Below are 72,089 nucleotides of genomic sequence, written 5' to 3'. Positions count from 1 at the left end.
GCCAATTTTATTACTGTTGAGATCTGAGACAAAGTGTTTAAATCCCGTTAGATCGCCTTTCCAGACAACAAACACGTCGTCGATATAACGGGTCCAGAAATGAATATTTCTGGACCACCAGACTTCATGGTCAGGGAAGACGTGTGTATCCTCCCACCAGCCCAGGAAGAGATTGGCATAGGTGGGGGCACAATGGCTCCCCATTGCCGTCCCCCTGAGCTGGTGGTAGAATTTAGAATCAAATAGAAAGAAATTGTGCGTAAGGGTAAATTCAAGTAGCCTGATGATAAAGCTATTATGTGATCTGTATTGTATACCCCTAGCGCCTAAAAAATATTCAATAGCTTTGAGGCCATGTATATGTGGAATGGAACTATAAAGAGCCTCAACATCGATGCTGCAGAGGATACAATCTGGATCAAGAACGAGAGCGTCAATTTTGTTGAGGAAGTCCATTGTGTCCCTCGTATATGCTGGGAGGGACACAACGAACTCCCTCAACACTTTGTCTAAATAGACCCCACAGTTCTGGGTGAGTGAGTTGACCCCTGATACTATCGGGCGACCCTTCAATGGATTAACCCCCTTATGAACCTTGGGGAGCCCGTAAAAGGTCGCTACAAGGGGTTTGATGGGTAGCATAAACTCAAACTCAGGGGTCCCTATCACCTTTGTCTCCAGGCCAGCCAGCAGAATATGTTTAAGATCAATCAGGAATTTATCAGTGGGATTGAAGGGCAAAATTCTATAGCCTTCTCTGTCCTTGAGGAGGTCACGACACATCTGACTATATTTGTTATTATCGAGGATAACTAGATTGCCTCCTTTGTCAGAGGGTTTAATAACGATACTGCGGTCTTTTTCTAGAGACTGTAAAGCCTGCATCTCTATTCTAGAGAGGTTGAAGGATCTTGGGCCCACATGAGCCAATTGTTCTAGCTCATTTGTAACCATCTGTAGAAATATGTCCACATGCTCGTAATTGGCTGGTGGGGGCATTTTTCTACTTTTGGGTTTTAATGTTGTGAATGGGCCTGTTCCACTAATCCGATTGTGGTCTCTGTTCAGATCGACGAGGGTTTGAAGATTGTCAAAATCGCCCTCATCCAGACCTAATCTAGTGCAGGTTTCTCTGTTGGAGGTTTGAAAAAACTTGTGCCACTTCAGTCTCCTGCAGAAGAGGTGTAGGTCCTTCGTCCATGAAAATAGACTGAAGCTGGTGGTGGGCACAAAGGACAGGCCCCTCTTAAGGACCCCCACCTCAACCGCAGAGAGACTTCTGGTGGACAAGTTGATAATCTGAAGATCTATGATTGCCCCTTGTCCTTTTGGCCCCGTAGGTGATATGGCATCACACTCTTCTCTAAAAAAGAAGAAGATGTAGTCGACGGCTGTGGTTGAGTTTGGGTATTGGAAGAACCAGAGGGAGGCGAGGAGGAGAAGGTATTTGGGTAACCAGGTCTCCGTGTCCCCCGTCCCCTGCCTCTGTAACCACCGCCTCTCTGCCATCCTTGACCACCCCGTCGTCTCGTGCCCTGCCGTGCCGGGTTGGAGGAGCTTCCGGACAGTTTAGAAGAAAGCTCAGTATCGGAGGAGTCGAACTCCGAGGAGGAAAGTTCGCAATTTCCTGTCGGTCCTGGTGTAATAATATATGCTCGATTATCCCTGAATTCACTCAAATCCCTGACGAACTGTCGGTGCTTGCGTTCTTTAATCAAGGCCTGAAAACGTTCAACCGAGGTCTGGAGGGACGTCTCACGTCTTGAGAAATCAGGGTCCTCTTTAAGTTTAAGAGCACTCTCTATTTGCTCTTGCAATTTTTTGGAGGTCAACTCAAACATATGTTTTTCTTCTTCAAGCAATAGGTTCATCAGATTGAGTGAACTAAGGGTGAGCATCTCCTCCCATTTGACTAGAAGAGATGGGGATGAGATTCTATCAGCTGGTTTGACACGAAGGCGAAGCCCTCGCGGGACAATTTGATGTCCAATATAACTCTCTAGGGATTTGATCTCCCACCACGACTTAATGTTCTCTTTATAACAATTATACAGATCGTTGTAAACCTGCTTAATGGTGGCCTGTTGGCCTAAACCCGGTATATCCCTATCTGAGAATATATCCCTTGCTTCAATAGCTAGGGCCTCGGTGAATAAAGTCCCTGAAAGAAAACTAGCCATACTAATTTAGAATAACAAACTCCAGCCTAGTGGATATAATTAAATATAATGGGTTGAAAGAAATAATCGCAGGTCCAGCTAAAGAGTAACCCTTAATAGTAAATAATCTTTATTAATTCATAGAACGCACTAATAAGTCCTATCAGGTCCATGTACAAGAAGTCCACCCATATATTGAGAAGAGGAGGTGAAGTGACCCTGGTAATGATACTACATCTAGGCCCTGTGCCCAGGGGCGACTCCTGATGGTGGAGACCCCCCGTCCTCGAACCTCACTGTAACTCCTAGTACACCCTATGGTAGGCGGGCCGGCAACGGCCGTATGGGTGGACTCGGTTGGGCATGGACCGGACAGGATTACCCTAAATGCACAGTGTATATACCCTATCGGTAGGGATACCAAAAGGTACACGATGCAAATGACTACAGAACAAAACACAACAAAAAATTGACACCTAAGAGGATACCTAGTGAAGGCACAGACGTGTCTGTGCTAAAAACCCCAACGCGTTTCACCCACTGTGTGGGATCATCAGGGGGCGCATTGATAATAATAAATAATATCGTAAATCATGGATGTCTAACAGAGGGAGGACCATGTTTGGGCCACCATGATATATCTGTAGGACAAACCCAGGTGTCAAATGACGGTCAGGGGAGGATGCCCACTGACCGGCATGTTAAAGTAACAATTACAGGGTACCGTTAATATACACCCTCTGTTTTCTATTCATATTCGAATTTGCAATATTTCATGAATATTTTGTAGAATTCGAATATTTGTTATATTCTACGATTTTTTTACTCGAAAAATCGACAAGGTAATGATCGCGTAATATGCAAATTTTGTATATGAGAATTTTTATTACTAATTTTTCAATTGCCGAGCAAAAACATGATTCCTCCCTGCTTCTAGTTTGTGGACCAATGAGTCATAGCACTATATCGAATCTATTAGTTTTTTTAAATATTCGTAATATTCTAAAACAAGAATATATAGCAATATAGCCAATATTCAAAAAATAAAAACGAATATAGAGCAATTTAGCTAATAATTTGCTATAATCTTTTTTTTCAATAGTTGAATTTTTTTTCCAATCTGAACTTCAGATGAGAAAAAAATTAACAACTATAAGGCCTCCTGCACACTACAGCATTTTTTAACATCCCACAAAACGTGGTTCTGTTGTACCGTGATCCGTGTCCGTTTTTTCTTCCGTGGGTCTTCCGTGATTTTTGGAGGATCCACGGACATGAAAAATGAAAAAAAAAATCTAAGTCAAGTTTGCCAGTGAAATGATAGGAAAAAACAGACACGGATGACGGACACGGATCACGGAAGCGGATGACAATCTTGTGTGCATCCGTGATTTTCAGGGACCCATTGACTTAAAAGGGTCCGTGAACCGACAGATCCTATTTTTTTCACGGCCAGCAAACACGGATCACGGACGCGGCTGCCAAACAGTGCAGTTTCCGATTTTTCCACTGACCCATTGAAAGTCAATGGGACCGCAGAAAAACACGTTAAATGGGACAACGGCCACGGGTGCACACAACGGTCGTGTGCAGGAGGCCTTAGACAAAGAAGATTATAGCACTATATTAGCTAAATTGCTCTATAATTGTTTTTTTTTCGAATATTCGCTATATTGCTATATATTCTTGTTTTAGAATATTACGAATATTCGAAAAAACTTATATATTCATTTTTTCGAATATTCGTAATATTCTAAAACAAGAATATATAGCAATATAACGAATATTCAGACCAAAAAAACGATTATAGAACAATTTAGCTAATATAGTGCTATAATCTTTTTTTTTCCAATAGTTGAAATTTTTTTCCAATCTGAACTTCAGATGAGAAAAAAATTACAACTATAAGGCCTCCTGCACACGACAGTATTTTTTAACGTCCCGCAAAACATGGTTCCGTTGTACCGTGATCCGTGTCCGTTTTTTCTTCCGCGGGTCTTCCGTGATTTTTGGAGGATCCACGGACATAAAAAATGAAAAAAAAAATCTAAGTCAAGTTTGCCAGTCAAATGATAGAAAAAAACGGACACGGATCACGGACGCGGATGACAATCTTGTGTGCATCCGTGATTTTTCACAGACCCATTGACTTAAAAGGGTCCGTGAACCGTTGGCCGTGAAAAAATAGGACAGGTTATATTTTTTTCACGGCCAGGAAACACGGATCACGGATGCAGCTGCCAAACGGTGCAGTTTCCGATTTTTCCACTGACCCATTGAAAGTCAATGGGACCGACGGAAAAACACGTTAAATGGGACAACGGCCATAGGTGCACACAACGGTCGTGTGCAGGAGGCCTTAGACAAAGAAGATTATTTCACTATATTAGCTAAATTGCTCTATAATTTTTTTTTTTTCTAATATTCGCTATATTGCTATATATTCTTGTTTTACGAACCAGAAAGCACACGGAAGCGCTTCCAAGTGTTTCAGTGGGCTTCTGATCCGTGCCTCCGCTATGCAAAAGAGCACTTAGAGTCCTGTGGATGAGCCCTCACTCACTGACATGATTTGATGTTGCTGTCAATGTGTTCAAGAGCTTAGGGAGGGGGGAGAGAAAGAGAAAAAAATAATAAAAAGTTAACAAAAAGAAATAACATCTTTTCCTAAATATTCTGAGCCTTATATGTCAATTTAAAGGGCAATTGGAGCCTCTTTGGTTCAGGTAGTATCGAGTTGGCTCTGAAAACTCGCCCAATAAATGTGCAACTAAGTACTGCCACTCACTGTAACCCTGCTTTCACACCTGAGCGTTTCTCAAACGCGCGTTTTACGCGCCGTTTTGTCGCGCGTTTTATGCGCGTTTTTTGTAATAGTAAACACGCGTTTGACGCGCGTTTGTGTGATTGACTGCAGTGTTGTCCAATGAGTCTATGGCACAAACGCGCGACAAACGCCCCAAAAAAAGCTCATGAACTTGTTTATGCGTCGGGCGTTTTACAGCGCGTTACGCGCTGTAAAGCGCTCAAGTGTGAACCAGGGCCATAAGGAAGCATTGGTTTTCACGTGTTGAGCGTTTTACAGTGCGTTTGAGCGTTCAGGTGTGAACTTAGGGTTATGCTGTAGCCTTAACCCCTTAAGGACACAGCCTTATTACACCTTAGGACCAGGCCATTTTTTGCAAATCTGACCAGTGTCACTTTAAGTCGTGATAACTTTAAAATGCTTTGACTTATCCAGGCCATTCTGAGACCGTTTTTTCGTCACATATTGTACTTCATGACACTGGTAAAATAAAAAAAATACCTAATTTACCAAAAATTTGGAAAAATTTGCAAATGTCAAAGTTTCAGTTTCTCTAGTTCTGTAATACATAGTAATACCCCTAAAAATTGTGATGACTTTACATTCCCCATATGTCTACTTCATGTTTGAATTATTTTGGGAATGATATTTTATATTTTGGGGATGTTACAAGGCTTAGAAGTTTAGAAGCAAATCTTGAAATTTTTCAGAAATTTACAAAAACCCAATTTTTAGGGACCACTACAGCTCTGAAGTCACTTTGCGAGGCTTACATAATAGAAACCATCATTCTATGAACTACACCCCTCAAGGTATTCAAAACTGATTTTACAAACTTTGTTAACCCTTTAGGTGTTGCACAAGAGTTATTGGCAAATGGGGATGAAATTTCAGAATTTCATTTTTTTGCCTAATTTTCCATTTTAACCCATTTTTTCCAGTAACAAAGCAAGGGTTAACAGCCAAACAAGACTATATCTTGATTGCCCTGACTCTGCCGTTTACAGTACCACCCGATATGTGGCCGTAAACTACTGTACGGCCACACAGCGAGGCGTAGAGTGAAAGGTGCGTCATTTGGTTTTTGGAAGGCAGGTTTTGCTGGAATTGTTTTTTGACACCATGTCCCAATTGAAGCCCCCCTGATGCACCCCTAGAGTAGAAACTCCATAAAAGTGACTCCATCTAAGAAACTACACCCCTCAAGGTATTCAAAACTGAATTTACAAACTTTGTTAACCCTTTAGGTGTTGCACAAGATTTAATGGAAAATAGAGATACAATTTCAGAATTTCACTTTTTTGGCAGATTTTCCATTTTAATATTTTTTTTCCAGTTACAAAGCAAGGGTTAACAGCCAAACAAAACTCATTATTTATGGCCCTGATTTTGTAGTTTACATAAACACCCCATATGTGTTCATAAACTGCTGTATGGGCACACGGCAGGGCGCAGAAGGAAAGGAATGTCATACAGTTTTTGGAAGGCAGATTTTGCTGGACTGTTTTTTTTGACACCATGTCCCATTTGAAGCCCCCCTGATGCACCCCTAGAGTAGAAACTCCAAAAAAGTGACCCCATTTTAGAAACTACGGGATAGGGTGGCAGTTTTGTTGGTACCAGTTTAAGGTACATATGATTTTTTGGTTGCTCTATATTGCACTTTTTGTGAGGCAAGATAACAAGAAATAGCTTTTTTGGCACCGTTTTTTTTTTTTTGTTATTTACAACATTCATCTGACAGGTTAGATCATGTGGCATTTTTATAGAGCAGGTTGTCACGGACACAGCGATACCTAATATGTATACAATTTTTTTTATTTATGTAAGTTTTACACAATGATTTCATTTTTGAAACAAAAAAAATCATGTTTTAGTGTCTCCATAGTCTGAGAGCCATAGTTTTTTCAGTTTTGGGCAATTACCTTGGGTAGGGTCTCATTTTTTGTGGGATGAGATGATGGTTTTATTGGCACTATTTTGGGGTGCATATGACTTTTTGATCGCTTGCTATTACACTTTTTGTGACGTGAGAGGACAAAAAATGCCTTTTTTTACACCGTTTTTATTTTTATTTTTTTACGGTGGTCACCTGTGGGGTTAGGTCATGTGATATTTTTATAGAGCCGGTCGATACGGACGCGGCGATACCTAATATGCATACTTTTTTATTTATTTATGTAAGTTTTACACAATGATTTCAGTTTTAAAACAAAAAAATCATGTTTTAATGTTTCCATAGTCTAAGAGCCATAGTTTTTTCAGGTTTTGGGCGATTATCTTGAGTAGGGTACGATTTTTGCGGGATGAGATGACGGTTTGATTGGTACTATTTTGGCGTACATGCAACTTTTTGATCACTTTTTATTACCTTTTTTGGGACGTAAGGTGGGCAAAATGTCAATTTTCTCATAGTTTTTATTTTTTATTTTTTATGGCGTTCACCGTGCGGGGAAAGTAACATGACAGTTTTATAGATCAGGTCGTTAAGGACGCGGCAATACCTGATATGTGTAGTGTATTATTATTATTTTTTTATTCTGTGATAAATGTGTTTTTTATCTTTACTTTTTTCACTTTTTTTTTTTTTTTTTACCCAGACCCACTTGGTTCTTGAAGATCCAGTAGGTCTGATGTCTGTATAATACAGTACAGTACACTATATAGTGTATTGTACTGTATTTTACTTACACTTTGTCTGAACAGATCTATGCCTTTAGCACAGATCTGATCAGCACCATGGACAGCAGGATGCCTGAGAAGTCGCCCTGTTGCCATGGGAACCTTCCCCGTCTGCTCAGTTGTTGCCACAACTGAGCAGACAGGGAAGGATAAGAAGGGGGGCTCCCTCCCTCTGTGACCCCATCTTGTCTGGGGGCTGCAAAGGCACAGCAGCCCCCCGATCGGAGAGGGAGGGAGCTCCCTGACCCTGACTGTTAACCTTTTCCATACATCGGTACGTACGGACCACAGTATGGAAAGGGTTAAATGGCTGACATCTGCACAGAAGTCAGCTGTTTATACCAGAGTGTCAGCAATGTGCTGACACTCTGGTATACCCACTGGCCATCAATAAATATTCAAGAGGAGGCAGGCGGGGGATCGCAATCCCGCCTGCCGCACTGCCCGCCGCCTGTAACACCGCCCCTGCACCGCCCGCCGGCATCAAATCATTCAGGGGTGCCGGGGGGGTGTGAAAAATCTATAGTTTACGCACAGGGACTGCGGGGATCAGAAACTGCAGAAAACTCAGCAAACCGCAGGTCTGAATTGACCTGCAGTTTGCGGCGATCGCCGATACGGGGGTGTCACATGACCCCCCCTGGCGTTGTGACAGGATGCCGGCTGAATGATTTCAGCCGGCATCCTGTTCGGGTTAACCCCCGCGGCGCCGCAATCGCGATTTAAACTTAGGACGTACTGGTACACCCTAAGTCCTTACGGGGTTAAAATAATGCCAATGTGACACCTGACTCTGACATCTGAGTTTGACTTATGCTCATCATAGGTCAGGGTCAAAGTTACAATGAGTTATAGATATACTATGTATTTGTATGCTAAATCACACAACTAAAGTAGGTCTATTGCTCAGCTTATAGATTTGTGTCTAAAATGCTGTAAGCTAACACATTACAGTGTTATATGAGTACAGTATTAATTTTAGGACATGGTCAGATATCATAGTCAGGTTTCAAAGTAATACCAATGTGACACCTGACCCTGACTCTGACACCTGACTCTGACACCCGACTCTGACACCCGACTCTGATACCTGACTCTGACACCTGACCCTGACACCTGAACCTGACATCTGAGTTTGACTTATGCTCTTCATAGGTAAGGGTCAAAGTGAGAATGAGTTATAGATATACTATGTATTTGTATGCTAAATCAAACAACCAAAGAACGTCTATTGCTGAGCTTATAGCTCTGTGCCTAAAATGCTGTAAGCTAACACATTACAGTGTTATATAAGCGCATTGATGATAGCTCAGTGGTAAAGCATTTGCCTCATATCCAGCGTTTCTGTATTCAAAACCCCTTTCAGCCTCTAAATAATTTTACGTTTTATTAAGCCCTAGATAAGAGGCAAATTCGAATGATGTGTGACGCTAATATCTGACTTCCTTCACTTGTCAGGGTCACAATTTTTTTTAGGTTTACTGTGTTTTTGTATGCTACATCACATAGATGAACAAAAATCCAAAACTCATACAAGGCAAGCTGGTAGTTTAGTGGTGGTAATGCAGTTGCCCCATGCCCAGGGTTTCTGTGTTAAAAACCCCTTTATGCCTCTAAAAAACTTTACATTTTATTAAGCCCTAGATAAGATGCAAATTTAAATTTATGCTGTGTGACGCTGATGTGTGACGCTGACATCTGACTTTCTTCACTTGTCAGGGTCACAAAGACTTTTAGGTTTACTGTGTTTTTGTATGGTACATCAAATAGATGAACAAAAATCCCAAGCTTATGCAAGACAAGCTGGTAGCTCAATGGTATTGCTGTTGCCCCATGTCCAGGGTTTCTGTGTTCCAAACCCCTTTCAGCATCTAAAAATGTTTACATTCTATTAAGCCCTAGATAAGAGGCAAATTCCAATGCTGTGTGATGCTGATATCTGACTTCCTTCACTTGTCAGGGTCACAAAGACTTTTAGGTTTACTATGTTTTTGGTTTACTACATCTCATAGATAAAAAAATAAAATCACCACCTTTGGTGTCTAAAGCTATAGCTCAGTGGAAAGGCACTTGCTTTGCATAAAGTGTTCATGGGTTCAAAACGCTTTCAGGCTTTTAATACAATTAATATTTTATTGAGCTCTAGATTAGAGACAAATTCAAGTGGTGTGTGTGATGTAAATAGTCCTTTTTTATTTTATTAAGAGTACATGGGCAGCACTATAATAAAAGGGGTTCTAATTTACTGTATCTTCATCTATTTCCATATGACTGAGGGGTTTTCCATTTTTTGTTGTCTTGAAACAGTCACTGTACACAGTGGCGTACCGCCCATAGAGGCAGACCACGCCACTGCTATGGGGCCCGCGGCACTGGGGGGCCCGTAGCGCAGATAAGGCCCCGCCCACTGATGACCAGCAGCCGGCTATGCGGCTGCTTTTCTCCCCAGGGCCCCCCCCCCATGTTTAGCTGAATCGCCTCCCAGAGGCGCGGCTAAGTCCTAGACACCCGCCCCCCTCCTCAGCGCTGCGCTCTGAAACACCCGATCCTCCTCTCGTCGGCGTCCCAAATCCCGCGCAGGCGCAGTGCCGGCGATTGCCTGCGCCTGCGCTCTGATAATACGGCTGAGGGCAACAGCTTCAACATCGTCACTGGGCATGCGCCGAGCCCAGTGACGATGTTGAAGCTGTTGCCCTCAGCCGTATTATCAGAGCGCAGGCGCAGGCAATCGCCGGCACTGCGCCTGCGCGGGATTTGGGACGCCGACGAGAGGAGGATCGGGTGTTTCAGAGCGCAGCGCTGAGGAGGGGGGCGGGTGTCTAGGACTTAGCCACGCCTCTGGAAGGCGATTCAGCTAAATGAGGCGTTAGTAGTTTTCATATTTAGGCGGGCACGGCACTAATCAGAGGGGCACCGTTCCTGGGCACCGTGGAGAAAGAAAACCGCCCCTCTGGGCTCCAGTCCGGCTTACAGCAAGAATCGATTTTTAGAAGAAAGGACAAGACTGACATGGAAAAGAAGAACACAGATGGAAAAAAGGTACTTTATTAAACATGGATCCATGAGTACCTTTTTTCCATCTGTCTTGTTCTTTGGATTGTGAGTCTTGTCATTTCTTCAAAAAATCGATTCTTATGATATGTAAATGACGCTGTAAGGAGCCCAGAGGGGCGTTATTCTTTCTCCACTGTGCCCAGGAACGCCCCTCTGAAGTGCCGTGCCCGGCTAAATTTGAAAACTAATAACGCCTCCAAGTTCATCTAAATCGCCTCCCAAATCCGATCCTCCTCTCGCTGGCATCCCAAATCCCGCGCAGGCGCAGTGCCGGCGATTGCCTGCGCTATGATAAGATGACTGACGGCACTGCGCCTGCGCGGGATTTGGGATGCCGGCGAGAGGAGGATCGGGGTGTTTGCCGCAGAGCGCGGCACTGAGGAGGGGGGTGTTGAGCACTTAGCCGTGCCTCTGGGAGGCGATTTAGATGAACTTGGAGGCGTTATTAGTTTTCAAACTTAGCCGGGCACGGCACTTCAGAGGGGCGTTCCTGGGCACCGTGGAGAAAGAATAACGCCCCTCTGGGCTCCTTACAGCTTAATTTACATATCATAGGAATCGATTTTTTGAAGACATGACAAGACTCACAATCAAAAGAACAAGACAGATGGAAAACAGGTACTCTGTTAAACATGGATTCATGAAAAAAAAATTGGGGGTAAATTGCTAGTGACAGATTCCCTTTAAGGCTACTTTCACACTTGCGTTCAGAGCGGATCCGTCTGGTGTCTGCACAGACGGATCCGCACCTATAATGCAAACGCTTAGATCCGTTCAGAACGGATCCGTTTGCATTAACATGAACAAAAAAAAAAACAACATTTTTTTTTTGTTCATGATAGTGCAAACGGATCCATTTTGACTTTACATTGAAAGTCAATGGGGGACGGATCCGTTTGAAAATTGAGCCACACTGTGTCAACTTCAAACGGATCCGTCCCCATTGACTTACATTGTAAGTCTGGACGGATCCGTTTGCCTCCGCACGGCCAGGTGGACACCCGAACGCTGCAAGCAGCGTTCAAGTGTCCGCCTGCTGAGCGGAGGACAGACGGAGCCATACTGATGCATTCTGAGCGGATCCGCATCCACTCAGAATGCATTAGGGCTGGACGGATCCGTTCGGTGCCGCTTGTGAGAGCCTTCAAACAGAACTCACAAGCGGAGACCCGAACGCAAGTGTGAAAGTAGCCTAACATGGCACCCCAAATAAGGAGACCTGCAGGCTGCAGCAGATATCCCATGTGACAGGTCACCCCCAGGAAACCCCTAACAGTTTCTGTAGGTCATGTATAAATTTATTTAATGGGGGTGTGGCATGGGAGGAGCAAAGTCAGGAAGTAGGAGGGGCCATGGTGGGTAGTGGGCGGGGTTAAGGGGCCCAATTCAGATTTTTGCTATGGGGCCCAGTGATTCCTATGTACGCCTCTGACTGTACAATATAATAATGTATTCTTATTTCTTAGGAAGGAGTCTAATTATCAGATCTGTAAATCACTTTATTGCAATTATTTGTCAGCATCTACCCAAACATAAGCTGCAAAGATATGACCACTAGGGGTTTCACTAGTCCACTGTGGTTAGGCATGGTCCAGCTCTCCCAGCAAATACAAGCAGGAGGAAGTGTGGGCGTGTTCTGGAGTAGCCGATGAGGAGATTTGCCAGATTCACTGCCTCTTCACAGCAAACCAAATTAACTTACTGTAAGTCTGCTCTCCCTCCGCTATCTTACATGGCTTATACATTGATTCACCTCTCTCAAGTGTGTATGCAGTTCCATATTAGCTAGAATCACTGTATTTCTGGGACCCCTGAAAAAGTTGATTAGTCACTGAATACAGAGCTGTGTCCTGGATTATACATATCTACTGTATATATGTGTATTATGTTGCAACAATGTAGAGAAGATAATAAAGTAGGATGCGGCACTCACCGAAGTAACGAATAAGTAACTTTTTATTCTTCCTTCTTGAGGATAACAAACAGATGGGATACTGGGGCGGACACACTGTTGCAGATGGTAGCGGCTACTCAGAAATACCTTGCAAATAGATAATCAAAAATCATCGAATGAACATCTAGATGACCTATCGAATAAATATCTACTGATAATTAACCATCGAAATGATGACCGAACATTAGAATATAAAGGAATAACACGGAAATAGACGATTCATCCTCTGTTTAAGTCTATGGTTTTAACTATTTATTATATATTCGCAATAGGTTCTGTCAAATTTCTATCGCTATACAGACATCACGACATATTAGTGATGTAGAAATTACTTTTGACATATCGCATGAGCTTACACTCAATGGTTTCATTATATTCTATTAAACTCTGATATATAGAAAGTTTTAATGTTAACATCCATTTTAGGCTACTTTCACACTAGCGTTTCACGGATCCGCTTGAACGGCATTTCAAACGGATCCGTCAATAAACTGACTAAACGGAGCCAAACGGAAGCAATTCAGACGGATCCGTTTGTACGGATCCGTCTGTATTACGGATCCGTTTGTCACGTTGGTTTCCGTTTTGTCATCCGTTTAGCGGATCCGTTTTGAAAGGAAAAGCATCTCTAGGTTCCATCTTCATGTATTGAGATCTATAGGGTTGTAATGCTCCTATATTTCTCCATGGCTATCTTGTTGAAGTTCCAAAGCTGGTCCGACTTTGATAATGGACCACACCTTTCGGACTCTTGTACACGACTACATGCACTTATAAAGATGTATAGTGTTCGTTAGCGGGCCATATGTCCCTGATCGTCATTGATAATACGTACAGGAGTACAGAGCATCATGATGCTGACCATGTTGTGCCGCAAACTGGGCTATTGTCCTGCACTCATATGATCTATTAGTGCAAGACTATATCCCCGCGGGCAGCTCAACTTGCACAGGATGATTGTATACTATGATGCTGTGTACTCTCGTGTGCACGATCAATGCCACTATGGGACATATGGCCCGCTCACGGACCATATGTCTCTTGTGGCATACAGTCGTGTGCAAGAGGCCTTAAAGGGGTTTTCTCATCTCATACAATGGGGGCATACCACTTTAATGATATACCTACATTGTCTTATAGGCGCGGGTCCCACGGCTGGTACCCTCACATATATTGAGAACGAAGCTAAGAAAGTAGATGAGGTCGCACTGCGCTGCCGCCCTCCATCCATTTCTATAGTTGAGGCGGGGATTAGCGTTTGGCGGTGGACATACCATGGGAAATGTGTCCTACAGCAACTGTGCTCCCCGCTCCGTTCTCAATATAGGTGCGGGTCCTACCAATGTTACCCACACCTATCAGACAATGGGGGCATATTCAAGTGAAATCCCCCCATTGTCTATGTGAATACCCCTTTAAAAACTCTATGTCCCTTGCGTGTCCCTTGTGGTAATCACACTAGTTATTTTAGCGTCATCGGGAAATCATTAAACGTTAAAATCACAATTAATGAATTCCTGATGATGCTGACAGGACCGTGACTCCCACAAGGGCTCATATGAAAGGGCACAAGATTGAACAATGAACAAGCATTTGCTTGCTCATGTGCCAATCATAGGTTCTACGATCAATAAAGAGCCAAAATTTAGCTCATTATTGATGGTCAGGTTTTAATGGATCTTACGACATTGGCACTAATGCTGTTTTGATATAAAAACTACCAAGGGTGTTGTAATAAACGCACAGTAGTGAGACTAGGGTAGTTTTTATTTCAACACAGCTAGAGTGCCAATGTTCCCTGTACAGGACAATAAAAAGACAGACACGGTGCAGTAAAGTATAATTTTTTTTATTTATTGTTTCTGTCAATAAATAAATAAATAAAATATAAACTTTTTTTTTTTTTACAACTGTTCATAATAACTTTGCGGGGAGGTGGACTCTCGTGGACTCGATGCGCTGGGGCTGGCAATGGTAGCCCCCCTGTCCTGGCGAGCCACTGAGGTTAAACTACGGGCCATAGGAAAGGATGCAGGGCGTAATTGAGGGGTGTGGAGAAAGGAAGGGTCTGAGGAGGAGGAGGGGACCCGAGCATGTGTAGAGGTGGAGGGAGTTTGAAAAGAAGTAGGAGGAAAAGGGGCAGGAGAAGAAAAAGAAGAAGAAGAAGAAGAAGAAGAAGGAAACACATGCTCGGGGGGGGGTGGGAAGGGAAAGGTTGGCGGTACTGGCCACTGCTGTGGGATGGGGGATAGGTGTGGGATGGGGGGTAGGTGTGGGATGGGGGTGGGGGTGGGGGTTGGGGGCGGTGCATGATTTCCCATGACCCATTCTCTACCATGATTTTAAACTGATGTAACTGCTCGGGCGTCATTGAGTCCATCAAACCGATCATGTTTAGCCCATAATGGTAGTTTGGGCTGTGTTGATGCGCCGACTCCGCCCCTTCCCAGCTCCCAGCGGCGAATCAAGTCAGCACCAAACTCCATTTGATGTCGGGCAAAACCTTCTAGAGCGTCGGAAACGACCTCTACAAGGTTTGCATAATCGGCTCGACTTGGCCTACCAGATCTCTGCCCGCTCACCAGGGCTCTTAAATTTTGACGGAAACCTAAGAGCCTCTGTTGAGCGGAGGGACCCGGTAGGGGACCCAGATTATCCTGAGCCGATGCATCAGGGACAGGAGGGCTGGCGCTGGCGATCTGTACTGGTTCCGCCTCAGGAGGTTGGTCAGGCTCCCGAGTGCTGCTGGCACTTCTGTAGAAAAAAAAAAGGAAAGTTAGGAATTGTTCTTTAAATAAAACATCCATGTTCTATGCTATGTCTACCGTATAGCATAGGGGGCTGTCCAAAACAGGGGAGCCAAACGCTCTGCTGTCTCAGACAGCCCCTTACACTCAGACTGAGAGAGAACAGTTGTCCATCTGACTGTGGGGGGCTGTCCAAAACAGGGGAGCCAAACGCTACCCTGTCTCAGACAGCCCCTTACACTCAGACGGAGAGAACAGTTGTCCATCTGACTGTGGGGGGCTGTCTAAAACAGGGGAACCAAACGCTACCCTGTCTCAGACAGCCCCTTACACTCAGACGGAGAGAACAGTTGTCCATCTGACTGTGGGGGGCTGTCTAAAACAGGGGAGCCAAACGCTACCCTGTCTCGGACAGCCCCTTTACAATTTATTTTTTAAACAGTTGTTATAAATATTTACCTTTTTGGTGCCATAGCCTTTCGTAGGAACCCCAGGGCCGCCGTATGGATGTATGTGGCCCCTGAGGTTCCTCCGGAGCCACCCGGGGCCTGACCCTCCTTGTTATAATCCCTCCTGAAGCGGTCCCGGATAGATCGCCAACGCGTTATAACCAGTTTGACTATGTAAAGAAAAAAAAAAACTAAAATCAGCATGATGAAAGGAAAACAAGACTATTTTAATTTATTAAAATGCATATTGTTTTACTTACCATATTTCTCCTGAGCCGCCGCATCTAGATCCCCCCAGGTCTCTAAAACTTCTGCAGAGATGTCCCTCCAGAGCCGCTGGGTATGGCGATAATCGGCGTGGTGGCGGTCGGCGTGGTCCCATAACGCTGGACGCGCCTCCACCAGTCGGATGAGGAGCAGGTTATCGATGCTCGGAACCCCGAACTCCTCATCCTCCCTGGTGGAGCCTAGGGAACCCTGAAAAAAAAGGAAATACAAAATTTAATGTAAATCCTAATACAAAATGCTAATTAAAACTACTAAATTCAATACTTAGACGTCTACGACCGCCACGATCATTCCCGCGGACTCTGGAGGCGACTGGGGGATCCTCGCTGGCGGCTCTAGGTGCAGATTGCTAATACAAATAAAAAAATTTTTAGAAGACCGTACTTAAACCAATTTTTAAGAAATCTATATATATATATATACTTACTTCTTGACAGCCCCGGTCCGGGCTTGGTCCACCTCCCCTGGACGCTGGTGAGCTGGCCCCGGCAGCCACTTCCGGAGAGCCCTCCGCTGAAGATGATGAAGAAATCTATAATAAGAGCACATACTGATTAATGCAACGAATCAAACAGTAAAAAGTCCAAGTGTTGATTTTATACTTACGGGCCACTGGATACGGCGGCGCCTTCTGGGTGGGTTACGCCAGTCGATGGCTGATGTCTTCTTAGATGACATCTGTACGCAACAGAATACCAGACAAAATGCAGATAACGTTAAAGGAACTTGTAGAGCACTATTTCCTCATATATCAACATTTTTTTAGTTTTTTTTAATACTTACTTTTTAAAATATGGATATGGGCTTCCCCACCGCAGATGTCTTTCTTTTTTTTTTTCTTTTTTGGAATGACCCTAATAATAAAATAATAAAAAAAATTAATCCGACAGAAGCCATAATCCCCCCAAGTTACATAAACACCCCGAGAGACAGCAGCCCCGCATAGTGCCAGCAGCCCCCCACAATGACATCAGGCCCCCAGTTCCAAACAACTCTCCCACAGTGCCCTCAGCCCCCCCAATGCCAGCAGCCCCCACAGTTCCAGTCACAAACACCCCTGCAGTGCCAGCAGCAGACACAGTTCCAGCCACAAACACCCCCGCACTGCCAGAAGCACCGCACAGTTCCAGCCACAAAAAACCCTGCCGTTCCATCCAGAAGCACCGCACAGTTCCAGCCACAAACACCCCTGCAATGCCAGCAAACCGCACAGTTCCAGCCACAAACACCCCCGCAGTGCCAGCAGCAAACAAAGTTCTAGCCACAAACACCCCCGCAGTGCCAGCAAACTGCACAGTTCCAGCCACAAACACCCCCGCAGTTCCAGCAAACCGCACAGTTCCAGCCACAAACACCCCCGCAGTGCCAGCAAACCGCACTGTTCCAGCCACAAACACCCCCGCAGTGCCAGCAGCAACTACAGTTCCAGCCACACGCGCCCCCCCCCCCCTGGTGCCAGAAGCCCCCCATAAAGGCAGCCCACACCACCAGTGCCAGCGGCTCCCATTGTTCCAGACACACACACCCCTTCCCAAGTGCCAGCAGCCCCCCCACCCTAGAAATAGAGAGAGAGATAGATAGATAGATGGATAGATAGTAAAAAAAGAGAGATAGACAAACAGACAAAACTTCATACACTTACCAGTCTCACCAAGTCGATTATCCAAAATGGCCGACGATGAGGGGAGGGACAGATGAGGGGGAGGGACAGGAAGTTACTGGGCATGCGCAGAAACATGAACGTTTTCGAACGGATCCGTGTCAAAGCGGAGCCATGACAGACGGATCCGTCCCCATTGACTTCCATTGTAACTATGAACGGATCCGTACGCCTCCGCACGGCCAGGCGGACACCAAAACGCTGCAAGCTGCGTTCGGGTGTCCGCCTGCTGAGCGGAACGGAGGCCAAACGCTGCCAGACTGATGCATTCTGAGCGGATCCTTATCCATTCAGAATGCATTGGGGCAGTACGGATCCGTTCGGGGCCGCTTGTGAGAGCCTTTGAACGGAACTCACAAGCGGAGCCCCGAACGCAAGTGTGAAAGCAGCCTTATATGATTTATTGTTTACTATACGTTATAATCATTCAAAATGTCTGTCATTATCATATGCAATATATATCTATATGTGGAATGAATACAGAGAAAAAATCCAGAAAATTTATAAAAACGCATGTAAAAACACACGAAAACCGCATTGGTTAAAAAAAAAAACGCAGTTGCGTTTTTTAGAAAATCGTACTGCTGGGTCACAGACAGTGACTAATACCCACATATGGATATATAAGATACTGTTAAACACTTTTAGGGGAATGTTTTCTTTGAAAATTGGTACCTCATATATATTTATAAGTTGTAGATGCAAGATTTTGAAAAAACGCATGAAAAACGCATAAAAGTTGAAGAAATCGCATCTGCGTTTTTTCGGAAAATTGTACAGACGTTTTACAAATTGATATGTATGTGTATGTATAATTTTATGAGATATCATTTAAGTTTTTTTATCTAATATGCATATCCATCCTTTATTCCACACCAGACTTTACATGCGACTGGCTGACATAAATCGCCAGATCCACTCCAGATTTTCTATTCTGTTGAATTATGGCGGATTTGGGTATAAAAGGGGTTTATTTCCCTTTGCGGGCTACCACTGAGGAAGGGGCTAGGAAAAGACCCCGAAACGCGTCTGGTTTCAAAAGACCCGCACATCAGCTGATGGAAGTCCCGATGTCAACAATCTGAATCGATCCTTTTACCCTGAGGAACTTTATGGCATAAAGCGAACATTTAGTCCCATGAAGTAGAGCCACAATCAGAACTTCTTTAACAAAGAATCTCTATACGGAGGGCTATATCGCTTACACTGCTCCTGCTGCACTGCAAGTAACAGACACCGCCGAATCCAACTCCATTAGCCACGTGGGACGCCACCGTGTGCGATAGTCAGGCGGCTGTCTGCAAGAGTAAGTGTTTCTTTTAAATTGCCACACAGGGGATATTGACTGAACATTAATTATCGCAAGTATATATTCAATTCCAGTCTGGACATTTATCCGAATATATATTCGAAAATATCACCATATAGTTGATTACTCATCTTCTGACTGTCGAATATTTATACATCGAATTACCTGCAAATCACCATCGATTTTTCTGCATAATCAGGACATACTTCATCAAAGTTATATGCTTTTGTAAGCCAACGCCACTTAACCATTTATGCTCTTAATCTGTATAGCTTTTTATCACACTTTCAGTGTATTTTTATAGAGCATTTTTATTTTTATTATATATTTAGTTTTATTGTAATTTTGCTGAATTTTAGATCTATATATTGGTGTAATAAATTTAATAATCTTTGAATAGTTTCTGTGTGGTCCATTGGGAGAGTGCTCAGCCTTTCTACATATTACATTTATTTCCATTTGTGACCGGGTGAGTCATTCAGGCTTAGTAGCACCCACCCATAGTTATAGGCGACAGAGAGCCACCATACTCTGTTTACTATATGTGTATTATGTTGCAACAATGTAGAGAAGATAATAAAGTAGGATGCGGCACTCACCGAAGTAACGAATAAGTAACTTTTTATTCTTCCTTCTTGAGGATAACAAACAGATGGGATACTGGGGCGGACACACTGTTGCAGATGGTAGCGGCTACGGCCGTTTTGCGCGTACTATCACGATTCTTCTGGCCGCTCTAGACGTCATTGCGCATTGTTGCGCTTTATGGAGGCGACGCCCTACAGCCGGAGCCATCGGCAAACAGCTGTGCGCCGCAGGTTAACAACGTTAAAACCATAACATGTGAAAAGGAACACATACATGTAAGTCAGTACCAACAATGAGTTCTAACTTCACTAATATAATGCGGTTCGCTGTACAGTGATGTTACTCCTTCATCTAACATATGAAAGCAATTACTATGCAAAAAGGGATCCGACTCACTAGGGGATCGAAAATCTTGAGCTATCAAAACACAACACAGATGGATGTTTTAATGTCCTCCTTTAAAACTTAAAGGAATACGGACATGTCATTTCTATCGTTCAGGCCCGCTGGTCCCATGGCTCTAATAAGTAATATCCACCTTGCTTCCCTCTGCAGGAGCAGACGGTGCCGATCCCCTCCCCTATGGATGGGTCGGACCTGTTCCACTCCCGCAAAGGAAAGACAATGCGGATGACCGCCATGGGTGGCTCTGATATGCTCGATCAAGCGGGGACATCCTCTACCTGAACGGATAGAATTGACATGTTCTCGTATTCGCTCAAAAAGTGGACGGATTGTTTTTCCAATGTAAAATCTCTTAGATGGACAAAAGACAACATAAACGACATAGGGCGTGCGGCACGTGATAAAATCCCACACTACGTGTTTGACTCCACCTATCTGTAACCATTTGCTACATACATTTAATACGCAAAAAGATGTCATGGTTTTAACGTTGTTAACCTGCCTCGCACAGCTGTTTGCCGATGGCTCCAGCTGTAGGGCGCCGCCTCCATAAAGCGTAACAATGCGCGATGACATCTAGAGCGGCCAGAAGAAGCGCGATAGTACGCGCGAAATGGCCGTAGCCGCTACCATCTGCAACAGTGTGTCCACACCAGTATCACGTCTGTTTGTCATCCTCAAGAAGGAAGAATAAAGAGTTACTTATTTGTTACTTCGGTGAGTGCCGCATCCTACTTTATTATCTTCTCTACATTGTTGAAACTGAATTGTCTCTCTCTCTCTCTCTCATCGCTGAGCACCACATATGAAGTTTTGAATACCGCATTGTTAGCACATTGCCAGAGGAAGTGGCTAGTTTGTCGTCTGACATTGTAGCAGTGCCGCCTTATTCTTTTTCTTATTTCGTATTGGTTTGATAAGTTCCCTAATGGCAGAGCACGCTGAAAATTCTTAGGCTTCAGCCCCCATGGCTGCATTAGAAGCCACATGTGGTTTAACACAGAGAAGAGAAGGAGCGGACACCTTTTTTGCAGTATGTGATGAAAAGGACTATATACAGTCGTGGCCAAAAGTTTTGAGAATGACACAAATATTAGTTTTCACAAAGTTTGCTGCTAAACTGCTTTTAGATCGTTGTTTCAGTTGTTTCTGTGATTTAGTGAACTATAATTACACGCACTTCATATGTTTCAAAGGCTTTTATCGAACATTACATGACATTTATACAAAGAGTCAGTATTTGCAGTGTTGGCCCTTCTTTTTCAGGACCTCTGCAATTCGACTGGGCATGCTCTCAATCAACTTCTGGGCCAATTCCTGACTGATAGCAACCCATTCTTTCATAATCACTTCTTGGAGTTTGTCAGAATTAGTGGGTTTTCGTTTGTCAACCCGCCTCTTGAGGATTGACCACAAGTTCTCAATGGGATTAAAATCTGGGGAGTTTCCAGGCCATGTACCCAACGTTTTGGTCCCCAAGCCACTTAGTTATCACTTTTGCCTTATGGCAAAAGAGAATATGACTTTGCTTCAGTCTTCAGCAGTCCACTCACCATATTTTCTGCAGAAGATCAATCTGTCCCTGATGTTTTTTTTTTTAGAGAAGTGGCTTCTTTGCTGCCCTTCTTGACACCAGGTCATCTTCCAAAAGTCTTCGCCCCACTGTGCATGCAGATGCACTCACACCTGCCTGCTGCCATTCCTGAGCAAGCTCTGCACTGGTGGCACTCCGATCTCGCAGCTGAATCCTCTTTAGGAGACGATCCTGGAGCTCGCTGGACTTTTTTGGATGCCCTGAAGTCTTCTTAACAAGAATTGAACCTCTTTCCTTGAAGTTCTTGATGATCCTATAAATTGTTGATTGAGGTGCAATCTTAGTAGCCACAATATCCTTGCCTGTGAAGCCATTTTTATGCAATGCAATGATCACTGCACGCGTTTCTTTGCAGGTCACCATGGTTAACAATGGAAGAACAATGATTTCAAGCATCACCCTCCTTTTAACAGGTCAAGTCTGCCATTTTAACCCAATCAGCCTGACATAATGATCTCCAGCCTTGTGCTCATCAAGATTCTCACCTGAGTTAACAAGACGATTACTGAAATGACATCAGCAGGTCCTTTAAAGACAGCAATGAAATGCAGTGGAAAGGTTTTTTTGGGATTAAGTTAATTTTCATGGCAAAGAAGGACTATGCAATTAATTTGATCACTCTTCATAACATTCTGGAGTATATGCAAATTGCTATTATTAAAACTTAAGCAGCAACTTTTTGAATTTCCAATATTTATGTAATTCTCAAAACTTTTGGCCATGACTGTACATGCTATAAGTACTAAAGCCTTGGAATCTAAAATCTTCGAGTTGGCAGATAAAGAAGTGAGACTATTTTGGACAATTAAATCTTTGAAGTCTTACAAAAAGTGCGGACGAGTTTCGTTTAAAGAGATAATGCAGTATGATGACGATCCCACGTTCATTGAAGCGTGGAAAGCTGCTCATCAACATGCAAATCATGGATCTTGTGTTTGCTCGAGATGTAAAGGAATAATCAGCTGTAACAGATGAATTAACTAAAGCACGAGAAGAGTTGCAAAAAAGATTGATGGAGTCCCAACTCACCAATTTTGATAAAAGATTAAACAAAAAGCTTCTAGCCACGCAAATGGAGATTAAGGAAAGAAAGAGAGATATATTTATAAGGAAAAAGAATGATTATGAACTTGATCAAGTGTTCGATTGGGGCAAAAAGAAGATGCGCCTGAAGCGGAGGCCACGATTTCTGGGGAACCGACTCAGATTCGAGTTTGTCAGAGGGAAACGGAGCTAACGCGTCAAATAATTCCACCCCTTTAGAACCCTTTAGAAAAAGAATGAGAAGGGGGCGTGGCAGACGCGCAAGCAAAATCCAAAGAGATACGCAAATCGACGAGACGGAGACGTCAGGTCTCCTGGCCACAATAGAGAAAGATGACGAAGTTTCGAACACTTGTGCCATAGACATAGTGGTGAATCTTACGGGATCAGAACTGCCCCCGGGCTGCATCCCCCTCCTCAATCGAGGGTTGGGATTCAGCCTAGCTGAGCAGTTCTGTCCAGTTAATTTTGAAATCGACTTATTCCTATCAGTCCGCAAATTATTTTTGCCGAATCCCCCCCCAGTGGTGTACAACAGTTGCCAGGAGAGATCCCAGCGACAATTACGGAAACTGACTTTCATTTGAAAGGTCGTTTTAATGAAGAGGAGATAGAATGTATACAGTTTTTGGCCAATATGGAGGCAGAGGAGACAGCCAGCAGTGGAAGCCAGGTGGATAAGTATGTAGGTGGTTTCAGGTCCAGCTTCCTTCCTCCCATGCCGGCCGGCTCGGTAATAGACCTGTTCCAGAAATGGGTATTGAGGGAATAAGTGCGCTGATTTATCCAGCAGCACCCCCTAATATTACTGGGGAGGATTATCAGGCCCTTTTGTGGTTAAAACAACAGGAAAATATCATCATTAAGCCGACCGACAAGGGAGGGAACGTGGTCCTGATGACCAGGGAGTATTATATGGAGGAAGCAGGTAGACAATTGGAAGATGGCACAGTGTACCACAAGTTGAAAGGGGATCCCATTCAGGGGATCACCTCAAGACTTTGTGCACTAATAGAGAAATATATAGTAGCCGGTTTTTTACCTAGAGGTATGGCCAGCAGGCTCATTCCTGCTTACCCAAAAATTCCTTTATGGTACTTATGGTCAAAAATCACTGACCCGACCCCCAGGCCGCCCTATAGTTGCCGGGATCGGGTCAGTGACAGAACCACTTTCTGCCTATGTGGACTGGCTCCTCAGGCCACTGGTTGTAGGTACTCCGACGTACCTTAAGGACGCGGGAGACTTCCTCCGGGCCCTCAAGTTTTTCGAGTTGCGGAGGGAGTTTAGCCTGGTGTCCTTAGACGTTGAGAGTCTTTATACTAGGATTCCTCATGATCTAGGACTCCGGGCCATTAACCTTGTACTCAGCAGGAGCAATAAGGGAACAATGTTCAACAGCTTCATTCTTGAAGCACTTGACCTAGTCCTTACCAGCAATGTATTTCAATTTGATGGTCAGTGGCACCGCCAGGTACTAGGTACCGCAATGGGCACGCCGGTATCTTGCACATTCGCGAACCTGTACCTGGCAGTATTTGAAGAGACTTATTTTTCTCGGTGGGTAACCCCTTTCTGCGGTTCATACATTTATTTTCATGCTATGTCAAGGACATTTTTCTGGTCTGGTCGGGCAGCGAGGAGTCGTGCCACGAATTTGTGGACCACCTTAACACGTGCAACCGAATGAACATGCGATTCACTGTCAATTTTGGGGGTGAGTCGCTTGACTTTCAGGCTGACGTCACAGCACCACGGGGACCCGATGGACACCCTGCACCCGACAGGATACCGCACGTGCAGCCGTCAGCGCTGACCATGGCAGTGCAAGGGTTAATGAGCCGGCATCATTGTTTTCACCAATGCCGGTGCATACAGCAGGGGTCCAATTATCAGTGACTGCTGGATCCCTGCAGCTGCCCGGGCGGAAGTAGCTCCTGTGGCCGCCCGATCAGAGCGCTGTGCCTGTAAGGCACTGGGATTTGTGACCGTGTTTCCAGTGACATACATGTACAGCGCTGGTATCCTACAGGTTAATAACATTATTTATTATAGTATATGCTATTAAAGAAAAAAAATATGTCTTTCTGGGGACTTCAACCTGGGATATCTACATGCAAAGCTATTAATGTAACCTCCGAGCTATAACATTACCACATAGGGACATTACCACATGGTTTTTCTATACTTAGAATCTATCACATAGTACTGCGATCTGTATGATCATATATTGTGTCTGTGGATAAATTAGTAATATGTACAGTACAGACCAAAAGTTTGGACACACCTTCTCATTCAAAGAGTTTTCTTTATTTTCATGACTATGAAAATTGTAGATTCACACTGAAGGCATCAAAACTATGAATTAACACATGTGCAATTAAATACATAACAAAAGAATGGGAAACAACTGAAAATATGTCATATTCTAGGTTCTTCAAAGTAGCCATCTTTTGCTTTGATTACTGCTTTGCACACTCTTGGCATTCTCTTGATGAGCTTCAAGAGGTGGTCACCTGAAATGGTTTTCACTTCACAGGTTTTCCCTGTCAAGTTTAATAAGTGGGATTTCTTGCTTTATAAATGGGGTTGGGACCATCAGTTGCGTTGTGGAGAAGTCAGGTGGATACACAGCTGATAGTCCTACTGAATAGACTGTTAGAATTTGTATTATGACAAGAAAAAAGCAGCTAAGTAAAGAAAAACGAGTGGCCATCATTACTTTATGAAATGAAGGTCAGTCAGTCTGAAAAATTGGGAAAACTTTGAAAGTGTCCCCAAGTGCAGTCACAAAAACCATCAAGCGCTACAAAGAAACTGGCTCACATGCGGACCGCCCCAGGAAAGGAAAACCAAGAGTCACCTCTGCTGTGGAGGATAAGTTCATCCGAGTCACCAGCCTCAGAAATCGCAGGTTAACAGCAGCTCAGAATAGAGACCAGGTCAATGCCACACACAGTTCTAGCAGCAGACACATCTCTAGAACAACTGTTAAGAGGAGACTGTGTGAATCAGGCCTTCGTGGTAGAATATCTGCTAGGAAACCACTGCTAAGGACAGGCAACAAGCAGAAGAGACTTGTTTGGGCTAAAGAACAAAAGGAATGGACATTAGACCAGTGGAAATCTGTGCTTTGGTCTGATGAGTCCAAATTTGAGATCTTTGGTTCCAACCACCGTGTCTTTGTGCGACGCAGAAAAGGTGAACGGATGGACTCTATATGCCTGGTTCCCACCATGAAGCATGGAGGAGGAGGTGCGATGGTGTGGGGGTGCTTTGCTGGTGACACTGTTGGGAATTTATTTGAAATTGAACCAGCATGGCTACCACAGCATCTTACAGCGGCATGCTATTCCATCCGGTTTGCGTTTAGTTGGACCATCATTTATTTTTCAACAGGACAATGACCCCAAACACACCTCCAGGCTGTGTAAGGGCTATTTGACCATGAAGGAGAGTGATGGGGTACTGCGCCAGATGACCTGGCCTCCACAGTCACCGGACCTGAACCCAATTGAGATGGTTTGGGGTGAGCTGGACCGCAGAGTGAAGGCAAAAGGGCCAACAAGTGCTAAGCATCTCTGGGAACTCCTTCAAGACTGTTGGAAGACCATTTCAGGTGACTACCTCTTGAAGCTCATCAAGAGAATGCCAAGAGTGTGCAAAGCAGTAATCAAAGCAAAAGGTGGCTACTTTGAAGAACCTAGAATATGACATATTTTCAGTTTTCACACTTTTTTATTATGTATATAATTCCACATGTGTTAATTCATAGTTTTGATGCCTTCAGTGTGAATCTACAATTTTCATAGTCATGAAAATAAAGAAAACTCTTTGAATGAGAAGGTGTGTCCAAACGTTTGGTCTGTACTGTATATCAGCTTTCTGAGCAAATCTCAGTGTGGTGAAGCTATAGTACACTGTGTGCATAATACACATATACACAGTAGATATGTATAATCCAGGACACAGCTCTGTATACAGTGACTAATCAACTTTTTCTGGGGTCCCAAAAATACAGTGATTCTAGCTAATATGGATAAATAGGTCATTTTTTTAATAGCAGAATAAAACAACTGTATCTAAAGTGTGTATCTCACAATGAAATATGCAGCAAAGGCAGCAAAATTAAGACTTTTACCCTAAATATGTGTTTTTTTAATAGTATGATAGAACAACAGTATCTAAAAGGTGTATATCGCAATGACATATGCAGCAAAGGCTGCAAAATAACGTTTATTGGCCTAATTGGGTGTTTTTGTAATACCAGAATAGCACGGCAGTATTTAAAGCGTGTATCTTACACCTACAGATTAAGATAAGGCCAAAAATTAAGATTTTTGCCCAAAATTTGTGTTTTTTAAATAGTAGAATAGAACAACAGTATCTAAAGGGTGTATCTCACACTAGCATATGCAGCAAAAGCTTTACAATTTAGTTTATTACACTAAATGGGTGTTTTTTTAATACCAGAATAGCACAGCGGTATCTAAAGCGTGTATCTCACACTTACAGATGCAGACTAGGCCGCAATTTAAGTTTTTTTTTCCTAAAATGGGTGTTTTTTTAATACCAGAATAGCACATCAGTATGTAAAGAGATGTATCTCACAATGACAGATGCAGCAAAGGGTGCAAAATTAAGATTTTTACCCTAAATGTTTTTTTTATTTTTTTTATAGTAGAATATATATTGTTGTTCTAAAGGGTGTATCTCCCAATGACATATCCAGCAAAGGCTGCAAAATTTAGTTTTTTTACCTAAATGGGTGTTTTTTTTTTATACCAGAATAGCATGCAGTATCTAAAACATGTATCTCACACGTACAGATGCAGACAAAGCAGCAAATTAAGATTTTTGCTTTAAATGGGTGTTTTTTTTAAATACCAGAATAGCACAGCAGTATATAAAGGGAGTATCTCACAATGACATATGCAGCAAAGGCTGCAAAATTATGATTTTTACCCTAAATGGGTGGGGTTTTTTTATTGCAGAATAGAACAACAGTATCTAAAGGGTGTATCTCACCATGACATATGCAGCAAAGGCTGGAAAATTAAGTTTTGTGCCCTAAATGGGTGTTATTTTAATAGTAGAATAAAACAACAGTATCTAAAGGTAAATATCTCACAATGACAGACGCAACAAAGGCTGCAAATTAAGATCTTTGCCCAAAATTGGTGTTTTTTAAATAATAGAATAGAACAACAGTATGTAAAGGGTGTATCTCACACTGACAGTTGTAGCAAAGACTGCAAAATTAAGTTTTTTGCCCTAAATAGTGTCATTTTTTAATAGCAGAATAAAACAACAGTATCTAATGGGTGTATCTCACAATGACATATGCAGCAAAGGCTGCAAAATTTAGTTTTGTGCCCTAAATGGGTGTTTTTTTAATAGTAGAATAGAACAACAGTATCTAAAGGGAAATATCGCACAATGACAGATGCAGTAAAGGCAGCAAAATTAAGATTTTTACCCTAAATCTGTGTTTTTGTATTAGCAGAATAGAACAACAGTATGAAGCAATGGCTGGAAAATTAAGCTAATTGCCCTAAATGGTAATACCAGAATATTACAGCAGTATATAAAGGGAAAATCTCACACGTACAGATGCAGACAATGCCTCAAATTAAGATTTTTGCCTAAAATGTTTAGTTTTTTTAATATCAGAATAGCACAACAGTATGTAAGGGGTGTATCTCATAATGACAGATGCAGCAAAGGCTGCAAAATTAAGATGTCTACCCAAAATGGGTGTTTTTTTTATAGCAGAATAGTACAACAGTATCTAAAGGGTGTATCTCACAATGACAAATATAGCAAACGCTGCAAAATTAATTTTTTTCCCCAAAATTTGTGTTTTATTAATAGCATAATAGAACCACAGTATGTAAACGTTGTATCTCACACGTACAGAAGCAGACAAGGCCACAATAATATTTTTTTTTACCCAAAATGGGTGTTTTATTAATAGCAGAATAGAACCACAGTACCTAAAGGGTGTATCTTACAATGACAGATGCAGCAAAGGCTGCAAAATTAAGTTGTATGCCATAAATGGGTGTTTTTTAATACCAGAATAGCACAGCAATATCTAAAGTGGGTATATCACATGTACTGATGTAGACTAGGCCGCAATAAAAAAAAAATTGCCCAAAATGGGTGGTTTTTTTATAGCAGAATAGAATAACAGTATCTAAAGGATGTATCTTACAATGACATATGCAGCAAAGGCTGCAAAATTAAGTTTATTCCCCTAAATGGAAGTTTTTTTAATACCAGAATAGCACCGCAGTATGTAAAGGGTTTATCTCACAATGACAGATGCAGCAACGGCTGCAAAATTGAGATTTTTAACCTAAATTGGTGTATTTTTAAATAGCAGAATAGAATAACAGTATCTAAAGGGTGTATCTCACAATGACATATGCAGCAAAGGCTGAAGAAATAGATTTTTGTCCTAAATGGGTGTTTTTTTAATAGAAGAATAGAACAACATTATCTAAAGGTTGCAACTAACAATGACATATGCAGCAAAGGCTGCAGAATTAAGATTTTTGCCCAAAATGCGTTTTTTTTTTTTTTAAATACCAGAATAGCACATCAGTATGAAAAGGGATATATCTCACAATGACAGATGTAGCAAAGGCTGCAGAATTAAGATTTTTACCCTAAATGGGTGTTTTTTTTTTTAAATAGTAGAATAGATATTGTTCTTCTAAAGGGTGTATCTCACAATGATATATACAGCAAAGGCTGAAAAATTAATTTCTTGCTCTAAATATGTGTTTTTAATAGCAGAATAGAACAACAGTATATAAAGAATGTATCTCACAATGAAGTTAGCAACAAAGGCAGCAAAATTAAGCTACTTGCCCTGAATAGTGTCTTTTTTTAATAGCAGAATAGAACAACAGTATCTAAAGGGTGTATTTCACAATGACAGATGCAGCAAAGGCTGCAAAATTAAGATTCTTGCCCTAAATGGGTGTTTTTTTAAATAGTATAATAGAGCATTAGTATCTAATAGGTGTATCTCATAATGACATATGTAGCAAAGGCTGCAAAATTAAGTTTATTGCCCTAAATGGGTGTTTTTGTAATAGGATCGGACATCAGTATGTAAAGGGTGTATCTCACAATGATAGATGCAGCAAAGGCTGCAAAATTAAATTTTTTACCCTAAATGGGTGTTTTTTTAAATAGTAGAATAGATATTGTTGTTCTAAATGGTGTATCTCACAATGACATGCAGCAAAGGCTGCAAAATAGATTTATATTTTTTCTCTAAATAGGTGTTTTTTAATAGCAGGATAGAACAACACTATCTAAAGGGTGTATCTCACAAAATAAGCTTTATTGCCCTAAATGGTTGTTTTTTTTTAATACCAAAATAGCACAGCAGTATGTAAAGGATGTATCTCACAAGTACAGATGCATGGAAGGCAGCAAATTAAGAATTTTGCCCAAAATTGGTATTTTTTTATACCTGAATAGCATAGCAGTATGTAAACGTTGCACCTTACAATGAAAGATATAGCAAAGATTGCAATATTAAGATTTTTTTTTTCTAAATCGGTGTTGTTTTTTTTATAGCAGAATACTATCTAAAGGGTGTTTCACAAATGACATATGCAATAAAGGCTCCAAAATTATGTTTATTGCCCTAAATGGGTGTTTTTTTAATACCAGAATAGCACAGCAGTATCTAAAGCGTGTGGATCACATGTACAGATGCAGACAAGGCCGCAAATTAAGATTTTTACCCTAAATTGCAGTATTATTTAATAGCAGAATAGAACAACAGTTTCTAAAGGGTGTATCTCACAATGACATATGCAGCAAAGGCTGCAAAATTAAGTGTATTGCCCTAAATGGGTGTTTTGTTATACCAGAATAGCACAGCAGGATTAAAAGCGTGTATCTCACACGTATCTAAAGCGTGTATCTCACACGTACAGATACAGACAAGGCCTCAAATTAAGATTTTTGCCTAAAATGGGTGTTTTTAATACTAAAATAGCAGAATATTAAGATTTTACCATAAATGGGTGTCATTTTTAAAATAGCAGAATAGAACAACAGTATCTAAAGGGTGTATCTCACAATGACATATGCAGCAAAGGCTGCAAAATAAAGTTTTTTGCCCTAAATAGGTTTTTTTTTATAGCAGAATAGAACAACAGTATCTAAAGGGTGTATCTCACAATGACATATGCATCAAGACTGCAAAATTACCCTAAATGGGTGTTTTTTTTAATACCAGAATAGTACAGCAGTATCTAAAGCGTGTGGATCACACGTACAGATGCAGACAAGGCCGCAAATTAAGATTTTTACCCTAAATTTCTGTATTTTTTTTCATAGCATAATAGAACAACAGTATCTAAAGGGTGTATCTCACAATGATATATGCAGCAAAGGCTGCAAAATTATGATTTTTGACCTAAATGGGTGTGTTATTTTTTTTTATGGCAGAATAGAACAACAGTATCTAAACGATGTATCTCACAATGACATATGCAGCAAAGGCTGCAAAATTAGGTTTATTGCCCTAAATGGGTGTTTTTATAATACCAGAATAGCACATCAGTATATAAAGGGTTGTATCTCGTAATGACAGATGCAGCAAAGTCTGCAAAATAAAGATTTTTACCCTAAATGGGTGTTTTTTTTATAGCAGAATAGAACAACAGCATCTAAAGAGTGTATCTCACAATGACATATGCATCAAAGGCTGCAAAATTAAGTGTATTACCCTAAATGGGTGTTTTTTTAATACCAGAATAGCACAGCAGTACCAAAAGCGTGTATCTCACACGTACAGATGCAGAGAAGGCAGCAAATTAAGAATTTTGCCCAAAATGAGTGTTTATATTTGTTTATAGCAGAATAGAACAACAGTATCTAAATGGTGTATCTGACAATGACATATGCAGCAAAGGCTGCAAAATTATTATTTTTGCCCTAAATGGGTTTTTTTTTTAAATACCAGAATAGCATAGCATTATCTAAACAATGAATCTCACACGTACAGATGCAGACAAGGCAGCAAATTAAGATTTTTGCCGAAAATGGGTGTTTTTTTTATACTAGAATAGCACAGCAGTATGTAAAGGGTGTATCTCACAATGACAGATGCAGTAAAGGCTGCACAATTAAGATTTTTACCCTAAATCTGTGTGGGGGGGGGGAGTTAAAGCAGAATAGCACAGCAGTATCTAAAGCATGTATCTTATACGTACAGATGCAGACAAGGCCGCAAATTAAGATTTTTGCCCAAAATGGGTGTTTTCTTTAAATACCAGAATAGCACAGAACTGTGTAAATGGTGTATTTTACAATGACAGATGCAGCAAAGGCTGCAAAATGTATTTCTTTTCCCCAAAATAGGTGTCTTTTTTAATAGCAGAATATAACAACAGTATCTATAGGGTGTACCTCACAATGACATATTTAGCAAAGGCTGCAAAATTGATTTTTTTCCCCTAAATGTTTTTTTTTTTTTTAAATACCAGAATAGCACAGCAACATCTAAAGCGTGTATCTTAAAGGTACAGTTGCAGACAAGGCAGCAAATTAAAAATTTTGCCCAAAATGTTGTTTTTTTTTAATACCAGAATAGCACAGCAGTATCAAAAGCATGTGTCTCATACGTACAGATGCAGATAATGCCGCAAATTAAGATTTTTACCCTAAATTGCTGTATTTTTTTAATAGCAGAATAGAACAACAGTATCTAAAGGCTTAATCTCACAATGACATATGCAGCAAAGGCTGCAAAATTATGATTTTTGACCTAAATGGTTTATTTTTATAGCAGAATAGAACAACAGTGTCTAAAGGATGTATCTTACTATAAAATAAGCAGCGAAGGCTGCAAAATTAAGCTTTTTGCCCTAAATGGGTGTTTTTTTTAAATACCAGAATAGCACAGCAGTATCTAAAGCGAGTATATCACATGTACAGTTGCAGACAATGTTGCAAATTAGGATTTTTGCCCAAAATGGGTGTTTTTTTATACCAGAATAGCTCATCCGTGGGTAAAGGGTTGTATCTCCTAATGACAGATGCAGCAAAGTCTGCAAAATTAAGATTTTTACCCTAAATGGGTGTTTTTTTTTATAGCAGAATAGAACAACAGTATCAAGAGGGTGTTTTTCACAATGACATATGCAACAAAGGCTGCACACTAATTTTTTTGCCCTAAATAGGTGGGGGGGTTTTAAATAGCAGAATAGAACAACAGTATCTAAAGGGTGTATCTCACAATGACATATGCAGCAAAGGCTTCAAAATTAGATTTTTGCTCTAAATGGGTGTTTTTTTAACAGAAGACTAGAAAAACAGTATCCAAAGGGTGTATCTCACAATTACATATGCAGCAAAGGCTACAAAATTTTGTTTATTACAAGAAATGGGTGTTTTTTAAATACCAGAATAGCACAGCAATATCTAAAGCATGTGGATCACACGTATAGATGCAGACAAGGCCGCAAATTAAGATTTTTACCCTAAATTGCAGTATTTTTTAATAGCAGAATAGAACAACAGTAACTAAAGGGTGTATCTAACAATGACATATGCATCAAAGGCTGCAAAATTAAGTTTATTGCCCTAAATTGGTGCTTTTTTAATAACAGAATAGCAGAGCAGTATGTAAAGGGTGTATCTCACAATGACATATGCAGTAAAGGCTGCAAAATATTGTTTTTTGCCCTAAATGGGTGTTTTTTTTTATACCAGGATAGCACGGCAGTATCTAAAGGGTGTATCTCACAATGACAGATGCAGCAAAGGCTGAAAATTAAGATTTTTACCGTAAATGGGTGTTTAAATTTTTTAATAGCAGAATAGAACAACAGTATCTAAAGTGTGTATCTCACAATGACATATGCAGCTAAGGCTGCAAAATATTTTTTTTTGTCCTAAATGGGTGTTTTGTTTTTTTTACCAGAATCGAACATCGGTATCTAATTGGTGTATCTAACACTTACAGATGCAGACCCAGATATTTTTCCCTAAATAGGTGTTTTGTAAAACCAAGAAAATTATAGCTGTATTTCTAGCTAAAATTGCACACTGACTAATGCGGCAGAGGCCCCAGACGGAGGTTATTGCCAAAAATTTATATTTTTTAAAGCCAGAAAATTATTGAAGTTTTTCAAGCTTGTTTTTAACAATCACAGATGTAGCAAAGGCTGCAATATTAAGTATTTTGCCCAATATGGGTGTTTTTTGAATAATAGAATATGACGGCATTATATAGCGCTTGAATTTCACACTTACAGATGCAGACAAGGTCGCAAATTAAGTATTTTGCCCAAAATGGGTGTTTTTTGAATAACAGAATATGACAGCAATATATATCACTTGAATTTAACACGTACAGATGCAGTAAATGCTGTAAAATTGTGTATTTTGCCCAAAAAGGATGTTTTTTAAAACCCAGAAAATTAAAGCTGTATTTCTAGCTTAAATTGCAAACTGACTAATGAGGCAGAGGCCCCAGATGGAGGGTATTGCAAAAAATTGGTGTTTTTTAAAACCCTGAAAATTGTTCAAGTATTTAAAGCTTGTTTTAATAATAACAGATGCAGCAAAGGCTGCAATATTAAGTACTTTGCCCAAAAAGGGTGTGTTTTTTTTAAATAACAGAATATGACAGCAGTACATAACGCTTGAATTTCACAGGTACAGATGCAGCTAGGGCTGTAAAATTGTGTGTTTTGCCCAAAAAGGATGTTTTTTAAAACCCAGAAAATTAAAGCTGTATTTCTAGAAAAAAATTGCACACTGACTAATGAGGCAGAGGCCCCGTATGGAGGTATTGCAAACAATGGATGTTTTTTAAAACCCCCAAAGTTATTGAAGTATTTCAAGCTTGTTTTAACAAAAAAAATGCAGCCAAGACTGCAATATTAAGTACTTTGCCCAAAAAAGGTGTTCTTTTAATAACAGAATGTGACAGCAGTATATAACTCTTGAATTTCACACGGACAGATGCAGACAAGGCCTCAAATTAAGTATTTTGCACAAAATGGGTGTTTTTTAAATAACAGAATATAACAGCAGTATATACCGTTTTTTTCGCCCTATAAGACGTCTTGCCCATAAGGAAAATAAGAAGAAAAAAATTGAAACAAAAGGTGTGCTTTTGGTGGGCGTTGAACTAATGGTAGCCTGTGAATGACACTGTTATGGGGGTCTGCGGATTGGACGGCACTGTTATGGGGGTCTGTGGCTGACACTGTTATGGGGGTTTGTGGATGACACTGTTATGAGGGTCTGTGGCTGACACTGTTATGGGGACTTCTGTGGATGGCACTGTTATGGGGGCATCTTTGGATGGCATGATATTGCTATGGGGGACCTGTGGATGACAGATAAATAGCATCTTATGCTATTTGACATCCACAGATCCCCCATAACAGTGTCAGCCACTGTGAATGACCCCCAATACAGGGGGTGGGGGCTGGAATTTACACTAGTTTTTAAATGGCAGCGGGGGCCCAGTGCAGTAATTGCATTCCATTGCACCGGGCCCCGCTCACTGTACTAATGGTATCTACTCTAACTGCAGGCTTGGAATGTTTAACTATAGATATGTTCGATCCAGCGCTGAGGAGCCTGTACTTATGATCATAGCAGGCTGGAGGTAGGAGGCAGGAGGCTGGACGGGTGGGCACTGGCAGCGTAACTTCCTATGTCAAGTGCCTGCGCCGCCTGCTTCATTCATAAAGAAGTTACGCTGCCAGTGCCCGCCCACCCGCCTGCCCAGCCTTCTGCCTACTGCCTGCTATGATCGTAAGTACAGGCTGCTCAGCGCTGGATCGAACATATCTTTAGTTAACCATTGCATGCCTGAAGTTACAGTAGATACCATTAGTACAGGGCCCGGTGCAATAGAATACAGTGACTGCACCAGTACCCCGCTGCCATTACAAAACTAAAGGCCGGCCCCCAGCCCCTCCTCCCTCCTTGCTGATACACATGCCAGCCACGCTGTGCAGCTTGCGGTCGGCAGTGTACCAGTGTAAAAATGGCAGCCTTCGTACCGTAAGCCATTTTCCTCCAATTTTTGGGGGAAAAAGTGTGTCTTATAGGGCGAAAAATAACGCTTGAATTTTAAACGTACAGATGCAACAAGGGCTGTAAAATTGTGTATTTTGCCTAAAAAGGGTGTTTTTTAAAACCCAGAAAGTTAAAGCTGTATTTCTAGCTTAAATTGCACACTGATTGATGCGGCAGAGGCCCCAGAAGGAGGTATTTAAACCCCAAAAATTATTGAAGTATTTCAAGCTTGTTTTAACAATAACAAATGCAGCCAAGACTGCAATATTAAGTACTTTGCCCAAAAAGGGTGCTCTATTAATAACAAAATATGGCAACAGTATATAACGCTTGAATTTCACACTGACAGATGCAGACAAGGCCGCAAATAAAGTATTTCGCTCAAAATGGGTGTTTTTTGAATAACAAAATACGACAGCAGTATATAAAGTTTGAATTTCACACGTACACATGCAGCAAGGGCTGTAAAATTGTGTATTTTACCCAAAAAGGGAGTTTTTAAAACCCAGAAAATTAAAGCTGTATTTCTAGCTTAAATTGCACACTGACTAATGCGGCAGAGGCCCAAGATGTAGGTTATTGCCAAAAATTGATGTTTTTAAATCACCTATTTGTACGCTACCAGCAGCTGTCTGCAAAATACTCAGCCTTCTTGCAGGAATCTAATATAGAGGATTCTTCATCAGAACTGACCAGGACTGTTGCACTGATCCAACAAAGGGATCTCGCAGTGCAAAATGCTAAGTATAAGGCAGAACTCCGCACTACTCAACTGCAGGAGACCAGATCTCACAGATCCACCACAACCAAGCTCACTGCACTTTTTTTTTCAGATCCTCTCATTCCAGAAGATCAACATTAAGCGATAAGTTAATAGAGGCCCGCGCTGATGCCGAATAAAAAAAGGCGCAAAGCTCCTTTACCAGAAAGCAAGCAGAGATGGAAGCTCAAATGGCAGCTCAGCAAGCAGAGATGGAGGCTCAAAGGGTAGCTCAACAAGCAGAGATGGAAGCTCAAAGTGCAGCATATCAAGCAGAGATTGAAGATCAAAGCAAAGCTCTCCAAGCAGAAGCAGATTCGCAAATAAAGATTCTGCAAATAGAAGGGGAGAAAGCAGCTTCCCTAGCAAGGCTGAAGGTCCCCGAACAAGCAATGGGACAAAGTACTAATTCAGACTGCCTTATCGCAGCAGAACTGGAAGATCCAGCTGAACGCACCACTGAATACATTCTAAAGCATAACATCTGCAAAAATTCAGAGTCATTTCCTGTACCTCCTACTAACAATACAGGGAGTGCAGAATTATTAGGCAAGTTGTATTTTTGAGGATTACTTTTATTATTGAACAACAACCATGTTCTCAATGAACCCAAAAAACTCATTAATATCAAAGCTGAATATTTTTGGAAGTAGCTTTTAGTTTGTTTTTAGTTTTAGCTATTTTAGGGGGATATCTGTGTGTGCAGGTGACTATTACTGTGCATAATTATTAGGCAACTTAACAAAAAACAAATATATACCCATTTCAATTATTTATTTTTACCAGTGAAACCAATATAACATCTCAACATTCACAAATATACATTTCTGACATTCAAAAACAAAACAAAAACAAATCAGTGACCAATATAGCCACCTTTCTTTGCAAGGACACTCAAAAGCCTGCCATCCATGGATTCTGTCAGTGCTTTGATCTGTTCACCATCAACATTGCGTGCAGCAGCAACCACAGCCTCCCAGACACTGTTCAGAGAGGTGTACTGTTTTCCCTCCTTGTAAATCTCACATTTGATGATGGACCACAGGTTCTCAATGGGGTTCAGATCAGGTGAACAAGGAGGCCATGTCATTAGATTTTCTTCTTTTATACCCTTTCTTGCCAGCCACGCTGTGGAGTACTTGGATGCGTGTGATGGAGCATTGTCCTGCATGAAAATCATGTTTTTCTTGAAGGATGCAGACTTCTTCCTGTACCACTGCTTGAAGAAGGTGTCTTCCAGAAACTGGCAGTAGGACTGGGAGTTGAGCTTGACTCCATCCTCAACCCGAAAAGGCCCCACAAGCTCATCTTTGATGATACCAGCCCAAACCAGTACTCCACCTCCACCTTGCTGGCGTCTGAGTCGGACTGGAGCTCTCTGCCCTTTACCAATCCAGCCACGGGCCCATCCATCTGGCCCATCAAGACTCACTCTCATTTCATCAGTCCATAAAACCTTAGAAAAATCAGTCTTGAGATATTTCTTGGCCCAGTCTTGACGTTTCAGCTTGTGTGTCTTGTTCAGTGGTGGTCGTCTTTCAGCCTTTCTTACCTTGGCCATGTCTCTGAGTATTGCACACCTTGTGCTTTTGGGCACTCCAGTGATGTTGCAGCTCTGAAATATGGCCAAACTGGTGGCAAGTGGCATCTTGGCAGCTGCACGCTTGACTTTTCTCAGTTCATGGGCAGTTATTTTGCGCCTTGGTTTTTCCACACGCTTCTTGCGACCCTGTTGACTATTTTGAATGAAACGCTTGATTGTTCGATGATCACGCTTCAGAAGCTTTGCAATTTTAAGAGTGCTGCATCCCTCTGCAAGATATCTCACTATTTTTGACTTTTCTGAGCCTGTCAAGTCCTTCTTTTGACCCATTTTGCCAAAGGAAAGGAAGTTGCCTAATAATTATGCACACCTGATATAGGGTGTTGATGTCATTAGACCACACCCCTTCTCATTACAGAAATGCACATCACCTAATATGCTTAATTGGTAGTAGGCTTTCGAGCCTATACAGCTTGGAGTAAGACAACATGCATAAAGAGGATGATGTGGTCAAAATACTCATTTGCCTAATAATTCTGCACTCCCTGTACTATTCTGACTCCCAACGCAGAGACCTCTCAGCTCTATATGCCTGAGCCTCTTCAAGTCAACCGGATCAATTCATGTCAACAACAAGGTGACTTCCGGTGATAAGCAGCAGCTCAAGCCAAAGCCAGCACAAGCCTTAGAGACTACACCACAGTTAAACGCTCATTCAACATCATTTTACCCTGGTAAACCTCACCCTACATCACCAGAGGCCTTTTACACTCAAGGGGTTCCACAGACATGAATGACTTTGCCAGATACCTGGTACGCCTTGAGCTCATTAACACCAGCCTCTAAAGGTTTGATGACTGTCCAGAGAGCTACAGGGCCTGGAGATCAACCTTCAAGGCTACTATTTCAGATCTCAACCTTACTGCTAAGGAAGAACTTGATTTGCTCATAAAATGGCTGGGACCAGAATCTGCAGATCGTGTTAAAAGACTCAGAACAGTACATGTTGATCGCCCAGATGCAGGTCTTGTTGCTGCATGGGCAAGACTTGAGCAAGCCTATGTTAGCTCTGAAGCCATAGAAAGCGCTCTATTGAAGAGACTGCAAAACTTCCCAAAAATAGGGAACAAAGACTATCTCAGGCTCCAAGATCTAAGTAGCCTCCTCATGGAGCTAGAGTTGGCAAAGACTGACCCACGTCTACCTGGACTAAGCTTCCTAGAAACCCAGTGGTGTCTATACTGCTATACGGACTACAAGAGTAATGGGCACAACAGGGCTCAAGATACAAAATACACTATAATGTATCCTTTCCTCCATGCAGGTTCATTAGTGATCAAGCCTGGATGAGAAACGACCCGAGCTTCAACTTCAGTGAACCCAACCTGCCTGCTTCATCCTCACCATCATCAAGGTATGATAATACAGCAGCTAAACGTAGAGACTTAAATAGAGCTATATCTGTTAAAAGGACAGAAATCTCACCCTCCACAACCTCACCTACTGATCAGGGCGCTGTGGATCACAGAGATAAAGACCCTAATCGTTAGTGTCCTATTCACAAGAAGCCTCACCCTCTTAAGAAATGTCATGGGCTTAGGGCAAAGACTTTACAAGAGGGAAGGGAGAGTCTCCAGAAACTTGACATATGCTACAAGTGCTGTGCTTCTTATAGCCATTTTGCTAAAGACTGTAAAGTTGTCATCAAGTGCACAGAATTCAGTAGCGACAGACATGTTACAGCCATGCATCCTACTCCACTTCCAGACAACCCACAGCAGCTTCCTACCTCATCTCCTGTCTCAAATCATGGCGTAGAGCAACAATGTCATGCTCCAACCAAGGATAATGTCTCTTCTTCATGTACAGAAGTTTGTGGAGAAGGTAAGGACCACAAATTCTGTGCCAAGATATGCCTAGTCAAGATATACCCAAGGAATCATCCTGAGAAAGCTGCTAGGATGTATGCCATAATAGATGAACAGAGCAACAGATCCCTGGTTAAGCCTAAATTCTTTGAGATCTTTGGCATAGAAGGTCATGCAACACCATATACTCTCAGAACCTGTTTTGGTCGTGTACAGATCTTCGGCAGAAGGGTTGATGTATTCATAGTCTCTCATATCAACGAGGAAGAGGGCATATTCTTACCAATGTTAGTCGAGTGTGACTAGATACCAGAGGAAAGGGAGGAGATTACCACTCCAGAAGCTGCGTATCAGCATCCTCATTTAAGGCTACTTTCACACTTGCGGCAGTGTGATCCAGCGGGCAGTTCCGTCGTTGGAACTGGCCGCCGGATCCGCCGATTTGCTGCTGCCTGAAAGCATTTGTGAGACTGATCCGGATGCGGATCCGTCTCACAAATGCATTGCAAAGACGGATCCGTCTCTCTGCTTGTCATGCGGACCGACGGATCCGTCTTGTACATTTTTCGCATTTTTACCGATCTGCACATGCGCATGCCGGAACGACGGATCCGGCATTCCGGTATTCTGAATGCCGGATCCGGCACTAATACATTCCTATGGGAAAAAATGCCGGATCCGGCGTTCAGGCATGTCTTCAGTTTTTTTCGCCGGAGAAAAAACCGTAGCATGCTACGTTTTTCTCTTTTGCCTGATCAGTCAAAACGACTGAACTGAAGACATCCTGATGCAAACTGAACGGATTACTCTCCATTCAGAATGCATGGGGATATGCCTGATCAGTTCTTTTCCGGTATAGAGCCCCTGTGACGGAACTCTATGCCGGAAAAGAAAAACGCTAGTGTGAAAGTACCCTAAGGCACATTGTTGATGAGATTTCTGCAAGGGATAAGAGTGCTGAAATCTTAGTCCTGTTAGGAAGGGACATTCTCAAAGTACATAAAGTACGCGATCAGTGTGATGGGCCTTATGCACAAAGACTTGACCTAGGCTGGGTAATAGTGGGTGATGTATGCTTGAACAGGATGTGTACACCATCTGATATCCACTCCTTCAAGACCTATGTGTTGGGAAAAGGATGCGCATCCCACTTCAAACAGTGCCCTCACCATAATGAAGTAAAGGAGAAGTTTCTTGACATCATCCAAGTACCTGATGTTATTCCTGTCCTTTGTGATGACAACCTAGTTACTACAGTGTTTTGTACTACTAGTGAGGACAACAAAATAGCCTTGTCAGTTGAAGACAGAGAATTTATCAAAATAATGGATAAGGAATTCTTTCAGGATGAGTCTAACAGTTGGGTTGCACCATTACCTCTTCGTACTACAAGGGCCAAACTCCCAACCAATCGTGAACAAGCTTTATCCAGATTCAACTCACTTCAACGAACACTAAGGAACAGGCCTGAAATAAAGGACCATTTAATCGCCTTTATGAAAAGGATCTTTGACAATGATCACGCCGAACCAGCACCACCACTTCAAAGACACAATGAGTGCTGGTATCTGCCTTTTTTCGGAGTGAATCATCCACATAAGCCAAAACAAATCAGGATAGTATTTGACTCCAGTGCCAAGCATCAAGGTGTATCCCTAAATGATGTTCTTCTCACTGGCCCGAATCTGACCAACAACCTTGTAGGTGTACTTATGAGATTTAGAAGAGAACCAGTTGCCATAACTGCTGATAATGAACAGATGTCTCATTGCTTCATTGTACGTGAAGACCATAGTAACTTCCTAAGGTTTCTGTGACACTGTGGCAATGAGATTATTGAATACCGCATGAAAGTACATGTTTTCAAAAATAGTCCCTCACCCACTGTTGCAACATACAGTTTACGAAGGACTGCCATTGATGGAGAAAAGGAGTATGGCGCGGATGCTCGACATTTCGTTAAGAGAGACTTTTATGTTGACAATGGACTTTACCTACAGACAAAGAAGCCATAGACCTGCTCCAAAGGACACAAGGTATGTTTTCTGAGTCTAGCCTCAGACTAAACAAAATTGCCTCAAATAGTGTTGCTGTCATGAAAGCCTTTCAACATGGCGATCATGCCACAGGGTTTAAGGACTTCAATCTGGGTCCGTTCCTGTTCCACCTGGAAACTTTAAAGACGTAAATCTGTGCTTTGATCAATAGAAGCGAGAATAAAAACCTTGCCAACCGTTTCTAGAAATATGTCCCATCTGGAATTATTCTGGCAGCTTCCTGGTTAACAGGTCCTAAATTCCTGCTGGATCACACAGAAGAGACCACGGCTGACGTCTTCAGTCTTCTAGAACCTGACAAGGATCCAGAGAACCCAAGTGTCCTTCCCCCAGCTACCCTGCTTACCCAGAAGCTTGAGTCCGTTCCTGTTCCACCTGGAAACTTTAACCGCTTGCCGCCACGCTAACGCCGAAAGGCGTCATCGCGGCGGCTCTCCCAGGTCACACTAACGCCAATAGGCGTCATCTCGCGAGACGCGAGATTTCCTGTGAACGCGCGCACACAGGCGCGCGCGCTCACAGGAACGGAAGGTAAGCGAGTGGATCTCCAGCATGCCAGCGGCGATCGTTCGCTGGCAGGCTGGAGATCCGAATTTTTTAACCCCTAACAGATATATTAGACGCTGTTTTCATAACAGTGTCTAATATACCTCCTACCTGGTCCTCTGGTGGTCCCTTTTGTTAGGATCGACCACCAGAGGACTCAGGTAGGTCAGTACAGTCGCACCAAACACTACACTACACTACACCCCCCCCCCGTCACTTATTAACCCCTTATAAACCCCTGATCACCCATGATCACCCCATATAAACTCCCTGATCACCCCCCTGTCATTGATCACCGCCCTGTCATTGATCACCCCCCTGTCAGGCTCCGTTCAGACGTCCGTATGATTTTTACGGATCCACGGATACATGGATCGGATCCGCAAAAAGCATACGGACGTCTGAATGGAGCCTTACAGGGGGGTGATCAATGACAGGCGGGTGATCACCCATATACACTCCCTGATCACCCCCTGTCATTGATCACCCCCCTGTCATTGATCACTCCCCTGTAAGGCTCCATTCAGACGTCCGCATGATTTTTACGGATCCGATCCATGTATCCATGGATCCGTAAAAAATTATGCGGATGTCTGAATGGAGCCTTACAGGGGGGGTGATCAGTGACAGGGGGGTGATCACCCTGATTACCCTGATCACCCCCTGTCATTGATAACCCCCCTGTAAGGCTCCATTCAGACGTCAGCATGCGTTTTGTGGATCCGATCCATGTATCCATGGATCCGTAAAAAATCATGCGGATGTCTGAATGGAGCCTTACAGGGGGGGTGATCAGTGACAGGAGGGTGATTACCCTGATCACCCCCTGTCATTGATAACCCCCCTGTAAGGCTCCATTCAGACGTCCGCATGCATTTTGTGGATCCGATCCATGTATCCATGGATCCGTAAAAAATCATGCGGATGTCTGAATGGAGCCTTACAGGGGGGGTGATCAGTGACAGGGGGGTGATCACCCTGATTACCCTGATCACCCCTGTCATTGATAACCCCCCTGTAAGGCTCCATTCAGACGTCCGCATGCGTTTTGTGGATCTGATCCATGTATCCATGGATCCGTAAAAAATCATGCGGATGTCTGAATGGAGCCTTACAGGGGGGGTGATCAGTGACAGGGGGGTGATCACCCTGATTACCCTGATCACCCCCTGTCATTGATAACCCCCCTGTAAGGCTCCATTCAGACGTCCGCATGCGTTTTGTGGATCCGATCCATGTATCCATGGATCCGTAAAAAATCATGCGGATGTCTGAATGGAGCCTTACAGGGGGGGTGATCAGTGACAGGGGGGTGATCACCCTGATTACCCTGATCACCCCCTGTCATTGATAACCCCCCTGTAAGGCTCCATTCAGACGTCCGCATGCGTTTTGTGGATCCGATCCATGTATCCATGGATCCGTAAAAAATCATGCGGATGTCTGAATGGAGCCTTACAGGGGGGGTGATCAGTGACAGGGGGGTGATCACCCTGATTACCCTGATCACCCCCTGTCATTGATAACCCCCCTGTAAGGCTCCATTCAGACGTCCGCATGCGTTTTGTGGATCCGATACATGTATCCATGTATCCGTAAAAAATCATGCGGATGTCTGAATGGAGCCTTACAGGGGGGGTGATCAGTGACAGGGGGGTGATCACCCTGATTACCCTGATCACCCCCTGTCATTGATAACCCCCCTGTAAGGCTCCATTCAGACGTCCGCATGGGTTTTGTGGATCCGATACATGTATCCATGTATCCGTAAAAAATCATGCGGATGTCTGAATGGAGCCTTACAGGGGGGGTGATCAGTGACAGGGGGGTGATCACCCTGATTACCCTGATCACCCCCTGTCATTGATAACCCCCCTGTAAGGCTCCATTCAGACGTCCGCATGCGTTTTGTGGATCCGATACATGTATCCATGGATCCGTAAAAAATCATGCGGATGTCTGAATGGAGCCTTACAGGGGGGGTGATCAGTAACAGGGGGGTGATCACCCTGATTACCCTGATCACCCCCTGTCATTGATAACTCCCCTGTAAGGCTCCATTCAGACGTCCGCATGCGTTTTGTGGATCAGATACATGTATCCATGGATCCGTAAAAAATCATGCGAATGTCTGAATGGAGCCTTACGGGGGGGGGTGATCAATGACAGGGGGGTGATCAGGGAGTCTATATGGGTGATCACCCCCCTGTCATTGATCACCCCCCCCCCCCCCCCTGGTAAGGCTCCATTCAGACATTTTTTTGGGCACAAGTTAGTTTGTTTTTGTTTTTGTTTTTTCTTACAAAGTCTCATATTCCACTAACTTGTGTCAAAAAATAAAATCTCACATGGACGCACCATACCCCTCACGGAATCCAAATGCGTAAACATTTTTAGACATTTATATTCCAGACTTCTTCTCACGCTTTAGGGCCCCTAAAAAGACAGGGCAGTATAAATACCCCACATGTAACCCCATTTCGGAAAGAAGACACCCCAAGGTATTCCGTGAGGGGCATATTGAGTCCATGAAAGATTGAAATTTTTGTCCTAAGTTAGCGGAAAGTGAGACTTTGTGAGAAAAAAACAAAAAAAAATCAATATCCGCTAACTTATGCAAAAAAATAAAAAATTCTAGGAACTCGCCATGCCCCTCATTGAATACCTTGGGGTGTCTTCTTTCCAAAGTGGGGTCACATGTGGGGTATTTATACTGCCCTGGCTTTTTAGGGGCCCGAAAGTGTGAGAAGAAGTCTGGGATCCAAATGTCTAAAAATGCCCTCCTAAAAGGAATTTGGGCCCCTTTGCGCATCTAGGCTGCAAAAAAGTGTCACACATGTGGTATCGCCGTACTCAGGAGAAGTTGGGGAATGTGTTTTGGGGTGTCATTTTACATGTACCCATGCTGGGTGAGAAAAATATCTTGGCCAAATGCCAACTTTGTATAATAAAATGGGAAAAGTTGTCTTTTGCCAAGATATTTCTCTCACCCAGCATGGGTATATGTAAAATGACACCCCAAAACACATTGCCCAACTTCTCCTGAGTACGGCGATACCAGATGTGTGACACTTTTTTGCAGCCAAGGTGGGCAAAGGGGCACATATTCCAAAGTGCACCTTTCGGATTTCACAGGCCATTTTTTACACATTTTGATTGCAAGGTACTTCTTACACATTTGGGCCCCTAAATTGCCAGGGCAGTATAACTACGCCACAAGTGACCCCATTTTGGAAAGAAGACACCCCAAGGTATTCCATGAGGGGCACGGCGAGTTCCTAGAATTTTTTTTTATTTGTCACAAGTTAGCGGAAAATGATGATTTTCCTTTTTTTTTTCTTTTTTCCTTACAAAGTCTCATATTCCACTAACTTGCGACAAAAAATAAAAAATTCTAGGAACTCGCCATGCCCCTCACGGAATACCTTGGGGTGTCTTCTTTCCAAAATGGGGTCACTTGTGGCGTAGTTATACTGCCCTGGCAATTTAGGGGCCCAAATGTGTGAGAAGAACTTTGCAATCAAAATGTGTAAAAAATGCCCTGCAAAATCCGAAAGGTGCACTTTGGAATATGTGCCCCTTTGCCCACCTTGGCAGCAAAAAAGTGTGCCACATCTGGTATCGCCGTACTCAGGAGAAGTTGGGGAATGTGTTTTGGGGTGTCATTTTACATATACCCATGCTGGGTGAGAAAAATATCTTGGTCAAATGCCAACTTTGTATAAAAAAATTGGAAAAGTTGTCTTTTGCCAAGATATTTCTCTCACCCAGCATGGGTATATGTAAAATGACACCCCAAAACACATTCCCCAACTTCTCCTGAGTACGGCGATACCAGATGTGTGACACTTTTTTGATGCCAAGGTGGGCAAAGGGGCACATATTCCAAAGTGCACCTTTCGGATTTCACCGGTCATTTTTTTACAGATTTTGATTGCAAAGTACTTCTCACACATATGGGCCCCTAAATTGCCAGGGCAGTATAACTACGCCACAAGTGACCCCATTTTGGAAAGAAGACACCCCAAGGTATTCCATGAGGGGCACGGCGAGTTCCTAGAATTTTTTTTTATTTGTCACAAGTTAGCGGAAAATGATGATTTTCCTTTTTTTTTTCTTTTTTCCTTACAAAGTCTCATATTCCACTAACTTGCGACAAAAAATAAAAAATTCTAAAAACTTGCCATGCCCCTCACGGAATACCTTGGGGTGTCTTCTTTCCAAAATGGGGTCACTTGTGGGGTAGTTATACTGCCCTGGCAATTTAGGGGCCCAAATGTGTGAGAAGAACTTTGCAATCAAAATGTGTAAAAAATGCCCTGCAAAATCCGAAAGGTGCACTTTGGAATATGTGCCCCTTTGCCCACCTTGGCAGCAAAAAAGTGTGCCACATCTGGTATCGCCGTACTCAGGAGAAGTTGGGGAATGTGTTTTGGGGTGTCATTTTACATATACCCATGCTGGGTGAGAAAAATATCTTGGTCAAATGCCAACTTTGTATAAAAAAATTGGAAAAGTTGTCTTTTGCCAAGATATTTCTCTCACCCAGCATGGGTATATGTAAAATGACACCCCAAAACACATTCCCCAACTTCTCCTGAGTACGGCGATACCAGATGTGTCACACTTTTTTGCTGCCATGGTGGGCAAAGGGGCACATATTCCAAAGTGCACCTTTTGGATTTCACCGGTCATTTTTTACACATTTTGATTGCAAAGTTCTTCTCACACATTTGGGCCCCTAAATTGCCAGGGCAGTATAACTACCCCACAAGTGACCCCATTTTGGAAAGAAGACACCCCAAGGTATTCCGTGAGGGGCATGGCAAGTTTTTAGAATTTTTTATTTTTTGTCGCAAGTTAGTGGAATATGAGACTTTGTATGAAAAAATAAAAAAAATAAAATCATCATCATTTTCCGCTAACTTGTGACAAAAAATAAAAAGTTCTATGAACTCACTATGCCCATCAGCGAATACCTTAGGGTGTCTACTTTCCGAAATGGGGTCATTTGTGGGGGTTTTCTACTGTTTGGGCATTGTAGAACCTCAGGAAACATGACAGGTGCCTCAACTACATGACGTACCTCAACTATATAACACCTGAACACCCTACAATAGTAAGGGGACACGACCACCGGCTCCCTACACCAGACACGGGTCACCTGGGATCCAGCAAACAGAAAATAACAGATAAATGTACAGCACTTAACTTTGTAGCAGACTGGGAAACAGGATCAGCATGCACACACACTCCAGGAAGAAGTATAAGCCGCCCAGTAATGCATTATGGGGAGGAATTTAAAGGGATGCAATTAGTCCAACTACATGACAGCTGAGAGAGGCTAACGAGATGAGGAACTGAACACCAATACAAAGAAAACTCAAGGAGGAGGTTCTGAAAGGCTTCTGTCAGAGCTTCTCAGCTCTCTGGTTGTGACAGTACCCCTCCCTCTACGAGTGGACTCCGGACACTCAGAGCCCACCTTCTCAGGATGGGACCTATGGAAAGCCCTGATGAGACAAGGTCCGTCACTGGGACCCACATCCTCTCCTCAGGACCATTATCCTCCCAATGAACAAGGTACTTGAGAGAACCACGGACAAGACGAGAATCCACAATCCTAGAGACCTGAAATTCAAGATTCCCATCAACCATAATCGAAGGAGGAGGCAAAGGCGAGGGTACAATGGGTTGAACATAAGGTTTCAATAAGGACTTATGAAAAACATTATGGATCTTCCAAGTCTGAGGAAGATCAAGACGGTAGGCAACAGGATTGATGACAGACAGGATTTTGTAGGGCCCAATAAACCTAGGACCCAACTTCCAGGAGGGAACCTTCAATTTGATATTCTTGGTAGACAACCACACCAGATCACCAACATTCAGGTCCGGACCAAGCACACGTCTCTTATCTGCCACACGCTTATATCTCTCACTCATGCTCTTTAGATTATCCTGAATCTTTTGCCAAATAGATGACAAAGACGAGGAGAATCTGTCCTCATCAGGTAAACCAGAAGACCCCTCTCCCGAGAAAGTCCCAAACTGCGGATGAAACCCATATGCACCAAAAAATGGTGACTTATCAGAGCACTCCTGGTGACGGTTATTTAAAGCAAACTCAGCAAGGGACAAAAAAGAACACCAATCCTCCTGATTCTCCGCCACAAAACAGCGCAGATATGTCTCCAGATTCTGATTGACGCGCTCCATCTGGCCATTCGACTGCGGGTGGAAAGCTGAAGAGAATGACAACCGAACCCCCAAGCGAGAACAGAAAGCCTTCCAGAATCTGGAAACAAACTGCGTGCCCCTATCAGAGAATACCGTGCAATTTGACAATGTGATCAATAAATGCCTGCGCCAGCGTTTTAGCATTGTGCAAACCAGGAAAAGGGATGAAATGCACCATTTTGCTAAAACGGTCCACCACCACCAGAATCACAGTCTTCCCCGAGGAACGAGGCAGGTCCGTTATGAAGTCCATGGACAGATGTGTCCAAGGACGGGAAGGAATGGGTAAGGGAAGGAGAGGACCTGACGGCCGTGAATGAGGGACTTTGGCACGAGCGCAAGTCTCGCAGGCTGCCACAAAACCCTCAATCGACTTACAAAGCGCAGGCCACCAGAATCTCCGAGCGATGAGATCCACTGTGGCTCTTGCCCCCGGGTGCCCAGCAAGGACCGTATCGTGGTGTTCCTTAAAAATCTTAAAGCGAGAGGCACAAACAACCTCCCAGGAGGACAAAGATCAGGAGCCTCTGACTGGGCTGCCTGAACCTCTGCCTCCAATTCAGAAAAAAGAGCAGAGACCACCACACCTTCGGCCAAAATGGGACGCGGGTCTTCAAAATTCCCGCCTCCCGGAAAACAACGTGACAGGGCATCTGCCTTCACATTCTTAACCCCAGGGCGGAACGTGACAACAAAATTTAATCTTGAAAAGAACAAAGACCATCTGGCCTGTCTCGGGTTCAGACGCTTCGCTCACTCCAAGTAGGCCAGATTTTTATGGTCAGTTAACACGGTAATAGGGTGCCTGGCTCCCTCCAGCCAATGGTGCCATTCCTCAAAAGCCAACTTGATGGCCAACAATTCCCTATCTCCCACATCGTAATTTCTCTCTGCGGAGGAGAGTTTTTTCGAGAAAAAGGCACACGGTCGCCATTTGGCAGGAGAGGAACCCTGAGACAAGACCGCACCCACACCCACCTCAGAAGCATCAACCTCAACTATGAAGGGTAAAGAAATATCAGGTTGCACCAAGATGGGAGCGGAAGCAAAACTCTCCTTGATATTAGAAAAAGCCTTACGCGCCTCTACCGACCAAGAAGAAAAATCTACCCCCTTTCTGGTCATATCAGTGAGTGGTTTAACAATAGAGGAATAATTCAAAATGAACTTCCTGTAATAATTGGCAAAGCCCAAAAAACGCATCAGCGCCTTCTGATTCTCAGGAAGATCCCACTCAAGCACAGCGCGGACCTTCTCGGGGTCCATGCGAAAACCAGAAGCGGAGAGAAGAAACCCCAGAAATTGAATTTCTGGAACCGCAAACACACATTTTTCCAGTTTCGCATTTAATTTATTCTCCCGCAGAATGAGCAAGACCTGACGTAAATGTTCCTTATGAGTTTTGAAATCAGGAGAAAAAATCTAAATGTCATCCAAATACACTAATACAAATTTTCCCATCAAATGATAAAAAAAATGCTGTTCACGAAATGCTGAAAAAACGGCTGGGGCATTCATCAAACCAAAAGGCATAACCAAATTTTCAAAATGGCCCTCAGGGGTATTGAAGGCCGTCTTCCATTCGTCTCCTTCTCTGACCCTGACCAGGTTGTATGCCCCTCTTAGATCTAATTTGGAAAATACTTTAGCCCCAACAACCTGGTTAAACAGGTCCGGGATCAGAGGAAGCGGATAAGGGTCACGAATAGTGATACTGTTCAGCTCCCTGAAATCCAGACAAGGTCTTAAAGAACCATCTTTTTTCTTAACAAAGAAAAAAACAGCGGCAACAGGTGACTTCGAGGGTCGTATGTGTCCTTCTCTCAGACTCTCAGAGATATAAGCACGCATAGCGATCCTTCCAGGTTGGGAAAGATTGTATAAATGAGATTTAGGCAGCTTGGCACCTGGGATGAGATTAATAGAGCAATCGTACTCCCTGTGCGGGGGCAAATCCTGAACTCCACTCTCAGAGAAGACATCCGAAAATTCAGAGAGAAAAGATGGTACAGTCTTAGTAGCAACCTCAGAAACAGATGTCGTGAGGCAATTCTCTCTGCAAAAGTCACTCCAACCATTTATTTGCCTTGCTTGCCAATCAATGGTGGGATTATATTTAGTGAGCCAGGGTAGCCCCAACACTAGAGGAGTAGGCAAACCGCTAAGGACAAAACATGACACATCCTCAACATGAGCATCACTCACAATTAAACGGATATTGTGAACTATGCCCTTTAATGATTTCTGAGAAAGTGGAGTGGAATCAATAGCAAAAACAGGAATATCCTTTCCCAAAGTGCACACCTGGAAACCATGAGTTATTGCAAATTGACTATCAATGAGATTGACCGCTGCTCCACTATCCACAAAAATCTCACAAAAAATGCTCTTGCTCTAGCGCCACCCTAGCAGGCAGGACAAAACGGGAACTACAAGCAAATGGAAAACCTTCAATTTCCGCCTCAACCCTGCCAATAATAACAGACGGAACATTTTTAAAAGATTTTTTCCTCTTTGTTTCTTTATTACTCCCAGAGAACTGCCTGAATCTCCTAGAGGGACAAACATTTGCCAAATGATTTATACCTCCACAACAAAAACAAACCCTCCCATGCGGGCTGAATCTTATATTGTCAGAAGCAATCAACCCCAGCTGCATGGGCTCCTGCTCAGAAGGGGCTGACAGCGACTGAGACCCCTGCGCACAGAATGGGGTCCGCTGCACTGTCCTGGGACTGAGTATGACAGGAAGGAGATATCTCTCCTCTCTCTCTAAGACGCCTGTCAATACGAACGGCCTGAGACATAGCAGAGTCCAAGGAAATAGGCCTTTCATGAAAGGCAAATGCATCTTTCAATCCCTCTGAAAGACCATGGCAAAATTGACTTCAGAGTGCAGCATCATTCCAACCAGTATCAGCTGCCCATCTCCGAAATTCTGAGCAGTATATTTCTGCGGATTGCTTACCCTGGCATAATAGACGTAGTCTAGACTCAGCCAGAGCACTACGATCCGGATCATCATATATCTGACCCAGGGCTAAAAAGAATTCATCCACTGAACGGAGGGGCCGTGCCCCCTCCGGCAGCGAAAAGGCCCAGGACTGAGCGTTACCCCTGAGCAGCGATATAATGATCCCCACCCTCCGTTCCTCATCACCAGAGGAATGGGGAAGAAGGCGAAAATTTAGTTTGCAAGCCTCTCTAAAACGCACAAAATTCTCACTACCCCCGGAAAAAGTACCCGGGAGCAAGATCTTAGGCTCAGAACAAACTCCATGAACACCAGCTGAACCGGTCACTAGAAACTGAGAAAGAGTCTTACGGAGATCAGCTACCTCCAATGAAAGACCCTGGAAGCGTTCAGCCAAAAGTGAAACCGGATCCATGCTTGAGACGGTTTTGGCGGCTTATAATGTCACGGACGGTGTACAGGAAACAAGACAAAGCAACATGCATATATGACTCACTGGATCCAAAGCTAAGGAACCAAAAGGGAGACCCCTGCACAAGACCTAGAACTTTCCCTGGCTGCTTAGCCTATGCAAAGATCCCAAAGGTGGATGGTTGCATATCCACGTACCTCGACTATATAACCCCTGAACACCCTACAATAGTGAGGGGACACGACCACCGGCTCCCTACACCATACACGGAGGGAGTCAGGGTCACCTGGGATCCAGCAAACAGAAAATAACAGGTAAATGTACAGCACTTAACTTTGTAGCAGACTGGGAAACAGGATCAGCATGCACACACACTCCAGGAAGAAGTATAAGCCACCCAGTAATGCATTATGGGGAGGAATTTAAAGGGATGCAATCAGTCCAACTACATGACAGCTGAAAAGGCTAACGAGATGAGGAACTGAACACCAATACAAAGAAAACTCAAGGAGGAGGTTCTGAAAGGCTTCTGTCAGAGCTTCTCAGCTGTCTGTTGTGACACCTGTTCCTTGTCGTCACTGATGTCATTGAAGGTCTCTTCCTCCACCCAGCCACGTACAACACCAAGGGTCCCCGAAAGGTGACAACAAGCCCCCCTGGGACGCCTGCTGTGTTTGGTCTTCCACCTCCTCAAAGCCACATTCCTCCTCTGACTCATCTTCTTCAGACTCCTCTCTCTGCGTTATTATAAGGTGTGTTAAGTAGTACTATTCCTATCAGTTTAATCGCTGTTACGTCCCCTATTAGGGGTCGTGTATGGAATAGATTTTAGGAACCGGGAGATGGAAAAAGATGCTTGGTTGGTCCTTCTACTTCCAATTTGGGGCACTGCGCGTGCAATATACTGTGCCACCAGATAGGAGTGGTGTGTTAAGTAGTACTATAACTATCAGTTTAATCCCTGTTACGTCCACTAGTATTATTATTATAAGGTGTGTTAAGTAGTTCTATTCCAATCAGTTTAATCCCTGTTATGTCCCCTATCAGGGGACGTGTATATGGAATCGATTTTAGGACCCGGGAGATGGAAAAAGATGCTTGGTCTGTCCTCTTAATTCCAATTTGGGGCACTGCGCGTGCGCTATGTAATGTACTGTGCAATCCCAATATGTGTGGTGTGTTAAGTAGTACTATTACTATCAGTTTAATCCCTGTTACGTTCACTAGTATTATTATTATTATTATTATAAGGTGTGTTAAGTAGTACTATTCCTATCAGTTTAATCCCTGTTACGTCCCCTTACGACGTGTATATGGAATTGATTTTAGGAACCGGGAGATGGAAAAAGATGCTTGGTTGGTTCTCCTAATTCCAATTTGGGGCACTGCGCGTGCAATCGAATGTGCCATCAGATATGAGTGGTGTGTTAAGTAGTACTATTCCTATCAGTTTAATCCCTGTTACATCCCCTATCAGGGGACGTGTATATGGAATCGATTTTAGGAATCGGGAGATGGAAAAGATGCTTGGTCCGTCCTCCTACTTCCAATTTGGGGCACTGCGCGTGCAATCGAATCTGCCACCAGATATGAGTGGTGTGTTAAGTAGTACTATTCCTATCAGTTTAGTCCCTGTTACGTCCCCTATCAGGGGACATGTATATGGAATCGATTTTAGGAACCGGGAGATGGAAAAAGATGCTTTAATCAGTTTAATCCCTTTTACGTTCACTAGTATTATTATTATTATTATTATTATGTTATAATAAGGTGTGTTAAGTAGTAATATTCCTATCAGTTTAATCTCTGTTGCGTCCCCTATCAGGGGACGTGTATGGAATAGATTTTAGACAACTGCAAAGAGTTGTCAATAGTTGACACACTCATGACATAACTTTTATTCTTCTATGTGTCAATCTTGGTGTAGTGATGACTGTGCTCGTGAGCACGTTTGGGAGATTGCAGGCGATGGGGTTTTTTCAAAGCCTATGGTCGTGCTGAGGTAGTTCAGTGACAGTTAAGTGACCCAGAAAACAATGATTCTGCAGTGTGGGGCCATTGTTGGCCTAGTAGGCTTTAATGATTACCTTAGATGATCACAAAGAAAATGTATGTTTTTTCTATGCAAAATTATCCAGCCGATCGCTTTTGGTCTGTTCACAATGAAGCAATGACCTTATCATCTGGGGTGTGCCAACATTGCCATGGCCAACACACTCATAGAGGTGGTCGCTTCATTGTGATACGCAAGCCCCTTCACCACAACAAGGTAACGATCACAAAGGGGAATTGACACATGTATGTGCCTTTTTTTTGTTTTGTTTTTTGAAGCCACAGTGCAACACCAGAGGCCAGAAAAATTAGGCATGTACACATGCCTGAAAAATTAGGTATTGTTGCAGCCGCTGATGTTGCAAAAAAATTGATGTTTCCCAGGCAGAAGGTGCCCTAAAACATTGCGGCTTGAACCCTAGTTTGTGGCGGATAAGTCACGCAAGTCATCCGGCATTCAGAGATAAAATACAGCAGCGTGTGGACCATTTTTAGCCCAAGGCAGCTCATCTCAGTCATCAGGCCTTTTTTAGTCGAATGTATCACACACCGTCAGTCCCTTTGGGATCCAACCCTCATTCATCTTAATAAAGGTGAGGTAATCTAGACTTTTTTGACCTAGGCAACTTCTCTTCTCAGTGACTTTTTGACAGGACACTTGAAGCAGGGCAGGCCAGAAGTTCTATTGCAAATTGGGATAGCTCAGGCCACAGGTCAAGCCTGCACACTAGTCAAGGGGTTCATCGCTCCTCAGAGTGTTGATATCTGCAGTTAAGGCGAGGTAGTCTGCTACCTGTCGGTCAAGTCGTTCTCTGAGGGTGGACCCCGAAGGGCTGTGGCGATGCATAGGACTTAAAAAGCTCTGCATGTCCTCCATCAGCAACACGTCTGTAAAGCGTCCTGTCCTTGCCGGCGTGGTCGTTGGAGGAGGAGGATTACTTTCACCTCTTCCCCTGTTAGATTCCCGTTGTGCTGTGACATCACCCTTATACACTGTGTAAAGCATACTTTTGAACTTGTTTCGGAACTGCTGTATCCTTTCCGACTTCCGGTAATTCAGTAACATTTCAGGCACTTTCTGCTTATGCCAGGGGTCTAGTAGCATGGACACCCAGTACAGGTCGTTCTCCTTCAGTCTTTTTATACGAGGGTCCCTCAACAGGCACGACATCATGAGAGACCCCATTCGCACAAGGTTGGATGCCAAGCTACTCATGTCCCGTTCCTCGTCCTCAGTGATCTCACTGAAGGTATGTTCTCCCCCCCAGCCACGTAACACACCACGGGAACCAGATAGGTGACAACGAGCACCCTGGGATGCCTGTTGTGGTCGGTCTTCCTCCTCCTCTTCAAAGTCACATTCCTCCTCTGACTCCTCTTCCTCACACTCCTCTTCCAGCGTTGCCACAGGTCCAGCAAGCGATGATGATAAGGCTGTTTCTGGTGGTTATGATGTGACCACAACTCTTTCTCTTCCTCATCTACGCTCATCTACGGCCTGACCCAGCACTCTTCGCAGGGCACGCTCCAGGAAGAAAACAAATGGGATGATGTCGCTGATGGTGCCTTTGGTGCGACTAACTAGGTTTGTCACCTACTCAAAAGGACGCATGAGCCTACAGGCATTGCGCATGAGTGTCCAGTAACGTGGCAAAAAAAAATCCCAGCTCCGCAGAGGTTGTCCTAGCACCCCGGTCAAACAAATACTCGTTGATGGATTTTTCTTGTTGGAGCAGGCGGTCGAACATTAGGAGTGTTGAATTCCAATGTGTCAGGCTGTCGCAAATCAAGCGCCTCACTGGCATGTTGTTTCAGCGCTGAATGTCTGAAAAGTGCGCCATGGCCGCGTAGGAACGCCACACACCTTCCTGGCCTGCTTGAGGACGTCCTGTAAGCCTAGGTACTTGGGTACTTATGCACAAAGTGTTGTACGATCAGATTACACACAAGTGCCATGCACGGCACATGTGTCAACTTGCCCAAATTCAATGCCGCCAACATATTGCTTCCGTTGTCACACACCACTTGGTTGTCCAGTTGGTGCGGAGTCAGCCACTGATCCACCTGTGCGTTCAGGGCGGACAGGAGTGCTGGTCCGGTGTGACTCTCTGCTTTCAGGCAAGTCAAGCCCAAGACAGCATGACACTGTTGTATCCGGGATGTGGAATAGCCCCTGGGGAGCTGGGGGGTGCCGTTGATGTAGAGCAATACGCAGCAGCAGAGGAGGACTCAGCCGAGGATGTTATGGAAGAGGATGTAGTAGGAGGAGTAGAGGAGGTGACAGCAGGCCTGCCTGCAAGTCGTGGCGGTGTCACCAACTCCTCTGCAGAGCCGCACATTCCATGCTTGGCAGCCGTCAGCAGGTTTACCCAATGCGCAGTGTAGGTGATATACCTGCCCTGACTGTGCTTTGCAGACCAGGTATCAGTGGTCAGATGGACCCTTGCCCCAACACTGTGTGCCAGACATGCCATGACTTCCTTTTGCACAATCGAGTACAGGTTTGGGATTGCCTTTTGTGCAAAGAAATTTTGGCCGGGTACCTTCCACTGCGGTGTCCCAATAGCTAAATTTTTTTTGAAGGCCTCAGACTCCACCAGCTTGTATGGTAAAAGCTGGCGGGCTAAGAGTTCAGACAAGCCAGCTGTCAGACACCGAGCAAGGGGGTGGCTTTGTGACATTGGCTTTTTATGCTCAAACATGTCCTTGACAGACACCTGACTGTGGGCAAATGAGCAGGAACTGCTCAAGGCGAGAGACGGAGTGGTGGATGGTTGAGAGGGGGCAAGGAGGACAGCAGTGGTTGACGTGGCTGAAGATGCAGTTGTACCTAGGGGGGTGTTGCACTTCCCACGACTCAGTTTCTTTTTTCACAGGTTGCAAATGGCATCGCTGTTGTTAGAGGCAGACACACAAAAAAAAATGCCACACTGCTAAGCTCTGCAATAACGGCATTCTGGTGGTGGCAACAGCATGCGTTGATTGGCGTGCTGTCTGGCTGACCCCGGGTGCCTATGCATGCTGTCTGACTGAGCTAGTTCTTTGCGACGACCTCCCCCTGCTTCCAACTTGTCTCCTCCTCTTCTCTGTCTCCCCATCAGAACTTTCCACCTGTTCTTCTTCTCTTCGAGCGGGCACCCACGTGACATCCACGGACACATCGTCATCATCAACCGCTTCACTTTTATCTGACAACTCAGCAAAGGAAGCAGCAGCGGGTACAACATCATCATCATCACACAGTAAGTCCATGTGTGTAATGCTGCCTGACTGAGACATATCCCTGTTATCTACAAACCGGATTCCCAAAAAGTTGGGACACTAAACAAATTGTGAATAAAAACTGAATGCAATGATGTGGAGATGGCAAATGTCAATATTTTATTTGTAATAGAACGTAGATGACAGATCAAACATTTAATCCGAGTAAATGTATCATTTTAAAGGAAAAATAAGTTGATTCAAATTTTTACGGTGTCAACAAATCCCCAAAAAGTAGCAAGAGGCTGGAAAAAGTAAATTTGAGCATAACTAACAGCTGGAAGACCAATTAACACTAGTTAGGTCAATTGGCAACATGATTAAGTTTAAAAAGAGCTTCTCAGAGTGGCAGTGTCTCTCAGAAGCCAAGATGGGTAGAGGATCACCAATTCCTACAATGTTGCGCAGAAAGATAGTGGAGCAATATCAGAAAGGTGTTACCCAGCCAAAAATTGCAAAGACTTTGCATCTATCATCATCAACTGTGCATAACAGAGAATCTGGAACAATCTCTGTGTGTAAGGGTCAAGGCCGTAAAACCATACTGGATGCCCGTGATCTCCGGGCCCTTTAATGACACTGCACTACAAACAGGAATGCTACTGTAAAGGAAATCACAGAATGGGCTCAGGAATACTTCCAGAAACCATTGTCAGTGAACACAATCCACCGTTCCATCCGCCGTTGCCAGCTGAAACTCTACAGTGCAAAGAAGAATCCATTTCTAAGCAAGATCCTCAAGCTCAGGCGTTTTCACTGGGCCAGGGATCATTTAAAATGGAGTGTGGCAAAATGGAAGACTGTTCTGTGGTCAGACGAGTCACGATTCAAAGTTCTTTTTGGAAATCTGGGACGCCATGTCATCCGGACCAAAGAGGACCAGGACAACCCAAGTTGTTATCAACGCTCAGTTCAGAAGCGTGCATCTCTGATGGTATGGGGTTGCATGAGTGCGTGTGGCATGGGTAGCTTGCATGTCTGGAAAGGCACCATCAATGCAGAAAAATATATTCAGGTTCTAGAACTGTATGCTCCCATCCAGACGTCATCTCTTTCAGGGAAGACCCTGCATTTTTTAACAAGATAATGCCAGACCACATTCTGCATCAATCACAACATCATGGCTGCGTAGGAGAAGGATCCGGGTACTGAAATGGCCAGTCTGCAGTCCAGATCTTTCACCTATAGAGAACATTTAGCGCATCATAAAGAGGAAGGTGCAACAAAGAAGGCCCAAGACGATTGAACCGTTAGAGGCCTGTATTAGACAAGACTCGGAGAGCATTCCTATTTCTAAACTTGAGAAACTGGTCTCCTCGGTCCCCAGACGTCTGTTGAGTGTTGTAAGAAGAAGGGGAGATGCCACACAGTGGTGAAAATGGCCTGGACCGAACTTTTGGTGTATTTGTTGACACCATGAAATTCTGATTCAACATATTTTTCCCTTAAAATTGTACATTTTCTCAGTTTAAACTTTTGTTCCGTGATTTATGTTCTATTCTGAATAAAATATTAGAAGTTGGCACCTCCACATCATTGCATTCAGTTTTTATTCACGATTTGTATAGTGTCCCAACTTTTTGGGAATCCGGTTTGTACATCCTCTGGCAATAATGGTTGCGCATCACTCATTTCTTCCAACTGATGTGTAAATAACTCAGCTGACAGATCAAGTGAAGCGGCTGTGGTGCTATTGTTGGTGGTGGCGGCAGGCGGGTGAGTGGTAACTTGAGAGGTGCCCGAAGCTGATCTGGAGGAAGATGGTGTGTCAAGGTTCCGAGCGGAAGCTGTAGAAGATTGGGTGTTCTGTGATAGCCAGTCAACTATGTCCTCAGAACTTTTCGAGTTCAGGGTACGTGGCCTCTGAACACTGGGCATTATTCTAGGGCCAAAGGGAATCACAGCACCACGACCACGACGGCCCCTGCGGGGTGGCCTGCTCTGCCTGTCATTTTTTTTTAGATTAGTTAAGTTGTACTATGCATGCAAGCTACTGTGACACCAGATATGAGCTGCGCTGAAATGACACTATTGACTTGCAGCTGGGCCTTAAACACACAAACACTTGTGTGCAACTGACTGCTATTTATTCCGTCAAAATTGTTGTTTTTCTTTAAATGGAATTGAATGTTACACCAGATATGAGTTGCGCTGAAGTGACACTATGCGCTTGCAGCTGGGCCTTAAACACACAAACACGTGTGTGCAACTGACTGCTATTTATTCACAGTCAAAATTGTTGATTTTCTTTAAATGGAATCAAATGTGACACCAGATATTAGTTGCGCTGAAAAGACACTATGCGCTTGAAGCTGGGCCTTAAACACACAAACACGCAGGGCCGGCGCCACCAGTGAGGCGACTTAGGCAGTCACCTAGAGCGCCATTTAGCAGGGGGCGCCCGTTGCGGTTAAAAAAAAAAAAAAAGAGTTGATTATATAAGTTTGGGCGGCCGGCCGGCGCCCCTCATGCTGCGCCGCCTGAGCGGCTGAGGCTGAGCGCTTGTCGCTCTAAAGAATCCTGCCTGCTGTGACTGCTCTGTGCTGTTGTTAATGTTGCGTGGCCGAGCTCCGTTCGGTCCGCGGTACAGGAGCTTTTGTTTCCTGTACCCGGCCGGACTGACAGGAAGTGCTCACTTAGTGTGCACTTCCTGTCAGTCCGGTCGGGTACAGGAAACAAAGCTCCTGTACCGCAGACCGAACAGAGCTCGGCCACGCTACACTAGAGGTGGGAGGGTAGAATGAGAGTGACGGGGGGGTGGAATAACGAGAGTGACAAAGGGGGGGTGGAATAATGAGAGTGACAAGGGAAGGGGGAAATAATGAGAGTGACGAGGGAAGGGGGGAATAATGAGAGTGACAAGGGAAGGGGGGGATAATGAGAGTGACAAGTGAAGGGGGGATAATGAGAGTGACAAGCGAGGGGGGGGTGATAATGAGAGTGAAAAGGGAGGGGGGGAATAATGAGAGTGACAAGGGAGGGGGGGAATGAGAGTGACAAGTGAGGGGGGTGAATAATGAGAGTGACAAGGGGGGAATAATGAGAGTGGCAAGGGAGGGGGGAATAATGAGAGTGACAAGGGAGGGGGGAATAATGAGAGTGACAAGGGAGGGGGGGGATAATGAGAGTGACAAGGGAGGGGGGAATAATGAGAGTGACAAGGGAGGGGGGTAATGAGAGTGACAAGGGAGGGGGAGGGGATAATGAGAGTGACAAGTGAGGGGGGAATAATGAGAGTGACAAGGGAGGGGGGATAATGAGAGTGACAAGGGAGGGGGGAATGAGAGTGACAAGTGAGGGGGGTGGAATAATGAGAGTGACAAGGGGGGAATAATGAGAGTGACAAGGGAGGGGGGGAATAATGAGAGTGACAAGGGAGGGGGGAATAATGAGAGTGACAAGGGAGGGGGGATAATGAGAGTGACAAGGGAGGGGGGGAATAATGAGAGTGACAAGGGAGGGGGGTAATGAGAGTGACAAGGGAGGGGGAGGGGATAATGAGAGTGACAAGTGAGGGGGGAATAATGAGAGTGACAAGGGAGGGGGGATAATGAGAGTGACAAGGGAGGGGGGAAATAATGAGAGTGACAAGGGAGGGGGGAATAATAAGAGTGACAAGGGAGGGGGGATAATGAGAGTGACAAGGGAGGGGGGAATGAGAGTGACAAAGGAGGGAGGGGGGAGAAGAGAGTGACAAGGGGGGAGAAGAGAGTGACAAGGGGGGGGAGAAGAGAGTGACAAGGGAGGGGGGAGAAGAGAGTGACAAGGGAGTCCCCAGAGCCAGACCAAGAGCCAGAGACCAGATCATCTTATTGTCCTGGTGGTAAGTAGACAATGCAATGTGTTTATTATGTAATTGTTTAGTTATTAATACTACATTGGAAACACATTTTTAGGGTCCATTCACACATCTGTGTGTGTTTTGCGGATCCACAAAACACGGACAGCGGCAATGTGCATTCCGCATTTTGCGGACCGCACATTGCAGACAAGAATAGGACATGTTCTATTTTTTTCAGGATCGGAATTGCGGATCCGGGTCTGCAATTCCGGATCGGGCCGCACCTTGTGTGGCCCCATAGAAATGCATGGGTCCGCAATTCCGTTCTGCAAAAAGAGACAGCTACAAGAAGCTGGATTAACCCTAAGGGAAACATAGCAGTCCTTTCATTTAAAAGCTGAGAAAGGGGTGGAACATGATATGGGCAGATCATCTGATAAGGCGGGGGGGGGGGATTTTTATCTTGCCTAGGGCAGCAAAAATCCTTGCACCGGCCCTGCAAACACGTGTGTGCAACTGACTGCTATTTATTCAGTCAAATTTTTTATATTTTTTTAAAATGGAATCGAATGTGACACCAGATATGAGTTGCGCTGAAGTGACACTATGCGCTTGCAGCTGGGCCTTAAACATACAAACACGTGTGTGCAACTGAATGCTATGAATTCACAGTCAAAATTGTTGTTTCTCTTTAAATGGAATCGAATGTGACACCAGATATGAGTTGTGCTGAAGTGACACTATGCGCTTGCAGCTGGGCCTTAAACACACAAACACGTGTGTGCAACTGACTGCTATTTATTCCCAGTCAAAATTGTTGTTTTTCTTTAAATGGAATCGAATGTGACACCAGATATGAGTTGCGCTGAAGTGACACTATGCACTTGCAGCTGGGCCTTAAACACACAAACACGTGTGTGCAACTGACTGCTATTTATTCCCAGTCAAAATTGTTGTTTTTCTTTAAATGGAATCGAATGTGACACCAGATATGAGTTGCGCTGAAGTGACACTATGCGCTTGAAGCTGGGCCTTAAATGCACAAACACGTGTGTGCAACTGACTGCTATTTATTCACAGTCAAAATTGTTGATTTTCTTTAAATGGAATCGAATGTGACACCAGATATGAGTTGCGCTGAAGTGACACTATGCGCTTGCAGCTGGGCCTTAAACACAGAAACACGTGTGTACAACTGACTGCTATTTATTCACCTCCATATGGCCATATACAGTGCCAGTCAACTATGTCCTCAGAACTTTTCGAGTTCAGGGTACGTGGCCTCTGAACACTGGGCATTATTCTAGGGCCAAAGGGAATCACAGCACCACGACCACGACGGCCCCTGCGGGGTGGCCTGCTCTGCCTGTCATTTTTTTTTAGATTAGTTAAGTTGTACTATGCATGCAAGCTACTGTGACACCAGATATGAGCTGCGCTGAAATGACACTATTGACTTGCAGCTGGGCCTTAAACACACAAACACTTGTGTGCAACTGACTGCTATTTATTCCGTCAAAATTGTTGTTTTTCTTTAAATGGAATTGAATGTTACACCAGATATGAGTTGCGCTGAAGTGACACTATGCGCTTGCAGCTGGGCCTTAAACACACAAACACGTGTGTGCAACTGACTGCTATTTATTCACAGTCAAAATTGTTGATTTTCTTTAAATGGAATCAAATGTGACACCAGATATTAGTTGCGCTGAAAATACACTATGCGCTTGAAGCTGGGCCTTAAACACACAAACACGCAGGGCCGGCGCCACCAGTGAGGCGACTTAGGCAGTCACCTAGAGCGCCATTTAGCAGGGGGCGCCCGTTGCGGTTAAAAAAAAAAAAAAGAGTTGATTATATAAGTTTGGGCGGCCGGCCGGCGCCCCTCATGCTGCGCCGCCTGAGCGGCTGAGGCTGAGCGCTTGTCGCTCTAAAGAATCCTGCCTGCTGTGACTGCTCTGTGCTGTTGTTAATGTTGCGTGGCCGAGCTCCGTTCGGTCCGCGGTACAGGAGCTTTTGTTTCCTGTACCCGGCCGGACTGACAGGAAGTGCTCACTTAGTGTGCACTTCCTGTCAGTCCGGTCGGGTACAGGAAACAAAGCTCCTGTACCGCAGACCGAACAGAGCTCGGCCACGCTACACTAGAGGTGGGAGGGTAGAATGAGAGTGACGGGGGGGTGGAATAACGAGAGTGACAAAGGGGGGGTGGAATAATGAGAGTGACAAGGGAAGGGGGAAATAATGAGAGTGACGAGGGAAGGGGGGAATAATGAGAGTGACAAGGGAAGGGGGGGATAATGAGAGTGACAAGTGAAGGGGGGATAATGAGAGTGACAAGCGAGGGGGGGGTGATAATGAGAGTGAAAAGGGAGGGGGGGAATAATGAGAGTGACAAGGGAGGGGGGAATGAGAGTGACAAGTGAGGGGGGTGGAATAATGAGAGTGACAAGGGGGGAATAATGAGAGTGGCAAGGGAGGGGGGAATAATGAAAGTGACAAGGGAGGGGGAATAATGAGAGTGACAAGGGAGGGGGGGATAATGAGAGTGACAAGGGAGGGGGGAATAATGAGAGTGACAAGGGAGGGGGGTAATGAGAGTGACAAGGGAGGGGGAGGGGATAATGAGAGTGACAAGTGAGGGGGGAATAATGAGAGTGACAAGGGAGGGGGGATAATGAGAGTGACAAGGGAGGGGGGAATGAGAGTGACAAGTGAGGGGGGTGGAATAATGAGAGTGACAAGGGGGGAATAATGAGAGTGACAAGGGAGGGGGGGAATAATGAGAGTGACAAGGGAGGGGGGAATAATGAGAGTGACAAGGGAGGGGGGATAATGAGAGTGACAAGGGAGGGGGGGAATAATGAGAGTGACAAGGGAGGGGGGTAATGAGAGTGACAAGGGAGGGGGAGGGGATAATGAGAGTGACAAGTGAGGGGGGAATAATGAGAGTGACAAGGGAGGGGGGATAATGAGAGTGACAAGGGAGGGGGGAAATAATGAGAGTGACAAGGGAGGGGGGGAATAATAAGAGTGACAAGGGAGGGGGGATAATGAGAGTGACAAGGGAGGGGGGAATGAGAGTGACAAAGGAGGGAGGGGGGAGAAGAGAGTGACAAGGGGGGAGAAGAGAGTGACAAGGGGGGGGAGAAGAGAGTGACAAGGGAGGGGGGAGAAGAGAGTGACAAGGGAGTCCCCAGAGCCAGACCAAGAGCCAGAGACCAGATCATCTTACTGTCCTGGTGGTAAGTAGACAATGCAATGTGTTTATTATGTAATTGTTTAGTTATTAATACTACATTGGAAACACATTTTTAGGGTCCATTCACACATCTGTGTGTGTTTTGCGGATCCACAAAACACGGACAGCGGCAATGTGCATTCCGCATTTTGCGGACCGCACATTGCAGACAAGAATAGGACATGTTCTATTTTTTTCAGGATCGGAATTGCGGATCCGGGTCTGCAATTCCGGATCGGGCCGCACCTTGTGTGGCCCCATAGAAATGCATGGGTCCGCAATTCCGTTCTGCAAAAAGAGACAGCTACAAGAAGCTGGATTAACCCTAAGGGAAACATAGCAGTCCTTTCATTTAAAAGCTGAGAAAGGGGTGGAACATGATATGGGCAGATCATCTGATAAGGCGGAGGGGGGGGGGGATTTTTATCTTGCCTAGGGCAGCAAAAATCCTTGCACCGGCCCTGCAAACACGTGTGTGCAACTGACTGCTATTTATTCAGTCAAATTTTTTATATTTTTTTAAAATGGAATCGAATGTGACACCAGATATGAGTTGCGCTGAAGTGACACTATGCGCTTGCAGCTGGGCCTTAAACATACAAACACGTGTGTGCAACTGAATGCTATGAATTCACAGTCAAAATTGTTGTTTCTCTTTAAATGGAATCGAATGTGACACCAGATATGAGTTGTGCTGAAGTGACACTATGCGCTTGCAGCTGGGCCTTAAACACACAAACACGTGTGTGCAACTGACTGCTATTTATTCACAGTCAAAATTGTTGATTTTCTTTAAATGGAATCGAATGTGACACCAGATATGAGTTGCGCTGAAGTGACACTATGCGCTTGCAGCTGGGCCTTAAACACAGAAACACGTGTGTACAACTGACTGCTATTTATTCACCTCCATATGGCCATATACAGTGCTTACATGGCTCTGTAGCACACCTAAACAGGATTGTAACGGTACCTTTGTTCTTTTCTTTAGACTTGCACCAGCAGGAAAAAGTAAGTTAAATTCATATGCAAATGAGCACTCGCAAGTGCCCAGGGGCGGCGATCAGTGTGTAGGTGCCCAGGCTACTCTGCCTTCTTTTCACTTTACTCCTCCCCAGCCTCTGCCTTTTCCCGCCCTCCAAGTCTCTTGCCTCATCGATAGGTCCGGACTTGGAGGGAAGGCAAAGCCAGAATCGATGAGGCAAGAGACTTGGAGGGCGGGAAAAGGCAGAGGCTGGGAAGGAGTAAAGTGAAAAGAAGGCAGAGCAGCCTGGGCACCTACACACTGAGCGCCGCCCCTGGGCACTTGCGAGTGCTCATTTGCATATTAGTTAATATTAATTAAACTTTGTTTTTCTTGCTAGTGCAAGTCTAAAGACAAAGACAAAGGTACCGTTACAATCCTGTATAGGTGTGCTACAGAGCCATGTAAGCACTGTATATGGCCATATGGAGGTGACAGACTCCCTTTAAATGGAATCGAATGTGACACTAGATATGAATGGTGGCACTGGGCAAGTGGGCACAGTATACGCTGTGAGCCTGACACACACGATGGCAGGCAGGCAACTGCAATTAGATTACACAGGGAAAAAAAAAGGAGACTGATGTTCTAGCCCTAAATGGGCTTTTTGGGGTGCTGTCCTTAAAGCAGAGATCAGATGAGTCTTTCGGGACTGTAGTGGACACTGAATACACTGGCCTAGCTATCGATTTCCCTATTAAATCAGCAGCAGCTACACTGTCCCTGCTCTCACTAAGAATGCAGCTTCCGAATGAATCTAAAATAGATGCTGTCCAGGAGGTGGGAGGCAGTGTTCCCTCTAAGCTTTGGCAGTTGCTGAGCGGGGTCGGCTTAGAGATGGGCAATGCTTAGTCAAACTTGGGCGATAGGACAATCAAACAAGAGATCATCGCCGACATATTGGCAAAACAATAAATCTAGCCTACTAAGTAAGACCAGATAAAACTGTTACTGGAGTGGACGGACAGTGTGACAGAACCGCACACAAAATGTCTCCTGCGCAGTGAAGAAAGACCTTGCTAAGTGCTAACCTGACACTGGCTAGGACGTCTAACTTGTACATCTTCTTGTATATAGTGATATGGACCATGTTGGTATAACTCGAGTATCTCCTGTATATAATTATATATGTACAGCTGGTATAAGTAATACATCTTCTTGTATACAGTGATATGGAACATGCTGGTATAACCTGGGCATTTTCTGTATATAATTATATATGTACAGCTGGTATAAGTTATATATCTTCCTGTATATAGTGATATGGAACATGCTGGTATAACCTGGGTATCTCCTGTATATAATTGTATATGTTTAGCTGGTATAAGTTATACATCTTCTTGTATATAGTGATATGGAGCATGCTGGTATAACCTGGGTATCTCCTGTATATAATTATATATGTACAGCTGGTATAAGTTATACATCTTCTTGTATACAGTGATATGGACCATGCTGGTATAACCTGGGTATCTCCTGTATATAATTATATATGTACAGCTGGTATAAGTTATACATCTTCTTGTATATAGTGATATGGAGCATGCTGGTATAACCTGGGCATCTCCTGTATATAATTATATATGTACAGCTGGTATAAGTTATACATCTTCTTGTATATAGTTATATGGAACATGCTGGTATAACCTGTGTATCTCCTGTATATAATTATATATGTACAGCTGGTATAAGTTATACATCTTCTTGTATACAGTGATATGGAGCATGCTGGTATAACCTGGGTATCTCCTGTATATAAGTATATATGTACAGCTGGTATAAGTTATACATCTTCTTGTATACAGTGATATGGAGCATGCTGGTATAAACTGGGTATATTCTGTATATAATTATATATGTACAGCTCGTATAGGTTTTACATCTTCTTGTATATAATTATATATGTACAGCTGGTATAATCTGGGCATCTCCTGTATATAATTATATATGTACAGCTGGTATAACCTGGGCATCTCCTGTATATCATTATATATGTACAGCTGGTATAACCTGGGCATCTCCTGTATATCATTATATATGTACAGCTGGTATAACCTGGGCATCTCCTGTATATCATTATATATGTACAGCTGGTATAACCTGGGCATCTCCTGTATATAATTATATATGTACAGCTGGTATAACCTGGGCATCTCCTGTATATCATTATATATGTACAGCTGGTATAACCTGGGCATCTCCTGTATATAATTATATATGTACAGCTGGTATAACCTGGGCATCTCCTGTATATAATTATATATGTACAGCTGGTATAACCTGGGCATCTCCTGTATATAATTATATATGTACAGCTGGTATAACCTGGGCATCTCCTGTATATCATTATATATGTACAGCTGGTATAACCTGGGCATCTCCTGTATATCATTATATATGTACAGCTGGTATAACCTGGGCATCTCCTGTATATAATTATATATGTACAGCTGGTATAACCTGGGCATCTCCTGTATACAATTATATATGTACAGCTGGTATAACCTGGGCATCTCCTGTATATCATTATATATGTACAGCTGGTATAACCTGGGTATCTCCTGTATATCATTATATATGTACAGCTGGTATAACCTGGGTATCTCCTGTATATAATTATATATATATAGCTGGTATAAGTTATACATCTTCTTGTATACAGTGATATGGAACATGCTGGTATAACCCAGGGCTCTCCTGTTGTATATAGTTATATATGTTACTTTTTCCCCCATTTTCCTTGGCTGAGACAAGCAACATTGCCAATGCAAAACCTGAAGGGAATGCAATGCTGTTCCATGGAGACTCTAGCCTCTCTAAGATGGTGGCGCCAACCAGCATTCCCTTGTTTTGCATTGGCTAGTCTGCTGTGATAAAACCTCCCATACAGTACATGCGGTTTTCATTGCTTTCTTAGGTAACACAGACACAGCTCCTGCTGCCCACATGAAGGACTTATCACTATCAGGCTAGGCCAGAGAGACTTATTCACTTCACTCACTCTAGCCTATAGGATTAAAAATAACTAAGATTGTTTAGTGTTCTCCCCTACTACTGACATTCTACCGTCATTGATTGCTGAACTGGTCTCTCCTGGTATTTCTAGAGTGTTAACTTGTGACAAGAAGTGGAGAACAGCGGGGACAATAGTGGCACTAGTAGTCTACTAGTGCCACTATTGTCCCCCGCTGTTCTCCACTTCTTGTCACAAGTTAACACTCTAGAAATACCAGGAGACCAGTTCAGCAATCAATGACGGTTTCTAGGATTTTACTTATTGTTGGTAGCCTCTGGCCTGGCTCTAAGATGGCGCCGCCGCCACTACCTCACCTTACTGCCTGCTGCTGCTCAGTCCTCCTCTTCCTGCAAAAAGAAGGAGGAGGCAGAAGTAGCGCTGCAATACTTGGTAGTTGGTAGACGGGGCCCCGCTGTGCTGAGCCGCACAGGACTACGAGGAGGACGTCGGCGCCGTCACGCAGATGAGTCTGACGACAAGTGCTGGCATTTTGCCAGCAGCGATAACGAAACTTGCGGTGCGCTGTAGGCTGAGTGAGCGGGCATTATAAACTTGTGAGCGGGGCCACAATAATTGCTGCGCGGCCGCCCACCCGCGCAGCTTAGAGGGAACACTGGTGGGAGGGTCTGGGAGGGAGGGTATGCTGCTGATTGGCTGGAATGTGTCTGCTGACTGTGAAGTACAGGGTCATTAGGAACCCAGCTCTAAGTTGAAATTGCAATGCGATTAATATAACCTGTATTAATTACATTGTGATTGCAACTTAGATCTGAGTTCCTAATGGTTGTATTGCTAGAATTGATGAATATAACGAATATAGCACTATATTCTCAATCTTCGTTATATTCTAGCAATACAACAACAATTAGGAACCCAGCTCTAAGTTAAATTTGCAATGCGATTAATATAACCTGTATTAATCGCATTGCGATTGCAACTTAGTCAAATTTGTGACACTGCAGCTTCTGAATGAATCTAAAATTGATGCTGTCCAGGAGGTGGGAGGGTCTGGGAGGGAGGGTCTGCTGCTGATTGGCTGGAATGTGTCTGCTGACTGTGAGGTACAGGGTCAAAGTTTACACAATGATGACGAATAGGGGGCTGACCGAACATCGCATGTGTTCGCCCGCCGCGGCGAACGCGAACAAGCTACGTTCGCCAGGAACTGTTCCACCCTTTCTTCTGTGTACCTCACTTCCTGTTTCTCCATACTGATCCAGGCATTCAACAGGTACACATGTATTCTCTTTTAATCAATACTTTTTTAAAAACATAAATGATTATCAATAAAAAGCGGCTACACAGTCAGCGCTTTAAATAGCCACATTGGCAGCGCCAACTTAGCCGGAACCAATACAGCGGTAAATAAACGACAAACAAATAATAAACTGAAAAACATACAGAGCAGTCTTTAGACAGTATCTGTACAGGTATCATCTTTTACAACAGGCCGTCATTCTACGGCCTGTTGTACAAGATAACCATGTTAATCAAGAGATGGTACTGCAAGCGGGGAAGAGCTCCAAAGGCTCCATTCCCTCTCGAACCTTATTGATGCATATCCAGCTCCTGCTACAGCTTTTTCATGTATATAAGTGGAATTTAGCTTACGGATAACCTCCATTAAACTAGGGATGTACCGTGATTTCCAATTTTGGGTTATAGCCAATTTGGTTGAAAGAAAAAGGTGTCCCAATACCACCCTCACATCATAAGGTATCCTATCCAGATCAATCCATAAAAGGGCCAATGAGGGGGAAGGCAGGAGCTGGAGACCCAACAGGTCCGAAGCAAGAGAGAAAGTAGCGTTCCATATATCAAGTAGCATAGGACAGGACCATATATAGCGTACCTCTCTGCCCACATCCCCTCCAACATAAATATGAGGAATCAGGAAAAATATGGCTGAGGCGGTCAGGGGTATAATACCACCTTAATGTGGTTTTCATCAAGGACTCATAATGCAAAGCGCATCTAATGTTTTTAGAAATAAAGGAAAAGGCCGAGGACCAATGCTCATCAGAGAACGTTAGTCCAAGGTCTTTTTCCCAGGTAAGCAATGGAGTCGTTTTAACAAAGGATACTTTATCCCTGAGCATCATATACAAAGACCGCAGTTGTGTGCCTTGTGGCGGGGCAAGTGACCAAAATTTAAACACTTCCTGGTTATACACAAGATTGAACAGGGAGTTAGCAGTAAAAAAATGTCTAATGCACAGGTATTTATAAAAATCTGTGTGTGGAATCAAAAATCGTCTATGGAGGTACTCAAAGGAGCAGAGGGTATCTGAGGTAAACAACTTGGAAAGAAGGTCTAATCCGCTCGACGCCCAGGACGAAACCGAGATATTTGGAATAAGACAGTTAAGTACCGTTATAGGGGTAAAGAGCGGAAAGGGTCTGGACTCCCGCGGACACATTTTGTGAAATTGGGACCAATTCTCCAATGCCATAGATACTATTGTCGGGGCAGGTGGTCGGTTTAATGTCGGGTGGAGAGCTGCCAATAAAATAGTTTTAAAGCTACTAACAGGGGATAGCGTTGTCTCCCATATGTACCCACTGTTTAGCATAGTTATCCACCCACCATTTCCTTAGTTGGGATATCTGCGAGGCCAAAAAGTACTGGTAAATATTCGGAAGACCCAGCCCACCCCGAGCCTTAGCTCTCTGCATTATTGTAGTTGCTATTCTGGGTCTATGTCATTTCCAGATCAGCGCATTAATTAGCTGAGTACACTTCTTAAAAAAACTAATTGGAGGAGTATTAGGCAGTGTCTTAAATATATATAGGAGTTTAGGGAGGGTACATGTATTCTCATGTAAGCTTGCAGAAGCATCATCTTTTGACTGCACAATATTGAAATCCATCTGTTCTGCTATACTCTGTTATCTGGCTTACAGAATAAAGCAACTTACACGGATAAACTCGGTGTTGGTGAGTTCAAGCTATCTGATAAGAATTGTCTGCAGTGATTATATCTGCTCATACAGGACAGGCATAGAGGTCTCACTAGGGATAAATCGCTATTTCAACAATTTGAGTCATAATACCCAAAATGGGTGTTTTTTGAATAACAGAATATGACAGCAGTATATAACACTTGAATTTCACACGTACAGATGCAGCAAGGGCTGTAACATTGTGTATTTTGCCCAAAAAAGGTGTTTTTTGAATAACAGAATATGACAGCAGTATATAACACTTGAATTTCACATGTACAGATGCAGCAAGGGCTGTAAAATGGAGTATTTTGCCCAAAAAGGGTGTTTTTTAAAACCCAGAAAATTATAGCTGTATTTCTAACTTAAATTGCACACTGACTAATACTGCAAAGGCACCATATGTAGGATATTGCTAAAAATTGGTGTTTTTTTAAACCCAGATTATTGCAGTATTTCAAGCTTGGATGTCACAGAAGCACATATGCAGTGCTGGTGCACTGAGCTTGCATAAAATGGCCGCCGCCGCCCACCTAACTAACAGACGGATGAAAGTTA

This window comes from Bufo gargarizans, chromosome 6 (genome assembly GCF_014858855.1).
Source record: "Bufo gargarizans isolate SCDJY-AF-19 chromosome 6, ASM1485885v1, whole genome shotgun sequence".
In the NCBI taxonomy this organism is placed as follows: Eukaryota; Metazoa; Chordata; class Amphibia; order Anura; family Bufonidae; genus Bufo; species Bufo gargarizans.
The sequence above is the reverse complement of the archived record's forward strand: the minus strand, read 5'-3'. Positions refer to the sequence as shown.